The sequence below is a fragment of the Podarcis muralis genome, chromosome 13 (assembly GCF_964188315.1).
Source record: "Podarcis muralis chromosome 13, rPodMur119.hap1.1, whole genome shotgun sequence".
Lineage (NCBI taxonomy): Eukaryota > Metazoa > Chordata > Lepidosauria > Squamata > Lacertidae > Podarcis > Podarcis muralis.
The window spans coordinates 49,051,386-49,117,844 of record NC_135667.1 but is presented as its reverse complement, the minus strand read 5'-3'; the positions used below and the strand labels follow the sequence as shown (position 1 = coordinate 49,117,844).

The 66,459-nt window shown below is 46.8% G+C and overlaps 4 protein-coding genes across 5 annotated transcripts in view; all 4 read right to left on the bottom strand.

Moving 5' to 3' along the window:
• Positions 1-521: 521 nt before the first annotated feature.
• Positions 522-13,036, bottom strand: LOC114582002 (UDP-glucuronosyltransferase 2A2-like). The gene is made up of 7 exons (XM_077918315.1): positions 13,003-13,036; positions 10,803-11,579; positions 8,957-9,105; positions 7,968-8,099; positions 7,279-7,366; positions 5,400-5,619; positions 522-1,296 (listed from the first exon to the last, which is right to left on the bottom strand). The coding sequence occupies exons 1-7, from the start codon at positions 13,034-13,036 to the stop codon at positions 1,008-1,010; spliced, it is 1,689 nt and encodes a 562-aa protein (XP_077774441.1). The 3' UTR covers positions 522-1,007.
• A 12,728-nt stretch (positions 13,037-25,764) lies between these two features.
• On the bottom strand, positions 25,765-38,648 carry LOC114582625 (UDP-glucuronosyltransferase 2A2-like). Its single transcript, XM_028703794.2, has 6 exons — positions 37,663-38,648; positions 36,096-36,244; positions 33,735-33,866; positions 32,212-32,299; positions 29,823-30,042; positions 25,765-26,995 (listed from the first exon to the last, which is right to left on the bottom strand). Exons 1-6 carry the CDS (start codon positions 38,420-38,422, stop codon positions 26,716-26,718), a joined length of 1,629 nt encoding a protein of 542 aa, XP_028559627.2. The 5' UTR covers positions 38,423-38,648; the 3' UTR covers positions 25,765-26,715.
• Positions 38,649-44,702: 6,054 nt separating this feature from the next.
• On the bottom strand, positions 44,703-59,010 carry LOC114582003 (uncharacterized). The gene is made up of 4 exons (XM_028702751.2): positions 58,237-59,010; positions 56,197-56,290; positions 48,822-54,400; positions 44,703-44,955 (listed from the first exon to the last, which is right to left on the bottom strand). Exons 1-4 carry the CDS (start codon positions 58,353-58,355, stop codon positions 44,862-44,864), a joined length of 5,886 nt encoding a protein of 1,961 aa, XP_028558584.2. The 5' UTR covers positions 58,356-59,010; the 3' UTR covers positions 44,703-44,861.
• Positions 59,011-64,841: 5,831 nt separating this feature from the next.
• The window catches only part of LOC114582459 (sulfotransferase 1B1-like), a 15,204-nt gene continuing 13,586 nt past the window's right edge, over positions 64,842-66,459 (bottom strand). For both annotated transcript variants that reach the window (XM_028703498.2, XM_028703497.2), the window contains exon 8: positions 64,842-65,248. In XM_028703498.2, coding sequence (XP_028559331.2) covers positions 65,136-65,248 — 113 coding nt within the window. In that variant the 3' untranslated portion in view covers positions 64,842-65,135. The remainder of the gene's footprint in view (positions 65,249-66,459) is intronic.

Below are 66,459 nucleotides of genomic sequence, written 5' to 3'. Positions count from 1 at the left end.
CTTTGAGACCGGGTTCTCTCGCAGGTCTACCAGATTTAACCTGGGAGATCGCTGTACCACAGAGATGCAATCTTCCGTTCACTATCCGTGTATTCTATTTGCTGCAGTAGTGGAAGGGAGGAGTATTTATGCCCATTTTGAAATGGTGCGATTTAACTTTATTTGGTCTTTTTCAGATAGCAAAACCAAATGATAGTTTGTTAATGAGCCTTGATCCTTTTTATTTAATTTATAAAAAATTGAGCTGTATTCTGAGCAGTGCAGCCAAGCCATTTACAGCATAAAAGCTGCAGCCATTGATTCTTTTTCTGCATCACTATTACAATTCTTTTACATTACTACCTTATTATGCTGCATTTTCTGGATCTTTATTTTTATAGAATAATCTCAAAGTGGGGGGAGTAACCCTAAAGCAAACCATTATGGATGCCCAGTGCTTTTTTGCTTTTTTTAAAAAAAAAGTTTAGGGGTACTCTCATTTTGAAAATCAACATTTTATAGTTCAAATCGGGGACAATAAATACAGTAAATGGACAAAAGTACAAAGAACATGCATTACACTGGGAAAGGAAGTGAAGTACCTATTGGAGGTGGTAACAACAAAACTGACCAATCACCGTGCTAGATTCCAACTCCTACTTCACACATTAAACGCTCGCTTCTGTCTGAGACTCAGGAAACACCGTGAGAGGAAATGAGGCTGCCATCGAGGCTAGCAGAAAAAAGCACTGTGAATACCTACAAGTCTCCTCTCTCCACTGCTGAATGGAGGGTTGTTAAGGCTGGCTTCAGCTGAGCATTGCTATAATAATAAATTATTATTATTATTAATTCCCCGCCCATCTGGCTGGGTTTCCCCAGCCACTCTGGGCAGCTCCCAGCAGAATATAAAAACATGATAAAAACACCAAACATTAAAACCTTCTTTAAACAGCTGAAAATGCTTAGCACTTTTGGAAGCAGATTCCATAAAGGGGCACACAACAATGGCAGAGTCCCAAGAGAAACTATTCTGTTTTCATCTTCATAATGATCCTAACACGTTTCCGACAATACAATAAACAGCATAAACAGCATTTGACAGCAATGAATGTGAAGAGTGCCATGCAACCGATCAAGAAGGCAATGGTATCCAGGGAATGATATTGGTACCAAGTCAAGTGATGGGCAGCTACTCTCAAGTGCTTGGCACCTTTGTGGCGCATGACAAACTCTATCCAAAAGACAGCCCGGTCCAGCGGCTTTAACAGTTGGTCATGGTGGATCTGTGATAGCCTCAAGGCGTTTTCCTTATATCTGGAGGAAAGGGAGGTGGGGAAGAGAAATAAAAACAAATTGAAATAGGCAGAGGCGTAGGAAGGTCAGGTGGTACCCAGTGCAGAAAATTTATTGTCAAACCCCCCCCCCCCGGTTGATTTTTTTTTTTTTTTTTGCTTGCCTGCAAAAATGGTTTTATGTTATTTCATATTTTCTTACAAAGGAATAATAATTGATGATGATGATGATGATGATAACTATAATAATAATAATAAACTTTTATTTATATCCCCCCCTCCCTGACCAATGTTGGGCTCAAGGCAGCTAACATCAGATACATAACACTGGTATAAAATCAAACAATAATTAAATTACCTCCTAAAAGCATGTCAATATCAAATTAAAGTCTAATTAGATGGCTTTCCGCAGGGTTAGAGTTGGGAACAGCAAGTGCTTCCCTGAATTGAAATTTCAGTCTTCACGACATAGGAAAACGGCCCAGTAAACAGCTATTTTCTTGGAGGAGGGTCAAGATATTAACTGATATGCATGAAATTTCATATATAGCTATATAATCCCTAGTGTAGTAAGATAAGATATTTGGAGTAGGAATTTTTTACAAAAAGGTTTTTTTATGAACCGCCCTAGTAGGGCAGTAATTGATAATTTGTCACCCCCCTCCATGATGGCCCCCGCCCCCCCCTTCCTACGCCCTGGAGATAAGACCAGAATTCAATTTTTGATTGCAGTTTAGCAAGCACTGTAGCATTAAAGTCCTTGATGATTACCCCCAAGATGCAAAATAACTTTTAAAATCAACACATTTATTATGTCATCATGATCAATCGGTTAGCCTTTTGTTGCAACACACTCACATGAGCACACCTCTGGAAATTGTTAAGCAGCATTAAAACTTGCCTACTGTTTTCCATTCAAGATTCTTCTCCCTTGCAAAGATATCGTGGACACCAAAGTATTTGTACAACTGCAATGCTTAGGTAAAGGTAAAGGGACCCCTGACCATTAGGTCCAGTCGTGACCGACTCTGGGGTTGCGGCGCTCATCTCGCTTTATTGGCCGAGGGAGCCGGCGTACAGCTTCCGGGTCATGTGGCCAGCATGACTAAGCCGCTTCTGGTAAACCAGAGCAGTGTACGGAAACGCCGTTTACCTTCCCACCGGAGTGGTAACTATTTATCTACTTGCACGTTGACCTGCTTTTGAACTGCTAGGTTGGCAGGAGCCAAAGATGTTGGCTATTTGCAGTTTAGTAGCACTACAGAGAGCTTGCTGGGGAGACCATGCATGACAAGGAACTCAAAAATAACTTTAACAAGGTTTTAATAACAAATACAAAACTCCTTTTACACTAAAGAGAACAACAAACATGACCCAACCACAACCCATCCCCCAGGGTAATGAGAGAGCTAGGTGCTGCTCCTTATATACTATGTCCAAATGCTGACACAGCTTAAGTAACACAACCTAGCAGCACCTGCTATGTTTCACAGCTGTAAGACTGGGTCTCGTTATTTGCCCTGGCCCTGGCCCTGGCAACGGGAGCTCACCCTGTTGCAGGGATTCAAACTGCCAACCTTCTGATCGGCAAGTCCTAGGCCTTGTGGTTTAACCCACAGCACCACCTGCATCCCTCTACAATGCTTAGCACCTAACTAAACTGAAAATGTTTCTTACTTTGGTTCAGAAGGTGTCCCTACTATCCAGTTGCTTCACTGCTGGGAGAAAAGTTGTGGGGCCACCACCTCTTAGCACCCTCTCTCTATCCTCCTACTTTGCAGTGAAACGGGGCATTTAAACACGGCAGCTGTATAAATACTTAGCACCTAACTAAGGGCTTGTCCACACTTCTGCTTGTGCCATGCCCAGAAAGCATGCTTCCCAGCAGTTTTCCCCTTGTCCCATTCCTTTTCAAGGGAAAACTCACTCTTTGGCGATAGATCAGAACAAATGGCAATCCAGGGACAAAAAGGAGTTGCTGTTTCCTCCAATTGAGCACTAAAGAGCAGCTTTCTCTTGGGCGGGGGAAGACAAGAGGAAGTGTGGATAAACCCTGAGTGCCATAGCTTGGTTCAGAGTTGCTATTGCAATGTCTAGGGTGGATTCATGCCAAAAGAACTGCATATTACTCAACCCATCTAAATAGCCGAAGGCAATGACAAATCTGCAGCAATAGAACAAGCAGAGCGATACAGATCATACATCTATAATAGGAGCTAACACCCAAGAAGTGAGAGAAAGGTTACCAGAGACATCAACAAACTCAAAGCCAGGCTAATTTCAAATCAAACAGTTTTTATAGTGGTTTTATCCAGCTCCTTTTTCCTGATTCTTCTTTTACAGCTAGTGCAGCCCCACTGAATTCTATGGGGATTGCTTCCCCATATGTATGCTGAAATATACTCAGTGTCGAAAGTGGATTCTATGCTCTTTATTCAGCTCATAGTGGTGAGGAGGAATGGAAGTTCCCCCAGAATGTCTGCCTTATATACATTATTTACACAATGGGCCCCATGTGATTGGCTAATTCCGAGATTCTCCTGTAGGCCAATCAGGTTGCAGATTCCCTTCCACCTGGAGCTGGATTGGGTGGCTCCTGTGGACCAATCAGACTGCTGCATTCTGAATCCTATTATTCTAGGACCAATCAGACTGCTGCCTTTTGGATCCTATTCACCTCAGTACATAACATATGCACTGTATGGCAGCCTGCATAGCTTAGTCTTAAAGGAGCCACACAGGGCTGTTAATAAGTTGCCCCACCCCCCATATATTTCCAGGCCTGTGTGAAAAGATTACTCCCCTCTTTCCAGAATGTGCAGTATAGTGGAGGCATATTAACTGGGCTAGGAGCTGGGAGATCAGAGTCAAAACTATCATAGAGCCATGAAGTTCCCTGTATGATCATGGGCCAATTATTGTCTCTCTCAGCCTCAACTCCCTCACAGGGTTGTTGTGAGAATAACATGGGGGAAGAAGACCCATGAATGCCACCTTGAGCTCCTTAGGGGAAAGATGGAATAGATATAAACTCAATAATTGATAAATAAAGAATGATAATAATTAAAAGTGTATTTTCAGCCTGTCTGTCCCTGATTTTGAACTGGGGGAGGACTGTGTGTGTCGCCAGGTTTGAGTCATGAAAAACAAACACCTACAAATCAAAGGAGGTGCAAATCTGTGACAGAACCACAATATTTAGGCATCTGAGCACATGACTTTACATGCATATCTTCTGCAAATCCAATGTGTGGATGCATACTTGCCTGGGTGAGGTGTGCAAGGAGGGTGCAGTACATGCCTTGATACTATGGACATTGATTTGAACCATCCTACTTTTTACAGTAGAGACATCACCTTGCCAACAAAGGTCCGTATAGTTCAAGCTATGGTTTTCCCAGTCGTGATGTATGGAAGTGAGAGCTGGACCATAAAGAAAGCTGATCGCCGAAGAATTGGTGCTTTTGAATTATGGTGCTGGAGAAGACTCTTGAGAGTCCCATGGACTGCAAGAAGATCAAACCTATCCATTCTGAAGGAAATCAGCCCTGAGTGCTCACTGGAAGGACAAATTGTGAAGCTGAGGCTCCAGTACTTTGGCCACCTCATGAGAAGAGAACACTCCCTGGAAAAGCCCCTGATGTTGGGAAAGATGAAGGGCACAAGGAGAAGGGGACGACAGAGGACGAGATGGTTGGACAGTTTTCTCGAAGCTACCAACATGGGTTTGACCAAACTGCGAGAGGCAGTGGAAGACAGAAGTGCCTGGCGTGCTCTGGTCCATGGGGTCACGAAGAGTCGGACACGACTAAATGACTAAACAACAACAACTTTTTACAGTAGCATTTTGAATCTAACACCATTCTGAATTTATCCTCACAGCAACCCTGTAGACTGCAGTGCAATTCTAGGAAATGTTGCAATTCTAGCAAAACAACAACGGGCGCAGTGCTAAGGAGCAATACTCTTCCATAATCAGCTTTTGACACTTGGCATGGTTTCTGCCCATTTCCACAGGAAAGCTGCCATACACCTGGCCCTGAAGCAATCTCACATGCATTCTGCAGACTAATGGAGACCACTAGTCATCTCTCACTTTCAGAGGAGAGTTTGCGATTGACTCACGTGGCGTTGAGAATAACAGCCTTCACAGCATCCACTAAATCTTCGGCTTCCATTGTCTGGATGTCCAGCCCTACAGCCATCCCCTTTGCCTTCATGTGCTGAATATTGTCGGGCTGGTCAGCAAACATGGGAATCCCCACTGTGGGAACGCCATGGTAAATAGCTTCATAAATTCCATTGATCCCACCATGTGTTATGAAGGCTTTGGTCTTGGGGTGTCCTGGAAGGAGAAGATGAGACTCTGTTGACTATGGGATGATAAAAGTAGGTTATTAGCATTGATTCTCAGCAGCAGTGCCCAGCATAGTCCAGCTGTCAGGCAATCTCTGAAGATTGCAGTTCACTATACATATTAATGTTTCTAGAACTCAACACTGACCCTGGCCAAGCACACAACAACAGCTTTGTAAAACAGAGAGAGTTTGTAGTCCCTGATATCCTGAATAGTGGAAAATGCAAAGTACCAAAAATTTAGCACTGTCTGGGGGCTTGGTTTTCCCTGGGGTGTACCCCATGTTTCCCCTGCCTCTTCCTGTTATGGGAATGGTTGCTAAACATGGGACTCCCCACTATAGGAATACCATGATAAATAGGTTCATAAATTCCACTGGTTCCACCATGTGTTATAAAAGCTTTGGTATTGGGGTGTCCTGGAGAAGGAAGAGGAAAATTTACTCGATATGAAATGGTTAAATTATAATTGATCTTCAGCTATAGCATTCCAGCTTAGTCCACATGCCATGCTATCTCTGAATGTTGCATATAGATATACAGCGGTGCCTCGCAAAACGAAATTAATCTGTTCCGCGAGTCTCTTCGTCTTGCGGTTTTTTCGTCTTGCGAAGCACGGCTATTAGCGGCTTAGCGGCTATTAACGGCTTAGCGGCTTAGCGGCTATTAACGGCTTAGCAGCTTAGCAGCTTTAAGAAAAAGGAAACAAACTCGCAAGAACTCGCAAGACGTTTTGTCTTGCGAAGCAAGCCCATAGGGAAATTCGTCTTGCGGAACGACTCAAAAAACGGAAAACCCTTTCGTCTAGCGAGTTTTTCGTCTTGCGAGGCATTCGTCTTGCGGGGCACCACTGTATCCTCAACAAGAAAGCAGGCAGCACAGAACACAGGAGCACAATAAACTTGCTGGTTGGACTAGAAAACACTACAGTTTTATGATACTACTGAAGTATAGATGGGTTCCTATGAAGCAAGGCAAAGTGATCACTGCAGGAACCTTTATTGAACTAACAGAACTGGACAACAGGGGCAGAGCAACTGCTTATATACAGTGGTACTTCGGGTTACATACGCTTCAGGTTACAGACTCCTCTAACCCAGACATAGTACCTCGGGTTAAGAACTTGGCTCCAGGATGAGAACAGAAATCGTGCTCCGGCAGCGCAGCGGCAGCAGGAGGCCCCATTGGCTAAAGTGGTGCTTCAGGTTAAGAACAGTTTCAGGTTAAGAACGGACCTCCGGAACGAATTAAGTACTTAACCCGAGGTACCACTGTACATTTCTGAATGTCTGGGGCACTCCGAACATGACTGGCTGTCTAAATTTCTAAGCTGCGAATCATAACTCAGAGTTTCAGGGCCAATGGCAGTGGCCAAATCCTGAAATGTTCTGTGGTTGGATTATCATGTGTCGAATCAGGACACAGGGGCTCAGAAGTCCTAGTCCGGACTCAAGCTCAGGCAAACACAGACCACTGGATACATGACAACTACCATTCTGTGGTCAGGAATGGATCAGAATAGAACAAGGGGAGAATGCTCATTGCTGTCATGAGTGAGGAATATGGGGATGGAGGAAAGATATTTCCTAGGGATTGGAAGAACACAGCAATGAAGCCATAACTGTGACAAGCATGAGGTCTCTCTCACCAAGAAGATCATTTTGTGGTATCCAGTCATAAATCCTGGTGTTGGCACCTAAAGTTTCTGGTCTTTTCCCTTTGTGGCGCCAAAGAACCTGGATTAGAAAATAAGAGGAAAGCTTCCATGACTCCTACATTCATAAATTACAGGTAAAACTGAAGAAAACAAATAAACTATAAGTTATCCAGAGCAAATTCCATTGTCCATCTTCTTCTCTATGAATTATTCTGCACCAATAATTAACTCTCACAACATTTACAGTGGATCCTTGGGTTGCGAACGTGATCTGTGCGGAAGGCATGTTCGCAACCCGCAACGCTGCATCTGCGCACACGCAGGTTGCAATTCGGCACTTCTGCGCATGCGCAAAATGCGATTTAGCAAAATGTGCGACCGCCGAAACCCAGAAGTAACCCATTCCAGTACTTCCGGGTTTTGGCGGGTCCATAACCTGAAAAAACGCAACCTGAAGCATCTGTAACCCGAGGTATGACTGTAATAGACAAGGATAGCTTCAACGTCTAACACAACTCTAATGTATTTAAGTAGATTTCAAAAAAAGAAAATCATTAATGTGTTTGCAGTAAAGGGATGCAATGTCACAGGTCAGTTAAGGGAATTGGGACACCATTTTCACAAGTCCACTATATAACTTTTTGTTTTTGTTTTCTTTACCAAACAACATGAACACTGACCTTCTGTGGAAGCTGGCTAAGTGCCGAAGCAACGATGTTGCTCTTTTCATCTGTTAAGTTTGCAACAAGAGAGCCCAGAGAAAACACCACAATGCCATGTTCCCCTGAACTCTGGACAAATTCTTCCATTTCCTGTCAAAAGTTCAAAGCACATTTAAAAATAAACATATTGACAAAGTCACATTCCTCCATGTCTTTGCCGTTTGAACCCGATGCATGAGTAGCAATGTGAATATTTTTCTTGATATTTAATGTTGTGAGGGAGTGTTTGGGAAATGATCTTTAAGTTCCAGCTTCCAAACTGTGCTTTAGGCTCCATGGAAGCCTATTAGAGTTCTAAAGGTAAAAGGTAAAGGACCCCTGGACGGTTAAGTCCAGTCAAAGGCGACTATGGGGTGCGGCACTCATCTCGCTTTCAGGCTGAGGGAGCCGGTGTTTGTCCACAGAGAGCTTTCCAAGTCATGTGGCCAGCATGACTAAACCACTTCTGGCGCAACATAACACCGTGACAAGTGCCAGAGTGCACAGAAATGCCGGTTACCTTCCTGCCACATTGGTACCTATTTATCTACTTGCACCGTTGTGCTTTCGAACTGCTATGTTGGCAGGAGCTGGGACAGAGCAACGGGAGCTCACCCCATCGTGGGGATTCGAACCGCCGACCTTCCAATCGGCAAGCCCAAGAGACTCAGTGGTTTAGACCACAGCGCCACCCAGAGAGCAGAGTAGACAACAGACAAAGTCACTGGTTACTCCAGCTGCAGACACCCTTTCTCCACTTTTTCACCTGTGCTTTTCACATCAGCCTGAAAAGCAGAAATTAAACAGGCCAAGTTCTTCCTGGCACAGTTATATCAGTGATGATAAGCTTCCATCCTGCTCATTCACTACATTTGCTACACTTCTCAAAATGTATAATTCACTCAGCAAGAACAATGGGACCTTCTCTCAGGAAAGCACGCCTAAGTGAAATTGGGTTTCAGAATTACCTCTGGCAAAGGCTTGGCTGGCTGACACTGCAGACCCCCCACAAACTCAAAATTTGGTAGGAGAGGCCGTGGGAATTCAAGGTCCCAGTAGGTACGGATCAACCAGATTTCCGCTTTCCCCATCACTTCACACTGAGTTGTGGGTCTTCCTGTCGAATGAGAAAGAGGAACGAGGTTACATTCAGCTTGTCTCCTTCACTTTTTCAACATTTCCACAAATCGTGAAAGCTGGTTCACACATTACATTTCAACTGGACACCTAAAAAAAGTAAGAGATGTGAACAGGAACTGGGGACAGAAAGAAATATATGTATTATGAGCACTCATTCATTAGCAAGCCTGGACTGGCTATGGCTCCTTGATGGATATTCTTTCAGGGGTAAGTCCAAGTTTTCTCTTCCATAATGTTAGAAAGAACCAATTGGCCTGAAGTCAGCGTTGGTAGCTGAATGTGCACCAGAACTAGTGACAATCTATTGACAAACCAGGCCATTGGTTCAGTTCTTGTTACTGAATTCTGCAAAGAACACTGTGCAGATACTATCTGTTGCAGCTTTTGGTTCCTTCAGCTTCCTTGACTTTCTTTCCCCCTCAATATTACTGGTGCATTGATAACACATCTTCCCCTCAAAACAACAACAGTGTGGTGGTGATCACACATACAGTTGTATGAAGATTATCTTCATGTGGTATCTTTCCAATGTGCAGGAGCTAAGGAAAGGTCAATTGTGGCTGCTCTCAGTCTCTTTCTTCCACAATAAATTGTCCACATTAGTGCATTAAATGTCATTCATTTAAAAAGTTTTCACAAAAAAGTGTCACTCCTAACAGACATATTTTTGTATGCACTTTTGCATATTGTACACATATTTGCAAGCAGTTTTCCCAAATATACGAAGCTATTCTCGCAAATGTATGCATTTCCCTGCATGCTTCACATAACTTACACATTTTTGTACAATTTTTTTTGTCGATTGAACTGCATTGCAAAATTCAGGTAACTCCAGTTTCAAAGCATAGTTGTGTGTCTGTCACTCCGGGAAGTGGAATTTACATAGGTTTACAATATCAGATCAAGTTTCTCTGCCATCCATTGCAATAAAACACATCAGTAAAATATTGTACAGAAGGATCCTGATGAAATAATAGATAGAACTACATAAAAGTTGCTTGCTCATCATTTGTTGAGTGGTGGAAATGAGCAGAAAATCCCAGAATAATGTCTATGCTTCAACTCCAAAGCTAATTTTAGATATGATTCTAGTTCAATTTGAGCTCAGGGGGAGTTGTACAGAAGGCAGAGCAACTGGGTGAAGCCATAAAAGAACAAAGCAGGTAAGATTCACTCCTCACTCCCTTACTCTCTATAAGACAGAGCTGTTCCACCTGGCCTTTGGCTCTGAATCAGTTTGATTCCCTCCCCCTCTTTCTTTTTCCTTTCTCCTCCTATGAATTGCTCCCTAATTGTTTTAATGCTGTATCTTAATCTTTTTAAAATTGTATTTTAATCAACTTGTTTTTATTATTGGTTGTTAGCCGCCCTGGGCCCGGTCTTGGCTGGGGAGGGCGGGGTATAAATAAAAATTTATTATTATTATTAGTAGTAGTAGTAGTAGTAGTAGTAGTAGTATTACAGATGATCAGGCTCTAAAGCTTAGTAGAGTCTATTCCCAGCTGACCATGGCTCTACACAGGCCCAGGATGAGGCCTTTCCAATCCTGCTACTAGGAGGTCCTTTCTAACTGGTCGTGCCAAGGACTGAAGTTGGAATCCTTGGCCCCTTTAGAGCATCTACTCTACCAAATAATAACAATACTTTGGGAAGAAGAAACAAAAACAGGCTTACCTAAAACCTGACTGTAATAAGAGTCCCAATCTCCATACCAGGTCTGGAAAACATGGTCTTGCACGAGGTAAGATATTATATTCTTCACCCTTTCTCCAAATGACATTTTGTCCGTGAGCCCAGACAAGACAGCCGGGGCATAGGAAGGAGGGGCAGGTATCTTGCCACAGTGTCTCTCCACTGTCAAGCCTGGCGTGAACTGCAGGGTGTACACAAACGGGATGTCCATTTTCACAGCAATCAGGTCGCCACAGGGTGTCGCAGGGTCTGCAAGGAGCACGTCGTAGTTGCTCTTTTTCAGGCGGGCCATGAGTTCCTGATCGGCCAGCACATTTTCACACTTGAACTTATGGAACTCATGTACTTTCCTCATCATCTTTCGCATCTCTTGGTAAAACCTGTAGAAGGTCAGAGCAGTTGGCTTGTGGTCCAGCAACAACGTGACGAATTCCTCAAAGAACGACTGGGCCTCATCCTTCCCATAGGGCACAGGGAACACCTCAAACTTAGCAGCTGATATATCATCACTGGGTTCGATTAAGATGGACGCTGACGGGGCTAGGATGCTGACATTGTGACCTCTATGCAGCAGTTCCTGGATAATGACCTTGATATTTAGCCAGTGGCTGGCATCCTCTGGCCAGATAAGCACATTCCCACAGAAAATGTTTCCTACTAAGGCAAGCTGAAGTGTTAACAAATGAATTAATGCCACTCCTGCTGATGTGGGGGTCATGATGTTCTTTTCTGGGAAAGCTAAAGATTTGTCTTCTGTCACTTGTCAACAAAGATGTCATTCAGTGCATAAAACTCCTATTCCACACCCTACTTCAGAGAATACTTTTTACCAAGTGTGCTGAGTCTTGATTTTTAACTGTCCAGGTGGAACACTGTTTGAAGATTTCTGGAATGAGAAGACAAATGGCACAACCCATCTCCATCACTGTTTCAACTGAATGATATTTTTACATAACCATAAAGCAATGACAAACCTAGATTAGCATCTTAAAAAGCAGAGACATCACCTTGCCAACAAAGGTCCATATATACCGTATTTTTCGCCCTATAGGACGCACTTTTTCCCCTCCAAAAATGAAGGGGAAATCTGTGTGCGTCCTATGGGGCGAATGCAGGCTTTCGCTGAAGCTTGGAGAGCGAGAGGGGTCGGTGCGCACCGACCCCTCTCGCTCTCCAGGCTTCAGGAAGCTATCAGCAAGCCTGGGGAGCCTGCGGGAGTTCCCGCAGGGCTCCCTAGGCTGTGGATAGCAACCTGCTGCCCAGAGCACGGGGCGCGCTGAAGCAGAGTGCCCCGCGCTCCGGGCAGATATCCGCAGCCTATTCTTATCCAGATCAGTCACACTGCCGAGCATCATAGTCACATGGGATTATTGCTGAGCTGCAATTTGACACCAGCATTTTAATGGGCACAATAAATTTGACGGCAAAGCTGTTAAACCAGTATTTTTATTGGCAGAAAGGAGAGGCATCCAGCAGGCAATTCAGAGCAAAACCAACTCTGGGCCAAATTACACAATATAGGGAAGCAGCCTGCTCCCCGGAGCGCGGGGCGCGCTGAAGCCGCGGCTGGGGGGGGGATAAATTTTTTTTTATTTATTTCCCCCCAAAAAAACTAGGTGCATCCTATGGGCAGGTGCGTCCTATAGGGCGAAAAATACGGTAGTTAAAGCTATGGTTTTCCCAGTAGTGATGTATGGAAGTGAGAGCTGGACCATAAAGAAGGCTGATCGCCGAAGAATAGATGCTTTTGAATTCTGATGCTGGAGGAGACTCTGGAGAGTCCCATGGACTGCAAGAAGATCCAACCTATCCATTCTGAAGGAAATCAGCCCTGAGTGCTCACTGGAAGGACAGATCGTGAAGCTGAGGCACCAATACTTTGGCCACCTCATGAGAAGAGAAGACTCCCTGGAAAAGACCCTGATGTTGGGAAAGATGGAGGGCACAAGGAGAAGGGGACGACAGATGACGAGATGGTTGGACAGTGTTCTCAAAGCTACGGACATGAGTTTGACCAAACTGCGGGAGGCAGTGGAAGACAGGAGTGCCTGGTGTGCTCTAGTCCATGGGGTCACGAAGAGTCGGACACAACTAAACGACTAAACAACAAATAGGATTGTTCTACTACTTTCACCAAGCCCAACTTAACCTTTTATTTTCCCAGCTTGAATGATCCTCCTACTAACTGCGTTCATGGCATTCAAACATGCAGACATCATGCCCATTATATTTGCAGAGCAGAGTGGGCATGTGAAGCAACCTTTCTGGGACTGTTCCAGTGGGAACAGGTGGGACATTACCTGTCTATTTCCTCCCTGCACACTGAAAGTTCGCATCTCAGTGGGGAGAAAGAAGGCTCAGGCATTTTCCCTGACAAGCTACCTTACCATCTGCTGGGAGTGCATAGACATGCTATCTTGCACGAGGACATGAATTCCAATTTGGGAGAAAGGTGGGATGCAAATATATTAAAATGATAATAAGAAGAATCGATTTCCACATGCAGCCTGAAGTGGTACAGTGCCAGCGTTCTGTGTTTGCAGGGCCGGATTAAATGTTTTAGAGAAGGAAGTGTCCCAGAATTGCAGCCTTAGCTGCCTTAGGGGCCAGTTCCTTTGCAAGGCTACACCGCTGTAATTACTGTTTCTCTTTCATTATTTTATTTTACGGTAAAATGGAGCATTGAAAGAAAAAGAAAGAAAGCAAAAAGAGGAAACAGAAAATAAAAGTTCCACATCCAGCCCAGCTCTCAGCCCCTCAAAGTTCCAACATTTGGGGACCCTTCACCATTGCGAAGGAACTGACCATCATCATGGCAACTACATCATAAACCATACTTTTCCGTTTATAAGGCAAGATTTTTGGTGTTATTGGTGGCTGCAGCAAGGGCTGGCGTGGATTTGCTGTCGCTGCGACAATTGGGCGGGCAATTGGCGGCTTCTGGTGGCGATGGGACAGCTTTTGAGACGTGTGCGAGTGGTAGCATAGCTCAGGCGGGTGAGCGATTTTTGTCAATCCCACCTTTAAAATGTTCAATAACCAATAACCAAGATGGGTGACACCTGGCTTGAGAGCAGTACATGTGAAAAGGATCTAGGAGTCTTGGTTGACCACAAACTTGATATGAGCCAACAGTGTGACGCGGCAGCTAAAAAAGCCAATGCAATTCTGGGCTGCATCAATTGGAGTATAGCATCTAGATCAAGGGAAGTAATAGTGCCACTGTATTCTGCTCTGGTCAGACCTCACCTGGAGTACTGTGTCCAGTTCTGGGCACCACAGTTCAAGAAGGACACTGACAAACTGGAACGTGTCCAGAGGAGGGCAACCAAAATGGTCAAAGGCCTGGAAACGATGCCTTATGAGGAACGGCTAAGGGAGCTGGGCATGTTTAGCCTGGAGAAGAGGAGGTTAAGGGGTGATATGATAGCCATGTTCAAATATATAAAAGGATGCCACATAGAGGAGGGAGAAAGGTTGTTTTCTGCTGCTCCAGAGAAGCGGACACGGAGCAATGGATCCAAACTACAAGAAAGAAGATTCCACCTAAACATTAGGAAGAACTTCCTGACAGTAAGAGCTGTTTGACAGTGGAATTTGCTGCCAAGGAGTAGGGTGGAGTCTCCGTCTTTGGAGGTCTTTAAGCAGAGGCTTGACAACCATATGTCAGGAGTGCTCTGATGGTGTTTCCTGCTTGGCAGGGGGTTGGACTCGATGGCCCTTGTGGTCTCTTCCAACTCTATGATTCTATGATTCTATGATTCAATCCTTCCCCCCCAAAAAGCTCAACAACTCTCTGGGCAATCTTCACCCATTTTCCTAATTTTGAGTCCCCCAAAATACAGGGCATCTTATACACGAAAAAATACGGTACCTTGGGTCACATGATTCCCTTCGCCCTCAGCTTGACCAACAATTCACTTTGCCTTCCAATACAAAAGATTTTAGGTCTCTCCTGACTTACCTGAATATGCTGAGATCCCCAGTCCCTGCTTCAGTAGTAGAGAAACAGAGGTTTCCTCCTTCTCATAGGAAGACTGCACACTGCTGGTGGAAATTGACTATTTAAGCATAAAACACACTGAGGCCCATGAGCTCTAACAATTACAGTCCACACCCTTACCAGTAACAAACAAAAAGCCTAAAGGTTTTCCTGTAATATTTTTGCAAAGCTGGTGATCACCAAAATTACTAAATTTTAACATTCCTCCCCTCAGGTTGTATTATAAGCATTTCCTGCTATGGCACAAGCAGAAAGCACACCGTTCACTTCCAAAAAATCAGAGAAAGAGAAGGGAAGGAACTAAAAAAGAACAGAGAAATGTGGAAAGGCAGGAAATTTGGGGAAATGAAAAAGGCGAGAGGAAGCAAGAAAAAAAACAGGTGCATTTAACTTTTTGTTGTTGTTTATTAAATTTGTATATTTCCCTTCAGCTGTAGATCTGAGGGTGGTTCACAGCATAGAACTACAAGGAAATTTAAGAACGTTTTCAAGTATGAGACAACGGCGGCAAGAGTCTTAATAGCACAAGGATGGAAGAATGAAGAAACCCCGACTAAAGAACTGTGCCAAGAGAAACTGATGGACTATGCGGAATTGGCGGAATTGACACACATACTGCGCGACAACAACAACTGTGACTTTAAAGAAGAATGGGAACCTTTTACAAAGTATTTCAAGAAACAACAAAATGAATTGGACTCCTTGGCAGGTTTTGAATAAACATACACAAATTTATTATTAATAACACATAGTAAAGGTAAAGGGACCCCTGACCATTAGGTCCAGTCGTGACCAACTCTGGGGTTGCGGCACTCATCTTGCTTTATTGGCCGAGGGAGCCGGCGTACACCTTCCGGGTCATGTGGCCAGCATGACTATGCCGCTTCTGGTGAACCAGAGCAGCGCACGGAAACGCCGTTTACCTTCCCACCGGAGTGGTACCTATTTATCTACTTGCACTTTGACGTGCTTTCGAACTGCTAAGTTGGCAGGAGCAGGGACTGAGGAACGGGAGCTCATCCCGTCGTGGGGATTCGAACCGCCAACCTTCTGATAGGCAAGTCCTAGGCTCTGTGGTTTAACCCACAGCGCCACCCGCGTCCCTTCATTAATAACACATAGATAGATAAATTAAGGATCTTTATAACTTTATAATCTGCAGAGAAGTATATGTATTGAAAAACCAGAGAGAGGACCTGAGGGAAGTCAGGGGGGGAGGGGGGTTTTATGGGAAGGGGGGAGGGAAAAAATAGGGGGGGAATTAAGGATGATATCTCTTTTGATGAAATGTTATGTTGAATTTTTCTAATAAAAAACTTTTTTAAAAAAAACACAGTAACATTAACAACCTTTTAAAAAAAAAGAACTATGAGATAAAAAACAATATACACAATAAAAACAAGAATGGGGGGGGAGGAAATGTCCCCCAATTATTTGGGGGAAATATGTTATCTATATTCCTTAAACTATAGTTGGGTCTTATTACCTTCTCTGAGCCTCCACCCAAAATTATAACTTGTGATGAGGATTTGTCACAAAATGGCTATTATCCCTGTAAAATGTGTTGGAAGATTTTGTTTATAAGGACCGCTTCCCTTCCAGGAAGGCGGCAATTGCGGCCCATCACAATTCCTCGGTGGACAGGGGGCGGCCTCTTTGTCTTTCGTGCCTGGCCATTTGCCTTGGGTTCAGCCAGTCACAGGGGAGGACAGGATAGCCCGCTAAATTCTAAATTTAAATTAGCCAATGGTAGCGCGGGTGTGTTGTAGGGCTTCAGTGGCAGAAGGAAGGAACCCAGCTGCCCAGAGTGGACAATAACGGGCTTGACTCCAGTCCATCGCTGTGTTATTGGGAGCCAGTAGCGCAGTCAGAAACCCACCTTACAAATTGGAATTGCCCTTGAAGTAAGTGGGCAGTATATATTGAGCACCTTGGTGTGAGATAATCAGACGCCATATTTGGGGGCCAGGAAGAATTTTGCCTTGGGACATGGGTGGCACTGTGGGTTAAACTACAGAGCCTAGGACTTGCTGATCAGAAGGTCGGCGGTTCGAATCCCCGCTATGGGGTGAGCTCCCGTTGCTCGGTCCCAGCTCCTGCCAACCTAGCAGTTCGAAAGCACGTCAAAGTGCAAGTAGATAAATAGGTACCGCTCTGGCGGGAAGGTAAAGGGTGTTTCTCTGCGCTGCTCTGGTTCGCCAGAAGTGGCTTAGTCCTGCTGGCCACATGACCCGGAAGCTGTAAGCCGGCTCCCTCGGCCAATAAAGCGAGATGAGCGCCGCAACCCCAGAGTCGGCCACGACTGGACCTAACGGTCAGGGGTCCCTTTACCTTTACCTTTAAGAATTTTGCCTGCAGACAAATTGACCGCATTTGGAGGTTTTGCCTTCCTCATAGCAATTGTCACAACTCTCAGCGGATGATGCCTTAGGATGAATCCTGAGTCCAGTGGTTTTCAACCAGTGCTCCCTGGCATCCTGGGGTGCCTTGAATAATGATCAGGGGTGTCATGGGCAGGGCCGTCTTTAGCAGATGCGGCGCCAGGATGCACATATCAGCTCAGCGCCCCCAAATTACCATGGATATTAGGAGGGGGTGAAGCTGCGCACTGCCAGCCATGGGGGGGGGTGCGCAACTCTCTCCCATGCCACTGTGGCTTGGGAGGGAAACTGTGTGCCCGCCAGCCATATAGTTTATATATATAATTTTTTATTAGTTTTTTTTAACATATCATTTTCGACAGTAATTAAACATACTTTTACATCTTTTTCAAATTTTTGACTTCCATCAATCCTGTCTGAAAATTTTCCAATCTAATCTCTCAGTATGCATTTCTTATCTTCCGAATTACATTTCAAACTCATAACCAATATCTCTATCTTTTTCTACTTTGTAACACTTCGTATGTTTCTCCTTACAAAACTTCTTGTAGTCCTACTAGGGTAATTTGTTGATTACAGTTGCTCTTCAAATAATTCATATACTTCTTCCAATCTTCTGTAAATCTCTGGCCCCGCAGGCTTCGAATCCTCCCTGTCATTTTGATGGTATAGTACACTAGTGAAATTAGCTAAAATGTATACGACAAAGGGACACGGGTGGCGCTGTGGGTAAAAGCCTCAGCGCCTAGGGCTTGCCAATCGAAAGGTCGGCGGTTCGAATCCCCGCGGCGGGGTGCGCTCCCATTGTTCGGTCCCAGTGCCTGCCAACCTAGCAGTTCGAAAGCACCCCCGGGTGCAAGTAGATAAATAGGGACCGCTTACTGGCGGGAAGGTAAACGGTGTTTCCGTGTGCTGCGCTGGCTCGCCAGATGCAGCTTTGTCACGCTGGCCATGTGACCCGGAAAGTGTCTCCGGACAGCGCTGGCCCCCGGCCTCTTAAGTGAGATGGGCGCACAACCCTAGAGTCTGTCAAGACTGGCCCGTACGGGCAAGGGTACCTTTACCTTTACCTATACGACAAATAATAAATGTTGGAAATGTAAAGAAAAAGAAGGAAAATTTTATCATATGTGGTAGGAATGTAAAAAAGTAAAGAACTTCTGGGTGGGAAATGATATATAATGAAATGAAAAAGATGTTGAAATATACATTTTTTAAAAACCAGAAGCATTTTTACTTGGTATTATAGGTCAGGACATTAATAGGCAAGATGTTAAATTGTTTTTATATGCAACAACTGCGGCAAGAGTATCGTTAGCCCAGAAATGGAAACAAGAAGAAATTCCGACGAAAGAAGAATGGCAGACGAAATTAATGGGCTGTGCAGAATTGGACAAAATGACCTGCCAGCCATATAGTTAGCGGGGCGCAGCTTCCCTCCTAAGCCTCAACAGGGATCTCTCTCCTCCTGAGGGGGCTTGGGAAGTAAGCTGCCTGCCCGCCAGCCTTATAGTTGGCGGGGAGCAGCTGATGGGTGTGCTGACGGGAGGCAGCTCCCCCACTCTCTGGGGCGCCCCTGAGAGGCCGGCGCCATGGTGCAATGAACCACTAAGCCGTATGGGAAAGACAGCTCTGGTCATGAGCAACTCTGGCCTCTATCCCCCTTTCCTTCCCTCCCTCCTCTCATGCCCTCTTGTGTCTCTGCCTCCCAAAGGCTTGCACAGCTGTTGGTTGCAGCAGCCCTGGCTACTAGCTCTGCAGGCGAATGGTGCCTCTGGGGCTGGTCGGGGGGCGCTGGTTGCCAGGAGCTAAGGCAGCCTCGGAGTAAGCAGGCAAGTTGGTGAGAAAGCCCAGCCAGCCAGTCTGCCAGCCCTTGCTGTTGGGAATGGACAGACAAGTGGGAGGCCGGCAGGTGCTGCGCCGGCCTTTCTTGTGCTTGCTGTGTGCAAGGCCTGACTGGGAGCTGAGTGCCCAGTGCTGAAGGGGAGACAGTCTGCCATGCAGGCCTGGCAGCGCCCGCTGCTGCCTCCTAAGGTAAGGTACTGGCCTCATGTTCACCTTCAGCCAGTCTCAGTTGGGTCACTAAGGCTGAACCATCCTCTTCCCAAGCCACTGTGGGGCAGTGTGAGGGGGCACCTCTCTTGGGGGTGGGGGGCAGCTGAGAGATTAGGGGCAGCAGCAGCAGTTGCCTAGAGGACTCCCAAGGAGAGGAGAGGAGGCTGAGGGAACACTCCACAAGGGAGGGTGTTCAAAAAAGGGTGAGAGCTCTGCAGGCATGGGGTGACATAACTGGGCTTCAGAGCCCCACAGGGGTGCCACAGAAAGAATGTAGCTGGCCAAGGGAGCCGTGGACTCAAAACGGTTGAAAACCTCTGCCTTAGTCTATTACCAGGGTTTGAGATGGATCAAGTGCGAGATCTCAGGGTACTCTGGTAAAGGGGTCTGGGTGGAATATTCTATCCAGAAGCCCAGTTGGAGAGCGAAAGAGCCATTGTTGTTTAGTTGTGTCCGACTCTTCGTGACCCCATGGACTAGAGCACGCCAGGCACTCCTGTCTTCCACTGCCTCCCACAGTTTGGTCAAACTCATGCTGGTAGCTTCGAGAACACTATCCAACCATCTCATCCTCTGTCGTCCCCTTCTCCTTGTGCCCTCCATCTTTCCCAACATCAGGGTCTTTTCCAGGGAGTCTTCTCTTCTCATGAGGTGGCCAAAGTATTGGAGCCTCAGCTTCAGGATCAGTCCTTCCAGTGAGCACCCAGGGCTGATTTCCTTCAGAATGGATAGGTTTGATGTTCTTGCAGTCCACGGGACTCTCAAGAGTCTCCTCCAGCACCATAACTGTAAAGCATCAATTCTTCGGTGATCCGCCGTCTTTATGGTCCAGCTCTCACTTCCATGCATCACTACTGGGGAAATCATAGCTTTAAGAGCCATAGAGTTTCCCAATGGCCACCTGGAAACCAACTTGGTTGACGTATGTCTTGAGGTGACCCTTAAACTGGGCACAACCCTGTTCAACATCAGCCTTCAGGCGGGAGACTGACTCAGGATGCATACCCAGTGCCTAAGCCAAGGCCTACTGACATCTGTAACCAATAAAGTTGTGGCTATCTTCAATTCCAGAACGTCGTCGTGTCCCCTTATTATTATGTTTCTCAGCCCCCCAGGGCTCACTGTGCAATGACCCACAAGAGTTAAAAGTCTTCACAAAATAGCTACTCAAAAACTGCCTGGTTCTTGATTCTAGCGATGTCAAACAGGTGTAAGCCTGCCCGCCCGAAGGGGGTCGTTGATTTTGGAAGCTGGGTCCATCGAGTCCCTAAAGGTAAAGGGACCCCTGACCATTAGGACCAGTTGTGGCTGACTCTGGGGTTGCGGCGCTCATCTTGCTTTATTGGCCGAGGGAGCCGGCGTTCAGCTTCCAGGTCATGTGGACAGCATGACTAAGCCGCTTCTGGCGAACCAGAGCAGCGCACGGAAACACCGTTTACCTTCCCGCCAGAGCGGTACCTATTTATCTACTTACACTTTGACGTGCTTTTGAACTGCTAGTCCCTAGAGCAATGTAAATTTTCCAACATGCATTCCATGACAGGTAATTTTATACTGGGCAATGACTGTCCATGCATTTTAGAGAGAGCAAACCCAGAGAGTGCTCAGAGACTGAGAGACATATAATAAGTGGATGGTTGCAGGGAGAGGAAAATGGAAGGAAGCTGGTGGTGGCAAAAACCTCTAGGCAAACAGAAAAAGCCAATTCATAAGAGATGGGGACACTTTCTCAAAAAGTAACTTTTCATTTCTCTACTCCCCATTCCTATACCAGCCAAAACATATTTCTTCACCCAGATTAAGGATGCTCGGTCCCTGCTCCTGCCAACCTAGCAGTTCGAAAGCACGTTAAAGTGCAAGTAGATAAATAGGTACTGGTCAGGCGGGAAGGTAAACAGCGTTTCCGTGAGCTGCTCTGGTTCGCCAGAAGCGGCTTAGTCATGCTGGCCACATGACCCAGAAGCTGTACGCCAGCTCCCTCAGCCAATAAAGCAAGATGAGCGCTGCAACCCCAGAGTCGGCCACGACTGGACCTAATGGTCAGGGGTCCCTTTACCTTTTTATCCTCTCTTTCCCCCAAATAACTGTGGGCATTTCCCAAATAACTCCCCCATTCTTCTCAAGGCACCTCTGTTCTTTTTGCTTCCTCTCTGCCTTTTACGTTTCTCCAAATTCCGCATCCTTTCCCCACCCCCTTCTTATGTGTGTCCCCCCCCCTCCTTCCCATACCTTTCTCTGCTAATTCTTATTTTCTGTTTCCTCTTTCCCGTTCTTCAATTCAGTTACGAGAAGTTTCGGAGGGGACAGCGTGCTTGTTGCTTGCGCCACAGCCAGGTGCAAAGTTCAAAATAAACCCTGAGGGATCGAATGTGCTCAAATGTGTGCAACGGTAGTTGGGGAGTCAAAAGTTAGTAAGTGTAAGGGTCACCAGCTTCCAAAGGACAGCCTTGGGTGACCTTTTATGTTAGTGATGAGAGTGTGGGCAGTAGCAGTTCAAGCCCACTGGGGCGCAATTGAGCTTGTTACTAGAACAGTCAATTTCCATTTGCAGCAGGGAGTGGCAATCTCAGCTAGCTCTGCCTCTGCCAAGAATTCTTGCGGCAAGGAAGTGGAAGAACGCAACAATACTGACAATTACAGACTGGCAGATACTCATGTTAGAATATTTACAACTAGCAAAACTGACGGGAAGAGTTAGAGGAGTATTGAACCAGAAAATATTTGGAGAATGGAGAATATTTAAGGATTATATAAGATCATATTGTACCAACCACACCATATTAGCAGAACTTGAGTGATCCTTGTAAGCACAACAAATACCGTCTGTGGAGTAGACGGGAACAATACAGTGGTACCTCGGGTTAAGTACTTAATTCGTTCCGGAGGTCCGTACTTAACCTGAAACTGTTCTTAACCTGAAGCACCACTTTAGCTAATGGGGCCTCCTGCTGCTGCCGTGCCGCTGGAGCACAATTTCTGTTCTCATCCTGAGGCCAAGTTCTCAACCTGAAGCACTATTTCTGGGTTAGTGGAGTCTGTAACCTGAAGCGTATGTAACCTGAAGCATATGTAACCCGAGGTACCACTGTATTAAAGAATATAAAACTGTGCGGGGGGAAACGACGACAATATAAACAGTACAATGAGGATGATTGGAAGACTCGTTTTGTCAGAAGTCTTTTTTATTTAAATGTTTAATTAAGTATTAATTAGGAAGATTAAGGGTTTTTTTATGTACGTAAATTTGCTTTTTCTGCTTTCTTTTCTCTGTATTTTCTTTTTTAAAAAATTGTTTTTTCTTTAATTTTCATTTTGTAGTATGAGATTGGTTGCTTTTAAAAAGTGGGAGCTGGTATTCTGAGGAAACCGAATGCTGCAACCAGGACCATTTATTCCCGTCCTGGAGAACTGAAGCATATATGCAGCCTTGTCAAGAAATGAAAATGCAAAATGTAAGTCATCTTAAGAATTGCAAAGTCACTTCCGACCTCGGGAGGAGGTAGTGTTGTGGGCTCACACCCCCAACATTCGCGCGGAGGCTGGCTCCCAGCCCCGCGCGATCAGGGGAATCCTCTGCCGCGTCATTCCCCTGGCCAGCCAATCAGCTGGCTCAGGGGGTGTGGCTTGCCGCAATTAAGGCAAGCGCGGCAGAGGAGCGTCCTCTTTGCCGCCGATCAGCTGGGGAATTTCCCACCCACCCACCCTTCAAGGTTTCTCCTTTGACCTTGCTATGGACCTTGGTTGGTCACCATTAAGGAGCCTGGTAGGAATTTTTCCACTTGGCAAATTGGCACCAGCCATTTTGGTTTTTTCGCCTACTTCGTAGCAAATCGTCACAACTTCCTCGGTTTGGCAGTTAGGCATTGGTCGGGGTATTGTTATGTAGATGAATGGGGGGAGGAGCGCCGTCACCTCCCCCGGTTTACTGAAGGGTAGTCCGGTAAAGGATTCCTGGGGGCATGGCCCCGTCTGAAGCCTATGGAGGCCAGAGCCCAAGGCACGCCCCCGAGCGGTGACCCCGGGGGGTGCCTAGTTGATGTGCATCAGCAGGGCTCCCCCTGCTGGTGTTAACCCTTCCCGGCCTCTCAGCTAGACAGACTGAAGCCAGATAGTCGATTAGGACCAATGCCTAAGCCAATACGGCTCATCACTTGTAACCAATAAAGTTGTGGCCAATTTTAGCCCATTAACCTTAATTATTGTGTCTTGTGTCTTTATTTCCACTGGGGGGAGGGGGAACTCGCCACACAATGTTTATACCTTCAGCAGATGCAGAACTGGACTCTGAGGCAGCCACTGGCTCCTCCTTTTTGGGATCACTTTGGAAGTCACTAGCTGTACTGAAGACGATCATGCAGATGGAACTTAAGCATTTAGTTTTGCATTTTTTTATTCCATTAATGTGTAATGTTTCATTATGCTTTTATATTTGTTGGAAGCTGCACAGAGTGGCTGGGGCAACCGAGTCAGAAGGGTGGGGTACAATTATTATTATTATTATTATTATTATTATTATTATTATTATTATTATTATTTACTACAAACAGACCCAGGTGTGCCTGATGTCCCATGGATCATATCCATTGTGCATGTATTACAATAGCATCAAGCGACAAATTTCCACAAAAGACCTTGACTGCTGTTTTTCAGAAACTTGTTCTCCCTTTCACAAAGGACAATGTGACATAATTTTCAAGTGAGTAACTGTTTTAGGGCAATGATCAGGGCTGGATTTAGGGTTGATGAGGCCCTAAGCTCCTGAAGGTAATGGGGCCCTTTATATGTCCAGCTGTCCTTTGCCAACAACAAATTGTCGCTGTTTTTTGTGTTGAATATATATGGTAATTTATGGACTTAATAGGTATCTAAAGCCATTTGGACGTAACAAAATGTGTATTCTTTCAAAGTAATTGTTGAACTGAAATACAATTAAGAAGTATATCAATAGTGAAAAGGGACGCGGGTGGCGCTGTGGGTTAAACCACAGAGCCTAGGACTTGCCGATCAGAAGGTCGGTGGTTTGAATCCCCACAATGGGATGAGCTCCCATTGCTCGGTCCCTGCTCCTGCCAACCTAGCAGTTCAAAAGCACCTCAAAGTGCAAGTAGATAAATAGGTACCGCTCTGGCGGGAAGGTAAACGGTGTTTCCCTGCGCTGCTCTGGTTCGCCAGAAGTGGCTTAGTCATGCTGGCCACATGACCCGGAAGCTGTATGCCGGCTCCCTCGGCCAATAAAGCGCGATGAGCGCCGCAACCCCAGAGGCGGTCATGACTGGACCTAATGGTCAGGGGTCCCTTTACCTTTATATTAATAGTGAAATACAATTAAGAAGAAGTATATTAATAGTGAAATAATTATTAAGCTCTAACTTAAAATGATTTTTTATTCATAACAAACACATTGGCATTTGGCAATAACAAAAGTTCCTTTAGAAACACAATTTAGGTTTCATTTTATTTGTTTTTTATCTTATATTTTGGAAATGTACATCCAGTTCTTTTTTTCCTTTAATTTTTTGGGGGACCCCAATAGAATGGAGCCGTAAGCTATAGCTTGTTTAGCTTATACATATGTAAATCCAGCACTGGCAATGATACACAAATTTAAGAAATGTATAGGGGGGGCACCATTTCCAAATAAGCAGGTAAGGTAAAGGTAAAGGGACCCCTGACCATTAGGTCCAGTCGTGACAGACTATGGGGTTGCGGTGCTCATCTCGCTTTACTGGCCAAGGGAGCCGGCATACAGCTTCCGGGTCATGTGGCCAGCAAGACTAAGCCGCTTCTGGTGAACCAGAACAGCACACGGAAACGCCGTTTACCTTCCCGCCAGAGTGGTACCTATTTATCTACTTGCACTTTGACGTGCTTTTGAACTGCTAGGTTGGCAGGAGCAGGGACCAAGCAACGGGAGCTCACCCCGTTGCAGGGATTCGAACCGCTGACCTTCTGATCTGCAAGTCCTAGGCTCTGTGGTTTAACCCACAGCACCACCCGCGTCCCAAAATAAGCAGGTACTGAGCCACAAAGCCTACCTTGTAGATTACAGAATAATCTCATTTAAAGAAGGGAAAGCAACCCTACAATGAACTATCATTGATATCTACAACTCTCTCTTAGCTGCTGACTGGAGTGTGGTTAAGCAGGTTTTCTTTCATGGAGACCACATATTGCGGTGGGGGCTACCATGACATCCCCTGTTGCTGGGCAGGTTAGTATGGATGGCCACGAATTTGACTGGACACCTCCAATTGTTGCTGGGGAGAATTTAATGGTTGGTTGATGGGGGTGCTATTTATTCCTTGTGCGCAGCATTGAGCTTCCTCTTTTCGCTGCGCACATCGGATTACCTGCCCACCCTCCATATATTTAGGGTTTGTTCGTGCTGACCTTGCTATGCCTGTCATGAGGTTGTCTGCTTTGGAGCAGGGGCCTGGTAGGAATTTTCACCATTCGGCTGATTGGCTGGTGCCATTTGTTGTTGTTTTTTGCCTAAAGTTAAAGGTAAAGGGACCCCTGACCATTAGGTCCAGTCATGACCGACTCTGGGGTTGCGATGCTCATCTCGCTTTATTGGCCGAGGGAGCCGGCGTACAGCTTCCGGGTCATGTGGCCAGCATGACTAAGCTGCTTTTGGCGAACCAGAGCAGCGCACAGAAACGCCGTTTACCTTCCCGCCGGAGTGGTACCTATTTATCTACTTGCACTTTGACATGCTTTCGAGCTGCTAGGTTGGCAGGAGCAGGGACCGAGCAACAGGAGCTCACCCCGTCACGGGGATTCGAACCGCCAACCTTCTGATCAGCAAGTCCTAGGCTCTGTGGTTTAACCCACAGCACCACCCACGTAGCAAATCGTCACAACTTGTAAGGTTGCAGTTAGGCATTGGTTAATTTGGGTTGGTGGAGGGGATGTGGTTGGCTGTGCCTGCCCCTCCAATGCTGCTGCTGCAAGGGAATTCCGGTAAAGGAATCCAGGGGCTTGCCATGCTCTTGTCCAAACCCCTGGCAAGGGGCTAGGGCCACGCAAGAGCCCCTGGGAGCATTTGGGGAGAGGTGAGAGCCTGGCGCCCAGCTCTATTCTCTCCCCAAAAATGTTTACCCTTACTGACTTCCGCAGGCTTGCGGTTGTCAGTTCTGTTCCTACCTCTATGTGGGAACAGATAGTCGCTAACCAGTGCCTAAGCAACCACTCACATACTGTAATTCAATAAAGTCGTGGCCAAAATTATGCCAAAAACCGAAACAAAAATGATGTGTGAACGTGTTTTTATTCAGGGGTGTCTTGGGGGTCCTCAACACACAAAGGTTGGTTCATTGTACATTCAATTCAGTTTAAAGTTGTTGCAAATGATTACAGCTTTTGTAAGTAGATTTCCTGAAGGGGCTTCAGCACACCAAGTCTGAGCGTACCAAATAACGCAAGTGAAACAATGATGGCTGAGTCCCAGGAGAAGCTACTCTGTTTTGGTTTTCCTAAGGACCCTGCCACATTTCCGACAACAAAATAAACAGCATTTAACAGCAATAAATGTGACGACTGCCATGCAACCGATCAAGAAGACGAAGATGTCCAGGGAGTGATACTGGTACCAGGTCAAGTGATGCGCAGCTACTCTCAAGTGCTTGGCACCTTTGTGGCGCATGACAAACTCAATCCAAAAGACAGCCCGGTCCAGTGGCTTTATCGGTTGGTCATGGTAGATCTGCGACAGTCTCATTGCATTTTCCTTATACCTGGAGGATTGGATAAAGAAGGGGAGGGGGAAAGAGAGAAATGGAAGGACAAATTGGAATAGGGCCCAAACTCACGTTTCCATTGCAGTTTAGCAGGTGTTACAAGTCCCGTTTCTGGTGTCATGGATGCGGAGCTCAGAGCCCAAGGAAGAAGGAAAGGAACTTAAGAGTGTTGAAGGACACCAGTAGAGTCCTCATGAGACAGGGAAAGTGGAATTGACACCCCATGAAATGTCTGGTCCTGAATGGGATTGCTTTAAAAATTATCTGACAAAATATGGTTCCAATAACAACACTTGGCTGTGCCTAGACTAACTTCACAGATATAAGGGAATTTTCTTTTTTAATAATGGAATACGGATTACTTAAATGTAAGACAAATATGGAAACCGCAAAGAGATAGCGGGAAGTCAATTAACATATAAGGGACTCGATCCAGTTGAGTGGAATAGAAAGAATGTGACGGTAAAGAAAGAAAAGATGGAATATGAAGGTAATGTCTTTCTAGAAATTTTGGATATAGGATATTCAAACTATGGTTTGTACTCTTTAAATAATTTTGTGTATTTGACAAATATCTTTTTCTTTTTAAATTTTTCTTTTTATTTTCATATTTTCTTTTATTGTTTTTTTCGGTATATGTGGCTGTAAGGATTACTGGTTTTTTCACCCTATAGGGCGCACCGGCCCATAGGGCACACCTAGTTTTCATGGGGGGAAATCAAGGAAAAAATATGACACACACACCCCGTAGCTCTGGGAGCAGCGGACAGGCTGCACGCAGCCTGTGCACTACTCCAAGACCTTCTTCCTGCTTTTGCGGGAGGTGGCGGAATTCCCCCACCTCCCAAAAAAGCCAGGAGAAGCCGCGCGCTCTTTAAAGGGGTTGCGCGGCTTCTGCGGACTTTTGCGAGAGGTGGGGGAATCCCCCCACCTCCCAGAAAAGCCAGGAGCGCAGGCTTCCTAGGCTTCCCGTTGCTATCGCTGAAGCCAAGAAGCCTGCATTCGCCCCATAGGACGCACACACATTTCCCCTTCATTTTTGGAGGGGGAAAAGTGCGTCCTATAGGGTGAAAAATACGGTAATTTATTTTCTTTTTCTTTTTTTGTAAATTTTAAAAATGTAATAAAGATTAATAATAAAAACAACAGAAATGAACAACAAAGGGAAAGAAAGAAATGTCTGATCCTTGGAAGAGGTTCAGTGGTCTGTGGTTAGATCTGGTTTGCAAAGAGAGGCTGAGTGGGTTTGCAGAGGAGCACCCACCTCTATGGTATTGGACACCCCTAGCTCAACACCTCCCAAGGTGGAGCAGCCTCCGGCATCTCTTCCTATCAGTGAAGGGCGTCTCTCACCTGGAGAGGCAGCTGACTTTGCCTCCATTTTTATGGACACAGAGATGCCAGCACCAGTACAAAAATTCTACAGAGAGTCAGCCCATTCGACAGAGTGCCTTTTTGCTTTCCAAGTCTTGAGACTCCAGCCACTTGCCTCCCCCTCTTCAAAAGGAAGGTGCAGGAGGGGTGTTGCTTCTTGGGTCAAGGTCTTAGGCTTGTGTCTCCCCCTCTGATGTACCTAGTAATCTGTAGTTTATCTTATGTACCAATCTGATTTGAGCATTAAAGCCTTTGCACATTGGAGTTCTTCGTCCGACAGTGAAGGCAGACCCTCCAAGCGTCCCTATTTTCCTAAGACAGCGCCAGATTTACAGAAGCCATCCCGGTTTCTGATTTGATCCTGGAATGTCCCACTTTTCCTTTAAAAAGGTAAAGGACTCCTGAGAGTTAAGTCCAGTAGCGAATGACTCTGGGGTTGCGGCGCTCATCTCACTTTACTGGTCGAGGGAGCTGACGTTTGACCACAGACAGTTTTTCCAGGTCATGTGGCCAGCATCAGTAAGCCGCTTCTGGTAAAACCAGAGCAGCGCATGGAAACACTGTTTACCTTCCCACCGGAGTGGTACCTATTTATCTACTTGCACTTTGATGTGCTTTTGAACTGCTAGGTTGACAGGAGCTGGGACCGAGCAACGGGAGCTCACCCCGGTCACAGGGATTTGAACCACTGACCTTCCAATTTGCAAGCCCTAGGCTCAGTGGTTTAGACCTTAAAGGTAAAGGTAAAGGGACCCCTAACCATTAGGTCCAGTCGTGACCGACTCTGGGGTTGCAGCACTCATCTTGCTTTATTGGCCGAGGGAGCCAGCATATAGCTTCTGGGTCATGTGGCCAGCATGACTAAGCCGCTTCTAGTGAACCAGAGCAGCGCATGGAAATGCCGTTTACCTTCCCGCCAGAGCGGTACCTATTTATCTACTTGCACTTTGACGTGCTTTCAAACTGCTAGGTTGGCAGGAGTAGGGACCGAGCAATGGGAGCTCACCCCGTCGTGGGGATTAGAACCGACGACCTTCTGATCGGCAAGTCCTAGGCTCTGTGGTTTAACCCACAGCGCCACCTGCGTCCCTCCGGTTTAGACCTTAGGAGGTCCCTATTTTCATTGGAGAATTGTTGGAGGGTATGGAGTTATATGTCCCCCAAGCCAAGGAGATAAGTAACTATACAACCTTTAGAAGACATCTGAAGGCAGCTCTGTTTAGGGAAGTTTTTAAATGTTCAATGTTTTATTATTATTTTTATATGTTGGAAGCTGCCTAGCGTGACTGGGGTAACCAGTCAGATGGGCGGAGTAACGATTAAAAAAACTAGTATGACATCATTCACTCAAAATCCAAAGTGACTTAGTGCAAAGGGGCTTTGAGATTTGGGAGAGAGGTTTTCTTTTTTAAATTGCTTGACATTTTAAATGGGAGGGTTGACCACTTACGTGGGATTGTGTATCACAGCCTTCACAGCTTCCAACAAATCTTCTGCTTTCATTGTTTGAAGGTCCAGTTCCACAGCCATCCCCTTTGCCTTCATGTGTACAATATTGTCGTGCTGGTCAGAAAATAAAGGAATCCCCACTATGGGAACGCCATGGTAAATGGCTTCATAAATCCCATTGATCCCACCATGTGCTATGAAGGCTTTGGTCTTGGGGTGTCCTGGAGGAGGAAGATGAGAATCTGTTGACTATGGGATGGTAAAGGCAGGTTATTAAAGTTGCTAGAATTCAAAACTGACCCTCTCCAAGCACATAACAGCTTCGTAAAACAGAGAGAATTTGTAGTTCCAGATCTCCTGAATAGCTGAAAACACAAAGCACCAAATATTTGAGCTCGGCTAGCTTGCTCAGGTTTGGGCCAAGATTTGAAAAACAGCACTGTCTGAGGGCTTGGTTTTCCTTGGGATGGACCCAGGTATTTTCCCTGCCTCTTTCCCCTTTCCGCCAAGGATCCCAAGAAGTTACACCTGTGAGAAACAGGTGTGAGAAACAGCTGCTGGATGAGGGGTAATAACTCGATCCAACTGGGGATGGCAGAAGAAATATGATAACCAGGGGCTACCTTTGAAGGTGACCCGGAAACTGCAATTAATCCAGAATGCGGCAGCTAGACTGGTGACTGGGAGTGGCCGCCGGGACCACATAACACCGGTTCTGAGAGATCTGCATTGGCTCCCAGTACGTTTCTGAGCACAATTCAAAGTGTTGGTGCTGACCTTTAAAGCCCTAAACGGCCTCGGTCCTGTATACCTGAAGGAGCATCTCCACTCCCATCGTTCTGCCCAGACACTGAGATCCAGTGCCGAGGGCCTTCTGGCGGTTCCCTCACTGCAAGAAGTTAGGTTACAGGGAACCAGACAGAGGGCCTTCTCAGTAGTGGCACCCACCCTGTGGAACACCCTCCCTTCAGATGTGAAGGAAATAAGCAGCTATCCTATCTTTCAAAGACATCTGAAGGCAGCCCTGTTCAGGGAAGTTTTTAATATTTAATGCTGTACTGTTTTTAACACTTGATTGGGAGCCGCCCAGAGTGGCTGGGGAAATTAATTAATAATAATAGCAGGGACAGCCTGCATCTCACCTTGTGTTGAGGCAGGCGGTGGGATGCATGCCTCTTGGTGGACAATGGTCTGATTCTACTCTTGGAGGGGGGGGGAGCTCAGTCAAAGAGCTTGTGCCAATTGCTTGCCTCAGACAAGGAGTGGGGTCACAGCAGCAAGCAGTAAGTGGGAAGGGAATGTGCCAAAGCCTAGAAATTGCATCCTTGCCCACTTCAAAAAAACAAAAACAAACAAGTCTTCAGTTGGGATTCTCCCCACTCAAGTGTTTCCAAGTACAGCAGGGGTCAACAAGGTTTACTTTACCTGGGATGGTTCACTCCAGCGGAGATCCCTTCGTGGGCTGGATCGCCTGCCCACCCGCGATTTCCGGCACCCGTGTCTGCACAGACATAATTTCTGGCATCTAGGTCTGTGCAGACGCAATTTTTGGCACTACAAAAGCGAGTCCCCGCGGAGCGCTGTGCCGGGTTAGCGCAGTTGCACGGGGACTCACTGAGTGGGTGGCTTGGTTCAGGGGCGACTTGTGGGCCAGTTAAAAGACCCCCATGGGCCTTAGGTGGCCAACCCCTGGGCTACAGCATGTGTGTGCTCACCATTTCCCAGTTTGCATCTTCCCCTCTTCCCTGCCCAACACACACATTGCCAATTCTGAGATCATTTTTTTAAAATGATCCAAGCTCAGCAATAAAACAGGCATAAGAGAATACAAGGGGCAGGGTGTAGCTACTGATTAAGTAAAGGTAAAGGTACCCCTGCCCGTACGGGCCAGTCTTGCCAGACTCTAGGGTTGTGCGCTCATCTCACTCTATAGGCCGGGAGCCAGCGCTGTCCGCAGACACTTCCGGGTCACGTGGCCAGCGTGACAAGCTGCATCTGGCGAGCCAGCGCAGCACACGGAAACGCCGTTTACCTTCCCGCTGGTAAGCGGTCCCTATTTATCTACTTGCACCCGGGGGTGCTTTCGAACTGCTAGGTTGGCAGGCGCTGGGACCGAACGACGGGAGCGCACCTCGCCGCGGGGATTCGAACCGCCGACCTTTCGATCGGCAAGTCCTAGGCACTGAGGCTTTTACCCACAGCGCCACCCGCGTCCCTAAAAAAGCTACTGATTAGGAATGGAATAAATGAAGGGGAAGGTGTTCATTGCTACTATCTAGGGCTGTCATGACGTGAGTGAGGAAAGTGAGGCTGGAGGAGAGATATTTCCTAGGAATTGGCAGAACGCTGCAATGAAGCCATAACTGCAACAAGCATGAGGTCTCTCTCACCAAGAAGATCATTTTGTGGTATCCAGTCATAAATCCTGGTGTTTTTGCCTAAGGTTTCTGGCCGTTTCCCTTTGTGGCGCCAAAGAACCTGGATTTGGAGGGGAAATGGAAAGACTGTTCTCTGTAGCTCAGGTTGCAAGGAAAACTGGGGTGCCCCCCCCCGGCATTCTACTCATCTTGCATGGCTTTCAATCAGCACCACGTTGAGCTGTAGGCTTCTCCAATAACTTGAGCTGTCCTTCTGCTTTCTAATACAGTGGTGCCTCGCAAGACGAAAAGAATCCGTTCCGCAAGTCTCTTCGTCTTGCGGTTTTTTCGTCTTGCGAAGCAAGCCCATTAGCGGCTTAGCGGCTTAGCGCTATTAGCAGCTTAGCGGGCTTAGCGGATCAGCTGATAAGCGGCTTAGCGGTTTAGCGGATCAGCTGATAAGCGGCTTAGCGGATCAGCTGTTAAGTAGCTTAGCGGATCAGCTGATAAGCGGCTTAGCGATCAGCTGTTAAGCGGCTTAGCGGATCAGCTGTTAAGCGGCTTAGCGGCTTAGCGGATCAGCTGATAAGCGGCTTAGCGGCTTGGGAAAAAGGAGGGGGACCCTGCAGGAACTCGCAAGACATTTTCGTCTTGCGAAGCAAGCCCATAGGAAATTCGTTTTGCGAAGCACCTCCAAAACGGAAAACCCTTTCGTCTAGCGGGTTTTCCGTCTTGCGAGGCATTCGTCTTGCGGGGCACCACTGTATGGATCATCAACACTGGCTTAGTGACAGTGTAATAATACGGTGGTACCTTGGGTTACATACGCTTCAGGTTACATACGCTTCAGGTTACAGACTCAGCTAACCCAGAAATAGTGCTTCAGGTTAAGAACTTTGCTTCAGGATGAGAACAGAAATCGTGCTCCGGCGGCGGCAGGAGGCCCCATTAGCTAAAGTGATGCTTCAGCTTAAGAACAATTTCAGCTTAAGAATGGACCTCCGGAACGAATTAAGTACTTAACCCGAGGTACCACTGTAATGCACCATATTTCTGTACCACATCTGTGTCCCTGATATATAGTAGCCTAGTAGACAACTGAACAATACGGCATTTATATATTAAGAAAATATATAAGCTACATTTAAACAATCAAGTATGTTGACTTCAGGCTATGTTGGACTCTTCTGACTCCATATTCCCCCAGCACTGAGAATTCATAATGTATGAGTAAATCTGGAAAAAAGATTCAAACTAAAAGTTATCCAGAGCTAATTCCATCTGCTCCTCAAAGCAGACCTTAGGGAGCCTATTTTCTCCTCTCTGAATTATTTTGCATTATTCTACATCTCATAACAAGCATTAGGCTAGGAGTAGCCTCATTCTCTAAGCCTGCTCTAATTTATTTAAGTAGGAGTAGATTTCAAGAAAAGCAAGTCTTTAAAACGTCTGTTGTAAAAGCATGCAATTTCACAGCCAGGGTAAGGAAATCAGGGAAGCATTTTCACAAGTCCACTATACAAGTGATTTTTTAACCAAATGACATGAACACTGACCTTCTGTGGAAGTTGGCTGAGTGCCGATGCAACCATGTTACTCTTTTCATCTGTTAAGTTTGGGAAAAAAGTGCCCAGAGAAAACACGACAATGCCGTGTTCCCCTGAACTCTGGACAAATTCTTCCATTTCCTGTCAAAAGATTGAAAGCATTCTTTATAAACCAACAAACCACCTTCCTCCATGTCTTTGCCATGTGAACCTGATGCATGAATTAGAAATGTTAATGTTAACACTTCAAGTTGTGCTGGCCTCTGAGTGAGAAGGTGCTATTTAAGGTCCAGTTTGCAGCATCTTAGAAGGAGGTTCCAGTACCCTTTAGGACTGAGGAGTTACAGGTTGTGTGCTCAGTCAGTCCGGCTTCTCTGTGCTATCAGAAAAAGCAGAGTTGTGCTCCGGGAAATGTTTCAGGAATGTATGTCCCTTCTAGAGAAATCTGAAATGGTGTCCCTGGATTGACATGCAAACAATAATATCTCTCCCCCCCCCCCATTAATTAAATTTGATTACCACCCTTCATCCATAGATCTCAGATTGGTTCGCATCATGAAAAACAACAACACAAAACACATAATAGAAACAAGAACAAATAAATCCAATAACCGCCCTGCTCCCACAAACACATTTTAAAGGGTATTGGATGTTAATCATGTTGGGATTTCATTACTCGGTTGCTGGATGTGTGATTGCTTTCATCACATGTCTGTGTTGACATTCCATACTATTGGAGTCATGAGAACGGAAGTTCAGTTACACTTTGTTATGTATGTAGTACTATTGCTTTTAGTCTGTTCTGTCTCGGAGAAGAAGAAGGAGAGAGGAGCCATGTTTTCTTTGTCCTGTAACACTTGTATATAATAAATTAGCTTAGATTCCACACCTCAAATGCCTAGCTTCTGCTTGGACTCTGCTCTTCGGATATGTGTCACAGAAGCACTTCATGAAAGAAGAGTGAAGAATCATCCCGAGGGTTGCTTGTGGGGGAGAGCGCAGCTGCCTGGCATTTTCCAAGTTGGTTCAAGAAGCCCAGTGCGGTTTAACATACCAACAAATCAATCAAAGGCCTGGTTGAAGAGGAATTTTTTGCCTGGCACCTAAACGTGAATAATGAAGATGCCAGACAAACTTCCCTTGATCTATCCTTCCCTCATTCTGCCACTCAGAATGTCATACCAGACTTCACCCCTTGATAAGACTGTCTGCGTCTTCAGATTTGAATGCTACGATGCTGCCAATCATCTTAGAGTCATGGTTGCTCTTTATTTAGAGCAAGATTAGGTAATCAATCCATACCTCCTCCACATATAATAAAAAGTTCCTAAGACAGCATCTTAAAAAAGCAGACATCACCTTGCCAACAAAGGTCCATGTAATGGAAGTATGGGGTTGCTCGTGCGTAAGTTGCCGGCACTCTTGGCAAGGTTGCCTGGTTAAACCTTTCCCTGGCTGGACAGCCTTCACTCCGTGGCTGCCTCAGTCGCTAGCAGAATCCGTCAGTGGGCATTTCCTAAACTTCTTCCAGCATAAAAGTTCCTTGACACCAAGTCTCCTCCTACTCTCCCTGCGCGGAAGTCTTCTGCGCAGGGTGGGTGTGGGCAGCGGAGGACCTGTGCTCTCTCCGCTGGTCTCAGACGAAGAGTCCTGGAGCCATCTCTCCGAAGCCCCCTTCCGCCCCCCTTTCTCCCTGGTGTCACGCTGATTTCTTTCCCCAGCCGATGAGTCCCCTCCCTCCCTGCTGGGCCCTTCTCCGGCATCGCTTGGGAGCCTTGCCTCCACTCCTGGCTCCGATGGCAGTTCCCTGACAGTCCATGTTGTTAAGCTATGCTTATGTATGGAAGTGAGAGCGGGACCATAAAGAAGGCTGATGGCCGAAGAATTGATGCTTTTGAATTCTGGTGCTGGAGGAGACTCTTGAGAGTCCCATGGACTGCAAGAAGATCAAACCGATCCATTCTGAAGGAAATCAGCCCTGAGTGCTCACTGGAAGGACAGATCCTGAAGCTGAGGCTCCAATGCTTTGGCCACCTCATGAGAAGAGAAGACTCCCTGGAAAAGACCCTGATGTTGGGAAAGATGGCGGGCACAAGGAGAAGGGGACGACAGAGGACGAGATGGTTGGACAGTGTTCTTGAAGCTACCAACATGAGTTTGACCAAACTGCGGGAGGCAGTGGAGTGCCTGGAGTGCTCTGGTCCATGGGGTCATGAAGAGTCGGACACGACTAAACGACTAAACAACAACAACAGGTTGTCCTTGCCACTTTTTTATCGTGCCACCACACACCCTCCCCTTTCCCGAAGGTGCTTTGAAGAAGATCCAGGCATAGTTACCAAGCAGGCAAAGGGCAAAGGAGAGAATTACCTCTGGCAAAGGCTTGGCTGGCTTCAAGTGCAGACCCCCCACAAATTGAAAATTTGGTAGGAAAGGCCGCGGAAATTCGAAGTCCCAGTAGGTGCGGACCAACCAGATCTCTGCTTTCCCCATCGCTTCACATAATGTTGTGGGTCTCCCTGTTGAACGAGGGAAAGAGAATGAGTTTAAATACAGCTTGTATTTTCTTTACAGATATGAGGGCTTTAGCAACCTTGTTTGCCAAAATACAGGTAGCTGGATTCCACATTACGTTTTAACTATATACTGTACACCTGAAAAAAAGAAGAAAAGAAATATGAACAGCAACTGGGGACTGAGTCTGCAGAAATATGTGTTATGCTACACATTTGTTAGGAAGCCAGAAATGGCTATGGCTCCTTCAGAGATATTCTTTCAGTGCCAAATCCATATTTTCTCTTCTATAGTATTTAGAATAACCCTTTCCTCTGAAGTCAGAATTGGTATCTGAATGTGCATCAGTACCAGTCTCGCTCTCCCCAATCTGATGTTCTTCAGGTGCTGGCTGGGGCATATGGAAGTTATAGGATGAAACTCTCCATTAGACTGAATTTTTCAATTTGCAATTTATTTTTAAAAGTTACAGCAAAGAAATTACCAGCATTTCAGTGCATATTTTATTCTAACGCACACATTTTTGTGTGGCAGCTGCCCTATTGTGTGTTGTTGTTGTCTTGCAATTTCCTCCATTATAATACATTTTCATAAGGTCTCCTCACTGATGTATGCATTCTCATGCCTGCTTCATATAATGTCTCGTAATTTCTTTTGTATTGGTTATTTTCTAGTTAGTTGCTTATGGGTGGCGCTGTGGGTTAAACCACAGAGCCTAGGACTTGCCGATCAGAAGGTTGGCGGTTCTAATCCCCACGACGGGGTGAGCTCCCGTTGCTTGGTCCCTGCTCCTGCCCACCTAGCAGTTTGAAAGCACGTCAAAGTGCAAGTAGATAAATAGGTACCGCTCCGGCAGGAAGGTAAACAGTGTTTCCGTGCACTGCCCTTGGTTCACCAGAAGCGGCTTAGTCATGCTGGCCACATGACCCGGAAGCTGTACACCAGCTCCCTCAGCCAATAAAGAGAGATGAGCGCCACAACCCCAGAGTCGGTCACGACTGGACCAAATGGTCAGGGGTCCCTTTACCTTTACCGTTAATTTCTTTTGTATGGGTTATTTTCTAGCTAGTTGCTTATTGCAAATCCTTAATAAAAAGAGTTTTAAAAAGAGAGAAGTTCTTCAAGATCAATTTGAGTTCAAGGAGAGTTGCCCAGAAGGGAGAACAATTTGATGGAGCAAGAAGGGAGCAAGGCAGGTGAGATCTGCTCCTTCCCTTACAGGTGGTCAAGTTTGGTAGTCTCTATTTCCAGCTGACCGTGGCTCTACATAGCCTCAGGATGAGGCCTTTCCAATCCTGCTACTAGGAGGTCCTTTCTAACTGGTCATGCCAAGGACTGAAGTTGGAATCCTTGGCCTCTTTAGAGCATCTACTCTACCAAATAATAACAACACTTTGGGAAGAAGAAACAAAAACAAGCTTACCTAAAACCTGACTGTAATAAGAGTCCCACTCTCCAAACCAAGTCTGGAAAACATGGTCTTGCAGATGGTAAGATAGTACGTTTTTCACCCTTTCTCCAAATGACATTCTGTCTGTGAGCTCAGACAAAACAGCCGGAACATACGAAGGAGGGGAAGGTATCTTCGCACAGTGTCTTTCTATGGTTGAGGCTGGCATGTACCTCAAGGTGTACATGAATGGGATGCCCAGTTTCAAGGCAATCAGGTCGCCACCGAACGCCACAGGGTCTGAAAGAAGCACATCGTATTTGCTCTTTGCCAGGCGGGCCATGAGTTCCTTATTGGCCAGAAGCGCTTCGCATATGTCCTTCTGTAAGTCAACCATTTTCCCCACCTCTTTCCCCAGCTCTTTGTAAAACCAGTAGAAGGTCAGAGTGGTTGGCTTGTTGTTCACCCATGCCCATATGGCGTTCGAGAAAATGGAATCGACCTCATCCTTTCCATAGGACACTGGAAATACCTCAAACTTAGCCGCTGATATATCATCACTGGGTTTGATTAAGAGTGCTGACGTTGGAACTAGAATGCTGACGTTGTGACCTCTGTGTAGCAGTTCTTGAATGATGACCTTAACATTTAGCCAGTGACTGGCTTCCGCTGGCCAAATAAGCACATTCCCACAGGAAATGTTTCCTATTAAGGCAAGCTGAAGTATTAGTAGCTGAATCACAACCACTGTTGCTGAGGCAGAGGACGCAAGACGCTTTTCTGAGGCAGCCATATTTCTTCTTCTATCACTCCACAGCAGAGGAAAATTATTCAGCGTTTTGTTTGTGTGAGAAACCTCCCGTCCCAAGTTTTCCTTTCACAGAAGACTTTTTACCAAGTGTGTTGAGTCAGGTTTTTTTTTAACTCTGCAAGCAAGCAGAACGCTGTCACTGAATATTTCTGAAATGGAAAGACAAATAGCACAGCTTTCCTCCACCACTATTTCCGACAAAAATCATAACCTGCCCATACCATTTCGGATCCAATCAAGGTTAGCTCTTCTTACAAACCCACCCAAACCTTCTCATTGTGTTAATATGTGGTGAACTATATTTCTTCTTCAATTTCTTATTGAAGAAAGACTTCCGCTTTTACCACAGCTGCAACAGTGTGAGCTCTGATCCCAGTAAGCAAGTACACCGGTACTGTGAGGGGCAACGTTTGGCTAAACGACCCCTGAAAAGGTTTGGAAGGAAGCTCAAGCCAAAGGAACGCCGGCAGTGTCTTTTTGGAGTCCCGGCACCCCTCACCAAAAGGGGGGGAAAGGCTGAGGTGGGGGGAGGAATCCAGGCACAGAGAAGAATATCAAACAGAAAAGCCTCACATCACTGAAGCAGCTCAACATAAAAAAAACCGAAGATCATGGCCACTGGTCCCATCACCTCCTGGCAAATAGAAGGGGAAGAAATGGAGGCAGTGAGAGATTCTACTTTTTTGGGCTCCATGATCACTGCAGATGGTGACAGCAGCCACAAAATTAAAAGACGCCTGCTTCTTGGGAGAAAAGCACTGACAAGCCTAGAAAGCATCTTAAAAAGCAGAGACATCACCTTGCCAACAAAGGTCCATATGGTTAAAGCTCTGGTTTTCCCAGTAGTGATGTATGGAAGTGAGAGCTGGACCATAAAGAAGGCTGATCGCCGAAGAAGTGATGCTTTTGAATTATGGTGCTGGAGGAGACTCTTGAGAGTCCCATGGACAGCAAGAAGATCAAACCTATCCATTCTGAAGGAAATCAGCCCTGAGTGCTCACTGGAAGGACAGATCGTGAAGCTGAGGCTCCAGTACTTTGGCCACCTCATGAGAAGAGAAGACTCCCTGGAAAAGACCCTGATGTTAGGAAAGATGGAGGGCACAAGGAGAAGGGGATGACAGAGGATGAGATGGTTGGACAGTGTTCTCGAAGCTACCAGCATGAGTTTGACCAAACTGCGGGAGGCAGCGGAAGACAGGAGTGCCTGGCATGCTCTAGTCCAGGGGGTCACGAAGAGTCGGACACGACTAAACGACTAAGCATCAACAAACCCTTGGTCTAAATGATTAAGCACCAAAGTTTGAAAAGTGGGGGCTATTTCTATCTATGCAATGTCAAAATACTGGGTGAAATGGTTCACATACACAGCTGGGCTTCCAAGTGGGAAACTCAAGTGGGAAACTTCCAAGTGGAAACCCAAACTCAATGAGAAAATCAGAAATGGGCAAATATCTCTGATATTTGCATACAGCATTTGTTCTTCCTCTTCAATATGGAGTTGTAAGGGCAGGTATATTGGGTGTATTTTGGTGTATATTTGTGGTTCCTCTTTTGCTAAATTTGGTATTCATTTCATTTATATCTCAACTTTCTTTTTTTTCATGGAACTCAGGACAGGCTACATAGAGTTCCCAGCCAAATTCCATCCCAGAACTGACCAGGTCCAGACCTCTTTAGCATCCAGAAGGCTGTGACATCACATACCTTCTGACCAAGTCCCGGGCCATATTGTTCCCTTCATGCCGGCCAAAAATTCACTTTGCCTTCCCAAACAAAATATATTCAGAGTCTCCTGACTTACCTGGATTCACTGAGACCTCCACTTCCTGTCACTGGTAGTAGAGAAACAGGCGTGTCCTCAGGCTTATACGGAGAACAAACACTGCTACTCACTAAGGGAACTTGGCTGTTTATTTTTGACCAAGGTACAAGTGAGGCCCAGAGCCTTTAACTACATCCAGTCAGCCTACCAATATAACGCAAGAAAGAACCGGGGGTTCTTATCACCATGCGGCATCTACAAGGTCCCTCCTACAATTAATAACTTTTCATTCTCTCATTACTATTGAATACACTCTACCACATTCCTTCCCAACAATTTATTAACTCATCACAAACAATTCAAGTCCAGAGGCCCCTCTCTGCTTTGGACCAGGCATGTCCAAAGTCCATTTTGGGGGCCTAATCCGGTTTAATCCAGCCCCTGTGGCAGTCTGGGGTAAAATCCCAAAAAAAGCTCAACAACTTCAATCCTAAAAAGCGTGTCCTCCCTAAAAGAGGACACAGACCTCTCAGTTGTGGGTGGGTATATTGGACAGCCACAACACCCAATTGGTAGGTCCCTCATTACTGGGTTTAATCTGGCCAATGGGGAGCTGTCTAAACGGGCCAAGGAACCTATATATACCTACGCACGTGACCCAGAGCTTCCTCTTTCGGCTCGTGCATTCAGAACACCCGCCCACCTCTCCCTTCACCTTGCTATGCCGCCGAGTGTCGTCTGTCATTGGGACAGGGGCATGGCAGGAATTTTCCGCACTTGACTGATTGGCTGTTGCCATTTGGGTTTTGCCTGCCGTGTAGCAAATCATCACAACTTGTAAGGTTGTGGATAGGCATGTGATAGGGATGGGAGAACGCTCTCGCCATCCCTATGTGAAGAGTATTCCGTTAAAGGAATCCAGGGACTCAACTTGGTTTGGTCAACCCCAAAGAGGGGGTTGTGCCCATGCCTGAGTCCAGGGGAGCATCTGGGGAATGAACAGAGTCTGCTCCCAGGCTTTTCACCTTCCTCAGGTGTTCACCCTTGGCTGACCTATGCTGGAACCCTGGGTCAGCGCTACCTGCATGGCAGGGAGCTAGTCAAACCAGAGCCTATGCAACCACTCACTTTTCTGTAATCAATAAAGTTGTGGCCTAAATTCTGCCAAAAACCAAAACTAAAATTTGAGTCAAATGTGTGTTTATTTGGGGGGGGGGGAGGTCTCTGGGTCTCAACACGCAAAAAGGTCAACAAGTTTAATCCTAAAAGAAGCTCAACAACTCTGGGATAAAACTGTAAAAAAAGTTCAATAACTTCAATCCTAAAATAAGGTCAACAACTTTGGTTGGTCCCTTGGTCGGCCCTCACGCATGTTCACTTCGTCAAATCTGGCCCTCTTTGAAAAATGTTTGGACACCCCTGTAATAGACCAATGTAGAACTCGTCATGGTTCGTGCAATTTCAGGTCCTGGTCCACTTCACTCAAAGCGAATTTCAAGTTTGCCATGAGGCGGCTGTGCTGGCAATATAGGTAAAGGTAAAGGGACCCCTGACCATTAGGTCCAGTCGTGACTGACTCTGGGGTTGCGGCGCTCATCTCGCTTTATTGGCTGAGGGAGCTGGCGTTTGTCTGCAGACAGCTTCTGGGTCATGTGGCCAGCATGACTAAGCTGCTTCTGGCGAACCAGAGCAGCGCACGGAAATGCCGTTTACCTTCCTGCCAGAGCAGTACCTATTTATCTACTTGCACTTTGACGTGCTTTTGAACTGCTAGGTTGGCAGGAGCAGGGACCAAGCAATGGGAGCTCACCCCGTTGCGGGGATTCAAACCACCGACCTTCTGATCGGCAAGTCCTAGGCTCTGTGGTTTAACCCACAGCGCCACCCGCGTCCCTGCTGGCAATATAGTTCAGAGTAATCTCCGATTGGTAGTACCCAATCCATCCTTGCCTTCCACAAGATATGAAACTGACCCTAATTTCTGGAGTACTTTGGATGGAATCCATTCACCTAAACCAGGCATAGGCAAACTCAGCCCTTCAGATGTTTTGGGACTACAACTCCCATCATCCCTAGCTAACAGGACCAGTGGTCAGGGATGATGGGAATTGTAGTCTCAAAACATCTGGAGGGCCGAGTTGACCTATGCCTGACCTAAACAAAGGGAGCCATAGTCCCCACCAAGTCCTTCTGCCTTCTGATAGACCTTACCATGCTAGAACTGAACTGGAACGCCTTTTCCCATTCACTTCCAGCCCTGTATTAGTGCTCACTATTTTTAAACAACAACAAATAAAAATCAAATCATACTTGGAGACATTTTTTGTTTGCAGATACAGGAGAGCAGCTATGCTTGTTAATGTTTGGACCTTTGCTCTGTTAAATGGAAGACCTGACAAGATTAGCAGGTTTCTGCTTAATGAACAACTTTGCCCCTGCAGAATCAGCTGTATGCTGGCTGGGTCATTTTGTACTGCAATTGAGGACACTTCTAGACAGGGGCTTAATTGGACATTGGCAAGAGGTGTTTTCTCGGTTGGGCCTGCCACCAAAGGAACTCCCATCCAAACTCTGCTGGCATTGGCCAATTAGCTGGCAGCCATGCAATCCAGCCTTCCATTCGCTGGATCACTTGACATGGACCAAGGACTTATATATTCCTGAGAAAGAGTAAATTTGGGTTAAATAAGGTGGGGAGGGGGTTGGCATTTTGATGTCAATGAGTTTGTGTGGATACTGCAAACAAGCAAGCAAGCAAGGAAGGAAGCTTGCTTGACAAAATGTACTAATCTCTGAAACTGGACACTTCCAAATGGTCACTATTTTGGGTGGAATTCGTTCACATCCCAGCATATTCAGGTTGCACAATTAAAGCTGATCTGGAGATCTTGCAAAATAAGTCCATCTTTCCCAATTATTATCCTCCCAACGGGGAGGTGTACTCAAAAGGATGGTGTGGCACTTGCTTGATGCAATATCATCTACTCTCTCCATGTTGTTGTTGTTTAGTCGTGTCCGACTCTTCGTGACCCCATGGACCAGAGCACGCCAGGCACTCCTGTCTTCCACTGCCTCCCGCAGTTTGGTCAAACTCATGTTCGTAGCTTCGAGAACACTATCCAACCATCTCATCCTCTGCTGTCCCCTTCTCCTTGTGCCCTCAATCTTTCCCAACATCAGGGTCTTTTCCAGGGAGTCTTCTCTTCTCATGAGGTGGCCAAAGTATTGGAGCCTCAGCTTACTTACTCTGTAATCCAAACCATACCTACTCAGAATTCAATGGGTCTTACTCCCAGGTGAGTGGGGTGAGGATTGCAGCCTTAAATCGCCTTATTTCATAGTCCAGTTCTCTCAGGGGATCTGTCAGATATGTTGGAAGTTCAGATATGATTTTGACCCAAGTGGTTACAATCATGACATACTGTGAGAGATACCATGACCCAGTTCATCCCAGTACATCTCATGCTGAATAATACACCAGAGTTAGTGGGTCATACAGTGGGTGGCGTTGTGGTCTAAACCACTGAGCCTCTTGGGCTTGCCAATCGGAAGGTCAGCGGTTTGAATCCCCACGACGGGGTGAGCTCCTGTTGCTCTGTTTCCGTGCGCTCCGGCTTCTGTCACAGTGTCCTGTTGTGACAGAAGCGGCTTAGTCATGCTGGCCACATGACCTGGAAAGCTGTCTGCAGACAAACGCCGGCTCCCTCGGCCTGAAAGCGAGATGAGCGCCACAACCCCAGAGTCGCCTTTGACTGGACTTAACCGTCCAGGAGTCCTTTACCTTTACCCTTTACCCTGTGTTTCCTATGTGGTCTTTCCTGTTGTGGGATTGTAAAATGTGTTTCCCATTGTGGCATTATATGCTGTTCAGAGAGGCCCGACCTCCCCTCCGTCAGCCAAACGAATCCTCATTTTCCTGCACCCATTTTCTCAAACAGGCATTGTCCGTATGCATTGGCTCAGTAAGAAGAAGAAGAGTTTGGATTTGATATCCCGCTTTATCACTACCCAAAGGAGTCTCAAAGTGGCTAACAATCTCCTTTCCCTTCCTCCCCCACAACAAACACTCTGTGAGGTGAATGAGGCTGAGAGACTTCAGAGAAGTATGACTAGCCCAAGGTCACCCAGCAGCTGCATGTGGAGGAGCGGGGAATCGAACCCGGTTCACCAGATTACGAGTCCACCGCTCTGAACCACTACACCACACTTATTAACAAACCCTATATAGGTCCCACCTTACTATAGTCACTCTAGTATGCTATGTGAAGGGACATGGGTGGTGCTGTGGTCTAAACCACTGGGTACATCCTGAGAGTCTACGTCTGCCGTCACTAACTGGCCTTTCCCCATGCTGTTGAATCCATGACAAAAATATTTGAAGTGGGATTACAGGGGTGTTGACTGTGTGCAGTTGCATTACAGACAAAACACACACACGCATGGACTGTGTGCCATCCCACAGCCTTTCTGCAACTAAAATGTGCACCAGTTGTTCCTGCATTTTCCCCTAATGACAGCTTTGCTGCACCGCTCCTTATTCGCGCCCCTTCGCACACCTCCGCCTGCTTCTGTGTTTGCTCACCCACCTACAGAAATAGCCGTTGGTTACGTTTCTGGTATTTTGCAATCTTTTATTTCTTTAAATTCAAGAATTCACTATTTCTTTTCATTGCTAGTTTGACGCTTTGGAGACATCTTTACGTGTAAGTGCACGGACACTGGCGCTGCTCGCTTCGGTCCCCTTGGTACCCTGAAAGACAAGAAAAGGGAACATTAGGAAGGGTTTTCGGATGCAGGTAAACTATTTTGAGGGCAGCCCCTTTGCGTAGTGAACTGTCACAATTCGTTCAGCCCTCTGTTGCTTTCTGGCCCAAACAGGCTTTGCTTGTTTTTGAAAGAATATGAAGACCCTCCAAACCTATTTAGCACCAGCATGTAAGGTTGGAGTATTAAAATAGTCGGGGAAAGAATCATAGAACTGTAGAATTGAAAGAGACTCTGAGGCTCATCTGGTCCAATCGACTGCAAAGCAGGAAGATGCAGCTGTCCCATACGGGGATTGAACCTGCAACCCTGGCGTTATCGGCGCCATGTTCTAACCAACTGAGCTATCCAGGCTCATTTCTCAGAGACAAGAATGGAACACATGAACACAGCATAAACGGTGATCTCTCTTTCAATTCTCACCTTCAATTCTCTGGTGGTTGTGGGGGTTGGGGAGAGACTAATGGGATGGATCCACATGAAGCTACACTTTGGTCCCAATGAAATGATTTTATTTATTTATTACATTTCTATACTGTCATAAAAAGATCACAGGGCAGTTTACAATATACCGTATTTCTTGCTCTATAAGACTCACCTTTTCCCTCTTAAAAAGTAAGGGGAGATGTGTGTGCATCTTATGGAGCGAATGCAGGCTGCACAGCTATCCCAGAAGCCAGAACAGCTGCTGCTTTCACTGCACAGCGAATCCCTCTTGCTGTTCTGGCTTCTGAGATTCAGAATATATTTTTTTCTTGTTTTCCTCCTCCAAAAACTGGGTGCGTCTTGTGGTCTGGTGCGTCTTATAGAGCGAAAAATACAGTGAAAACAATTCTGTACCAACCTATCAGCATTTATTTACCAAAGCCAGGCTAAATGTATTTCCTCTGGAAGTGCTAAATGGTAGGCTGAGAGGCAACCCTTATCCGAACAGGCTTTGTTTATGTTTACAGGACGTTGATTGCATGAAGCATATCTTACTGCAATTGTGGGCAGTATGGGCAAGCAGGGACGCGGGTGGCGCTGTGGGCTAAACCATAGAACCTAGGTCTTGCCGATCAGAAGGTCGGCAGTTCGAATCCCCACGACGGAGTGAACTCCCGTTGCTCGGTCCCTGCTCCTGCCCACCTAGCAGTTCGAAAGCATGTCAAAGTACCTCCGGCGGGAAGGTAAACGGCGTTTCTGTGTGCTGCGCTGGTTCGCCAGAAGCAGCTTAATCATGCTGGCCACATGACTTGGAAGCTGTACGCCGGCTCCCTCGGCCAATAAAGCGAGATGAGCGCCGCAACCCCAGAGTCGGCCATGACTGGACCTAATGGTCAGGGGTCCCTTTACCTTTACCTTTTATGGGCAAGCAAGGGATCAAACCCCTACTGGCAAATGTGCTGGGAAAATCTGAAGCCTCCCATATTAAATATCTTTTGGGTGACAGGTCTAATGATATTATGCTGGCCATGGCAAAGTTTCTTTTGGAAGTCAAAAGAAACAAAGACCATCAAGTTCGAAACAAAACAAAATGACCGCCTCGGTTTCTCTCTCTTTTGTGGTCGACTGTCTTAACTATATTTTGTTCTGAAATTGTTCTATGGGTCTTTGGACCACAATAAAGATTTATTTATTATTATACCAAAACACAAAACTGCATTGCATACTAACAAACAAAACAGTAACAACCCACTACTCCACCCGCACACAGTTTAAAAGGCTGTAGATTGTTTAATAAGCCAAAGGCCTGGGAGAAGGGGAGTGCTTTTGCTTGGGACTTAAAGATATGTAATGAAGGCAACAGGCGAGTCTTCCTTGGGAAAGCATTCCACAAATGGGGAGCCACCGCAGAAAAGGCCCGTTCTCATGTTGCCACCCTCCGGACCTCTCATGTAAAGGTAAAGGTAAAGGGACCCCTGACCATTAGGTCCAATCATGGACATTTACATGAGTAGAATGTGTCCTTGTCCATGGAGTTTTCTTGGCAGGGATTATGGTGCCAGAGGAGACTCTTGAGAGTCCCATGGACTGCAAGGAGATCAAACATCTCCATTCTGAAGGAAATCAGCCCTGAGCGCTCACTGGAAGGACAGATCCTGAAGCTGAGGCTCCAATACTTTGAAGAGAAGAGAAGACTCCCTGGAAAACACCATGATGTTGGGAAAGATCAGGCTCACAAAGAAGGCCTTGGGTTATTATTGCAGGGTCCAGGTTGGTTTCTATGGGGAAAGGCGGTCCTTGAGGTACTACGGTCTTTAACCATTTAAGGGTTTGTAGGTCAGAACCAGCACTTTGACTTGGACCTGGAAACTAATTGGCAGCCAGTGCGGTCAGACCAGGACCTGTGTAATATGATCAAACCGTCTTGTCCCGGGGAGCAACCTATCTGCTGAATTTTGCACCAACTGAAGTTAAGAACCTGTTGATTTCAGTGGGAACTAAATGCGACTCACTTAATCTGGATCCATCCAATTGCCTTACAAGGGAAGCTTCCACACTAGCAGTTTAGTCTGGAATGAACATAATAAAACACTCAGTTTTTATGGGGAATCCAGACAGTGTCATTGTCAACTCACTGTATTCCTACTAAGTCCTCCTGAGCTTTCCCAGGTCTCTTTGCCTTTAAGTTTCCTGTTCAGATTCCATTGCTTTCTGTCTACTCACAGGACAACCTATCTAAAGGGAGGGCACTTCCACACTAGCTGTTAGCATATTTGCAGTATCCCAGGCACATATTTTTGTTGGGGCATCTGTACAACTTTCTGTTGTACAACTCCCAGTTTTCATCCACTGTTAATGCATTTTTTTGTTTTTGTTTTAAAAAACCAGGCCAGACGTGCTAGGGCTAGCAGAGATGCGAAAACTTTTCTGTTTCAAAGCAGAACTCTTAAGTTTTTGACATTTCTTGGCGGGGTGCTACATTGCCCCCACGGCCCGAGGAGCAAGGCGACACTTCCGGCGGGATCCCCACGGGAGCCCCGCAAAATTACACAGAGGCCTTGCACAATCTCACAGGGCTCTTGCAAGATCTCGCCGGATCCTAGAAGCCGCTGACGTGCGAACCCAGAAAGGGGGAAGGAGGGAAGGGGGCAGTGGCGCACAACATGTGCAGCACATTCCTGTTTTGCCTCAGGCGGTGATATGGTACACACCTGCCTGTGTGCACAAGTCCCCCTCAGCAATTAATAAGGCAAGAAAGCAACTATGTGCTGGCGGGCAAATCCCTCCAATGCCCACAGAGAGAAGCTATGCCTTGCCTGCCTCCCTGTCTGTGCCCGCTCGCTGTGGAGCTAGATTGCTCTGACACTTTCGCCGGGACAGGGATCCCATGGAAGCTGGCGCCTACGTGGGGACGCCTGGTTGCACCCTCTCAGAATGTTGTGCCCGGGGCCACGACCCCTCTGGCTACGCCACTGAAGCTTGCTTTAAAACCTCTCCCCAATGCTCCAGCTTTGTATGTACAGTGGTACCTCGGGTTAAGTACTTAATTCATTCCAGAGGTCCATTCTTAACCTGAAACTGTTCTTAACCTGAAGCACCGCTTTAGCTAATGGGGCCTCCCGCTGCTGCCGTGCCACCGGAGCACGATTTCTGTTCTCATCCTGAAGCAAAGTTCTTAACCCGCGGTACTATTTCTGGGTTAACTGTAACCTGAAGCGTATGTAACCTGAAGCGTATGTAACCCGAGGTACCACTGTACAGGGAGCAATTAACACGGGGAGCCCACCTTCCACTTCAAATGGTGCAGCCCAGTAGCAAGTTTCTACTCATGTGCTTTAGCTGTCAACCTCTGAAGCAGAGGTAGAACGCAGAACGGGAATGAAAACCAGCACAGCAGAACACAGCACAGCAGTATTCGTCTCCTACCTTTTGGCTGCCACGTGTTCACGCAAAACCGGGGCCCTTTCTTTCACATGGAGGTCTTGAAAAGAAGTCTGAACTTGGGCCTCCGCAAATATGCGAGATGCACGCCATTTCTTCCCCTTGGGTATTTCGACAAACGAGGTCTGGACCTGGGCTTCAGCAAACGCAGGAGCTTTCGACTTTTTCGCCACTTTAGACACTTGTTTTGGTTTCTTCCCTTCAGGTTTTGTCACCTCTGAAATCTCCACCTGGCTGTCTTCCAGCTTTGGGAATAAAGGCAAATCCTCGAGGTGAAGCTGAAGTTGGTCAGTTTGCTTTTGAACCTCGGCCTCCTCTCGTGTGGTCCATAATTCCAGCAATGTTTTTTCCATCGAAGCTCTTTTCTGCTCTGCAAGGTCAGAGTGCTGCTCCTCTGCGTACAGCGATGCAGGTGAGGGCGGTCGAACTGGGCTGGGAATTTCTGATGCGGCAGGAGATGCAGGAGTGTATGGTGGGACAGGAGAAACAGGAGGGTGGGAGGAAGCTGGAGAGGCAGCAGGGCGAGAGAGGGCAGGAGAGACAGTGCGAGAGAGGGCAGGAGAGACAGCAGCGCGAGAGTGGGAGGGAGAGGCAGTGCGAGAGAGGGCAGGAGAGACAGCAGTGCGAGAGTGGGCGGGAGAGACAGCGGTGCGAGAGTGGGCAGGAGAGACAGCGGTGCGAGAGTGGGCGGGAGAGACAGAAGTGCGAGAGAGGGCAGGAGAGACAGCAGTGCGAGAGTGGGCGGGAGAGACAGCAGTGCGAGAGAGGGCAGGAGATACAGCAGTGCGAGAATGGGCGGGAGAGACAGCAGTGCGAGAGAGGGCAGGAGAGACAGCAGTGCGAGAGTGGGTGGGAGAGACAGCAGTTTGTGATGGAACAGGGCTCAAAGACGTGTGTGATGAGACAGGAGTTACAACTTTGGCACTTGCCAAACTGGTCTTGGAAGACTGCTCCTGCGCTTTGGGTAATTCTTCTGGCGTCTGCATATCAGGCTGGGAGGTCTGGTCCTTGCTGCCACTTGGTGATGGGGGAAGTGACTTTGGAACATCCACTGGCTTCATCGTCTCGGGCATTTCAGATAAGGAAGTTGGCTCCTTAGGTTCAATTGGGGGAGGAAATTCAGGAGCTGTATCTACTGAGTCAGGCATGGGTGACTGTATTGGGCTTTCAGCTTGTGATGGGAGAAGCACCTCCTTGGTGCCTTGTGGCAAATCTGCCAGGGAACTTTGCATCTCAGCGTCAGCTCGTTCTTTTTTCCGCCATATGTCAGAGAAGGAGGTTTGTACCTGGTTTTCCATTCTGCCTGGAGGAGCAGCCTCTTCTTTCTCAACCACAGCTGGCTCGATTGGGCTTTCAGACTGTGGTAGGAGGGGCACTACCTTGGTGACCTGTGGCAAATCTCCCAGAGAACTTTGTATCTCAGCATCCGCTCGTTCTTTTTTCCGCCATATGTCAGAGAAGGAGGTTTGCATCTGGTTGTCAATTCTGCAAGCCGGAGGAGCCTCTTTTAACTCAACCGCAGCTGGCTCAATTGGGCTTTCAGACTGTGGCAAATTTCCCAGGGAACATTGCATTTTAGCATCCGCTCGTTCTTTTTTCCGCCATATGTCAGAGAAGGAGGTTTGCACCTGGTTGTCCATTCTGGTTGGAGGAGCAGCCTCTTTTATCTCAAGCTCAGGTGGGTCAATTGGGCTTTCAGACTGTGGTAGCAGAGGCACCTCCTTGGTGCCTTGTGGCAAATCTGCCAGGGAACTTTGCATCTCAGCATCCGCTCGCTCTTTTTTCCGCCATATGTCAGAGAAGGAGGTTTGCACCTGGTTTTCCATTCTGGCTGGAGGAACAGCCTCTTCTTTCTCAACCACAGCTGGCTCAGTTGGGCTTTCAGGTTGTGGTAGGAGGGGCACCACCTTGGTGACTTGTGGCAAATCTGCCAGGGAACTCTGCATCTTAGCATCCGCTCGTTCTTTTTTCCGCCATATGTCAGAGAAGGAGGTTTGCACCTGGTTGTCTATTCTGGTTGGAGGAGCAGCCTCTTTTATCTCAAGCTCAGGTGGGTCAATTGGGCTTTCAGACTGTGGTAGCAGAGGCACCACCTTCGTGACTTGTGGCAAATCTGCTAAGGAACTTTGGATCTTAGCATCTGCTCGTTCTTTTTTCTGCCATATATCAGAGAAGGAGGTTTGCACCTGGTTGTCAATTCTGCAATCTGGAGCAGCCTCTTTTATCTCAAGCTCAGGTGTCTCAATTGGGCTTTCAGGCTGTGGTAGGAGGGGCACCACCTTGGTGACTTGTGGCAGATCTGCTAAGGAACTCTGCATCTTAGCATCCGCTCGTTCTTTTTTCCGCCATATGTCAGAGAAGGAGGTTTGCACCTGGTTTTCCATTCTGGCTGGAGGAGCAGCCTCTTCTTTCTCAACCACAGCTGGCTCAGTTGGGCTTTCAGGCTGTGGTAGGAGGGGCACCACCTTGGTGACTTGTGGCAAATCTGCTAAGGAACTTTGCATCTCAGCGTCCGCTCGTTCTTTTTTCCGCCATATGTCAGAGAAGGAGGTTTGCACCTGGTTTTCCATTCTAGCTGGAGGAGGAGCCTCCTTTATCTCAACCACAGCTGGCTCAATTGGGCTTTCAGACTGTGGTGGGAGAAAAGGCACAACCTTGTTGCCCTGTGGCAAATCTGCCAGGGAACTTTGCATCTCAGCGTCCACTCGTTCTTTCTTCCACCACCTGTCAGAGAAGGAGGTTTGCACCTGGTTGTCAAGTCTGCCTGGTAGAGGAGCCTCTTCCATCTCAAGCATAGGTGGCTCAATTGGGCTTTCAGACTGTGGTGGGAGAAAAGGTTCTTCCATGGGTTCTGGCACATCTATCCAAGAAGTTTGCTTCTGGGCATTATGGAGTTCTTTTGCCTTCCAGATGTCAAGGAGGGAGGTTTGCATCTGAGCATCCAGTAGGGCCGGTGGAGGAGACTGTTCTTCCTCAGGCATAAAGTACTCAGATGGGCTTTCAGACTGTGGTGAGAGAAAAGGATCTTCCACATCTGTTGGGAAATCCATCCAAGAAGTTTGGATCTGGGCATCATGGAGCTGTTTTGCCTTCCATATGTCAAGAAGGGAAGTTTGTGACTGGATGTCCTTTTGTGATGAGGGAAAAGCTTCTGATTCTTCCTCATCAAATTCCAGTGAAGTTTGCTGCTGAACATCAGAATGCAAGCGTGATGAACGCCACGAGCTCCCGGCAGGTATTTCAACATTTGAGGTTTGCACCTCAGCACTGGTTGGTTGCGCCAGAGGAGGCTCTTTTTGTGCCTCTAGGAAATCAGAGATGGAGCGTCGTGCCTGAGTATCAGTCTCCACTTCAAAGTCACTTTGTAATGGGGTGAAATACGTTCTCTCAGGCTCCGTTAAGTCTGTCTCAGATGCCTTCTGCTGCATGTAGTCTTTTGATTTCCCCAGATCAAGAAAAGATGTCTGCACCAGCTTGTCAACCTGTTCAGTGGGAGACGTCCTGATCCCTTGCTGTAGAATTTTGTCTACTGAAGTCTGTGTTTCAATATCCATTTGTTCCTTTGCTTTCCAAAAGTCAAAATCTGATGTTTGTGCGTGGCTATCAACTAGTAATGCGTGAGGGAACTCCTCTGTTTCAGCTTCATCAAAGCTGCAAGTCTGGTTCTGGGCTTCAGCTAACTCTCTTGCTCGCCATATTTCAAGCAAGGATGTTTGGGTCTGATTAGCCTTTTGCAGTTGGGGAAAGGACTCCGCTTTTTCCACGGGTACTTTAAGCCCTGAAGTCTGGACCTGAGCTTCGGATTGCAAACGTGATTCACGCCACTTGTTTCCATATGGTATTTCAACATGCGATGTTTGTACCTCACTGTCCATTGTTGGCTTCCAAAGAGGGTCTTTTTGAGAGGCTGAGGTCTGAACTTCTGGGAGTTCATGATACCATTTGCGGATCTGAGCTTCCATCACCTGTGGGGTAATAAGGTACTCCTTCCCTTCTGTTAAAGGTTCCTGATTATCATCGCCACCCTCAATCAATGACAAAGAAGAGTACTTTTGAAAATCAGTGTCTGATGCCCTCTTCTGGGGTTCAGCATGTGACATAGAAGCATAACTTTGGAAATCACTGTCCAATATCTTCTCCGGAGTTTTTGCAAATGATGCAGAATGGGACTTTGGGAAATCAGTGTCTGAGGTCATCTCCTGGGGTTTGATATATGACGCAGAAGAGGACTTTCGGAAGAGAGTGTCTGTTGACCTATCTGACAAAAGTTTATTAATGAGTTCTACCTCAGATGTTTGAATCTGGGCCTCCTTGGTTGTTGACTTGGGAGAAAGCAACCTTGCCAGTTCATAATCTGAGGTTCTAAGCACTTGTGCCGAAGATGGACGCTTCTTCAGCAGCTCATCACTTAATATCTGGCCTTGGACCTCGGAGTTTGACCAAGAAGAAGCCTTCCTTAGTAATTCAGGGCTTGAAGTTTGCATGTGGGGTTCACCCACTGACAGGGAGGAAGCTTTCTTTAGTAACTCGGCACGGGAAGCTGATTCCATGCTCTGAATCCGGGATAGCAAAGAAAGCTTCTTTAGCAGATCAATGGTGGAGGTTTGCACCTGTGCATCAGATTGTGGCTGTGATGAATGCAATTTCTTCCACTGCCGAAGCAATGTCTCAGATGTCTGCATAGCTCTTTCAGCCCGTTCAAAAGGCAGAGGTGCCTCTTCTATGGAAAAAAGGGATTCCACGTCTCCTGCTGTCTCCTCGCCTTTTCCTAACCCAAGCATTGGCCGTTGTTCGGTCATCGAAGCAAAGGACGTTTGCACCTGGGCTGCAGTATTTAACCGCGCAGAACGCCAGTCGTTGCCGGGCGGTATTTCCACAGGTAAAGTTTGTACCCCAGTATCAATATATACGGGATATATCATGCTTTGTTCTATCACTGATGACTGGGGTGATAGCTTACTCTGGGGCTCAGGGGAGGATGCATACTCTCTTTCTGACATGTAGTCCGAAAACGAAGTCTGCAACTGGATGTCTATCTCCGAAGGAACTCTTATGTCAAGATGTGAGGTCTGCACCTGGGCCTCAGATAACATGGGCAGAGAGGGAAACTTCTCCAACAACTCTAGATAGGAGGAAGAGGACTGGGCAGATCCTGCAAAAGATGCTACAGACCTCCTTTCTGGCAACGAGCTGAACGAGGTTTGGGCATGCATCTCCTTTTCTCCAGGTAACGAAAGCAAGGATGTTTGCACCTGAGCTTCTGCCTCTCTTGGCAATTCCATAAATGAAGTTTGCACTTGCACGTCATTTTCTACTGGGGTTGGAGACCGCAGGGAGAGAAATGAAGTTTGCGCCTGGGCCTCCTTTCCTCTTGGCAGGCTCGAAAACGAGGTTTGGACCTGAACGTCCGCCTCGGATGACGTCTCTATCTCTGGAATGAGGACAGCCGTCCTTGAGGTTTGCTGCTCTACTTCTTTGTGTAATCGAGACCACCTCCACCTGTTTTCTTCTGGGATATCCACTTTAGAAGTTTGTATCTCATTCTCAACATACAAGCCATCTTCCTGTTTGGGGAAAGAAACAGTATGCATGTATGACCACCGACACCTTACATTCAAAATAAGAGTTGACTTGCAAAGTTAAAGAGACACCCATTTTGCTGATAGGCAGGCAGGCGCCTGGTTTCTTAACCAGATGCATTACTTGAAAGCCCTTAGGATGGGTGAGAGAGGGGAAGAACATAGAGTGAGACATTGGCAGCCCAACCTGACAGATGCATATTCTTGCTAGTTAGCATCAGAAGGGGCTAAGTCCACAGAGCCGTATTGCTGATAGGTAGATAGACCATAGAAATACAATTGGTAGAGAGTATGCACACTATTGGGACGCGGGTGGCGCTGTGGGTAAAAGCCTCAGCGCCTAGGGCTTGCCGATCGAAAGGTCGGCGGTTCGAATCCCCGTGGCGGGGTGCGCTCCCATTGTTCGGTCCCAGCGCCTGCCAACCTAGCAGTTCGAAAGCACTCTCGGGTGCAAGTAGATAAATAGGGACCGCTTACTAGCGGGAAGGTAAACGGCGTTTCCGTGTGCGGCTCTGGCTCGCCAGAGCAGCGATGTCACGCTGGCCACGTGACCCGGAAGTGTCTCCGGACAGCGCTGGCCCCCGGCCTCTTGAGTGAGATGGGCGCACAACCCTAGAGTCTGTCAAGACTGGCCCGTACGGGTAGGGGTACCTTTACCTTTACCTTTATGCACACTATAGATATTCCCTCTCCCTGAGAAATCCTCTCTAGCTTCAGCCTTCATCCTCTACAACCCACTGTATGCTTTGTGGAAAGCCATGGCAATTAACCAGGCCTAAAACTGATGCAGTGGTAGAAAATTATATGAATATGATATATCAATGGTACCTAACACAGAGTAAAGGGGCAAAAATGTATACATCTAAATCAAATAAGTGTTGGAAATGTAAAGAGAAAGAAGGTTCTTTTTATCATATGTGGTGGTCTTGTAATAAGGTTAAAGCTTACTGGTAAATGATATATAATGAATTGAAAAAGATGTTTAAAATAACATTTGTTTGAAAACAAAACAAAAAAACACCCAGAAGCCTTCCTTTGGGGAATTATAGGGACAGAACTACCCACGCTGTATAGAAATTTATTCATGTATGCGACTACAGCGGCAAGAATGTTCCTTGCCCAAAAATGGAAAGAAGAAAAAGTCCCAACAAAAGAAGAATGGATACAAAAACTTATGGGATATGCAGAAATGGCAAAACTTACCGGAAAAATAAGAAATCAAGATAACAAACTTTTTATAAAAGAATGGAAATGGTTTATTGGATAAACTGTAAACAGATAAGAACAACGGCAATATTATTGCAATAACCTGCAGTTTTATAATAGAGTGTCATTGTGGGCAGGTGGGGAATCAGTACTGTGTCACCTCCACAACTGAGACCATCAGCACACACCTGACTTCCCACAGTAAGCAGGATGTTGTCCTGCGATGGGGCGTGGGGTGTGTGGACATTAAGGACTGCAGTGTCTAATTTTGTGTTATGCCATGCCTCCCCCAGCCATGGTGTTTTACGTTGCAACCCCACCCCACCCAGCCATGATGGCCATTCTGTAACTTTTCAAAATGGGCCAAAAACGTTGGTGACCCCCCGGTGCAACAAATCTTTTAAATCTCAAAGGTACCAGAAGATGCCTTGCCGTTTGGCCACCACAAATTAACACACCTCCCTCAAATGCGTTGGTATGAAAGACTATATCTGTATACCACCTGAAACAAATGTTCTCTAAGCAGTCCATCTGAATTAGGGATGGCAATATAATGAAGATATAGAATGAATTACCGGGTCCTGGTCTGGCTCAATCTCTGAGGGGTCTGGTTCCGAGGGGTCTAGCTCTGACGGAGGCTTAAATTGCTCAGACGAAGCGATATTAAGGCTAAAAGACACAAGACAACAAATAATTTCAGGGCTTGTCGGACAGACAGCGATAGTAACCAAAACTTTAATATGTATTATATAATAATAATAATAATTTATTATTTGTACCCAACCCATCTGGCTGGGTTTCCCCAGCCACTCTGGGCAGCTTCCAACAAAGATTAAAAATACATCAAAATGTCACACATTAAAAACTTCTCTGAACAGGGCTGCCTTCAGATGTTTTCTAAATATCAGGTAGTTGTTTATTTCTTTGACATCTGATGGGAGGACGTTCCACAGGGCGGGCGCCACTGCCGAGAAGGCCCTCTGCCTGGTTCCCTGTAGCTTTGCTTCTCGCAGTGAGTGAACCACCAGAAGGCCCTCAGCACTGGACCTCAGTGTCCGGGTAGAACAATGGGGGTAGAGACGCTCCTTCAGGTATACTGGGCAGAGCCCGTTTAGGGCTTTAAAGGTCAACACCAAGACTTTGAATTGTGCTCAGAAACGTACTGGGAGCCAATGTAGGTCTTTCAAGACCGGTGTTATGTGGTCTCAGCGGCCACCCCCAGTCACCAGTCTAGCTGCCGCATTCTGGATTAGTTGTAGTTTCCAGGTCACATGCAAAGGTAGCCCCACGTAGAGCGCATTGCAGTAGTCCAAGCGGGAGATAACCAGAGCATGCACCACTTTGGCGAGACAGTCTGTGAGCAGGTAGGGCCTCAGCCTGCGTACCAGATGGAGCTGGTAGACAGCTGCCCTGGACACAGAATTGACCTGCTCCTCCATGGACAGCTGTGAGTCCAAAATGACTCCCAGGCTGCGCACCTGGTCCTTCAGGGGCACAGTTACCCCATTCAGGACCAGGGAGTCCTCCACACCCGCCTGCCCCCTTCCCCCCAAAACAGTACTTCTGTCTTGTCAGGATTCAACCTCAATCAATCAATCAATCCGTATTGACGGATGTGAAAATATTTTCTTAAAGTGGGGGATAAGAGGGGACCGTAGTCATAGCCAGACCTATATATGTATTTTACATGATGCCCAAGTCAGAACAATTTCATCCATAAATGCAGGCCACCCAGAATTCCTCCAACTTGCCCTATGGTTCTGATGACTCCCAACAACACAGCTGGCCATCACTGGTGGAAAACCCACTATGTCTCTCTCTTAAAAATGTAACTTCAACTTGTGCTAGGAAACCCAAATTGATTGCTAGTGTTCTTGCCTACTATTGCAGACACACCACACACCACACAGAGGGCCTCAGTTTTACTGGGCAGTGTTTGCATTTTTGAGGTTGCACAAGCAGGTGTCACAATGAAGAGCAACACTTGCCTCAAATAAGTCACCTCCTTCAAGCATGCATTGTTCAGCTCCATTGTTCTCACCTTGGGTGAATAGTTTATGCAAAATATATGCAACTGGGTGACTTGCTCTTCAACAAGCTTTCCATACCCTACAGTGGGTATGAGTTTTAACTCGCAAGCAGTTTGATGAAACCCATATACAGTGGTGCCTCGCAAGACGAAATTAATCCGTTCCGCGAGTCTCTTCGTCTTGCAGTTTTTTCGTCTTGCGAAGCACAGCTATTAGCAGCTTAGCGGCTTAGCGACTATTAGCGGCTTAGCGGCTATTAACGGCTTAGCGGCTTAGCGGCTTAGCAGCTATTAATGGCTAAGCGGCTTAGCGGCTTTAAGAAAAAGGAAACAAACTCGCAAGAACTCGCAAGACATTTCGTCTTGCAAAGCAAGCCCATAGGGAAATTCGTCTTGCAGAACGACTCAAAAAACGGAAAACCCTTTCGTCTAGCGACTTTTTCGTCTTGCGAGGCATTCGTCTTGCGAGGCATTCACTAAATTCCTGTTCTGTATCAATGAGACATACATCTCATGTCTGGGTCAAACGTCCAAAGGACATACATGGTTCCCTTGCGTTCACTAAGAAAAGGGAGATGTAGCTCACCATGTTGAAGACTGCGTTTCCGGTGGGCCAGTACAACAGAAAAATTTTCTCCAGCCTCCTATAAAAACAGACAGAAGTAAAAAAATAAGCTTTAGCCTGTGTTTCTCACAGGAATCCATCCTCAAAACCAGATAGGAACATATGATGTCCCTAGCATCTGCCAAGGCTATAATAAAAACTAGGTTGTGAGATACTGAACGCCAAGAACTTACAGCAGCAGCAGAGAAAACATGCTCCCCTCTTTATTTTCAACTTTCTTGGGCTCATGAAACTAACCACAATTACCTTGAATTTCTGCTTAACCCTCAAGAAAGAAGGGCATTTTCGCTGGCCAGGTTTAATTCAAATCCATCAGACCTCCTTTGGGGAAGGTTCTCAGGCAGGGTGGAAGGAGAAAGAACTTGCCCTTGTGAAGACCACCTGGTGGAAACCCTTACACATATGGTTCTCAATTGTAAACTATATGCTGGTCTCCGCCAGCAATTTCTAGATCAACTCTGCATCCCCAAATGGAAACCAGAGTCGGAGGTCATACATTTTACTGGGGAATGATCAGGAGCTCACCAAGTTAGTGGCTAAATATCTCTAAATACACCGCAGACGTCTGATCTCCCTGGAGACCAAGAGCTGTGACAATAGACTGCTCTGCCTCCTTTCTTTTAGCAAATGTTTTGTGCCACTGGGGAAGTGGTAATTCTGTATTGATTTGTTTTGGATGTTTGCATGTGATGCCAGTAAAAGGTTTATTAATTAATTAAAATGAAGAACCTACTGGATCAGAAACATAAAAAAGAAACATAAAACTAACTCTTCACCAACACGTGGATATAGACAATAGTGATAGAGAATGTCATCAGATCTGTTTTAACAGAAAAAGAGAACATTAAAATGAATTAGTGTGAATGCTTTCCTATGTTTGGGAAGAAATAACAACCTCAAATGACTAGCACAGCTTCCTTGTGGGTCTATAAGCAACCCTCAAGTGTAACGTAGAACAAATCTTCTTGGGAAATGTTATAGAGCTCTAAAAATCAATATTTTTTACCTACTAGAATACAACAGATTTTACTTAATTGTAGCCCAAGGGGAAATAATTCAGGGTACCAACAAACTGTAAGCTCAGCTTTTATTTTCCAGGAAATTCTTCTTACAGGTGATTTCGAGATGACGTGTTTACTAAGCATTCAATCATTCTTATAGACATTTCCAAGGAGATTATGTGACAGTCATTATTATTGGGCGTTTATCAGATTTCTTTTCAGTTGAAGAATATAATGTCAAGCAATCATCATCCTTTACTTTCCTTGTTGTGGAAAGTCTGGGTGGTTCTTTTCTGGGGGAGTGGAGAAGAGGTGGGAAACAAGTTTGTTTCACAACCTGAATTTCCCTGTAGTGAGGGTCTGGATTAAGCAAGCCTCAGTCATGCCTATTAGAGTCTTCATATCCAGGAGCACACTAAACTCCCTTTATAGTAATCAGGTCTCCGAGTGCCAATCCATATACAGTGGTACCTCAGTTTACGAACTTAATCCATTCCGGAAGTCCGTTCTTAAACCAAAACCGTTCTTAAACCGAGGTGCACTTTCCCTAATGAGGCCTTCTACCACCGGTGCCTTTCCACTGTTCAGATTCCGTTCTTAGACCGAGGCAAAGTTCCCGAACTGGGACACTATTTCCAGTTTTGTGGAGTTTGTAAACCAAATTGTTCATAAACAGGGCTGTTCTTAAACCGAGGTACCACTGTAGAAGGTAAAACAGCATCAACCATACACAATAACAAGCAGCAACAGGCTGGGTTGAACCTCAATATTTGCAGAAGTAGAAAAAAAAATCCCTTTGGGGGGTCCCCCCAAAACCCCAAAAAGAGCTATGTGTGCTTGGGGATCATGGGATGCTGATTTGACTGTTGGAAGGGTGGGGGGGGGGACCAGAGAATTGGAGAGAACAAGAGAGAGCAGAAGAGGAGTAGAGGCACTCAAGGCAGCAACACTTTATTGCAGGTCTCACTTGGCCTTCTTAAAACCTACTTCAGCCGGCTACGGATGATGGGACTTGTAGTCCAACAAACTGTGGCGTGGCGCTGTGGTCTAAACCACAGAGCCTAGGGCTTGCCGATCAGAAGGTCGGCGGTTCGAATCCCTGCGACAGGGTGAGCTCCCGTTGCTCGGTCCCTACTCCTGCCAAACTAGCAGTTCGAAAGCACATCAAAGTGCAAGTAGATAAATAGGTACCACTCTGGCGGCGTTTCCGTGCACTGCTCTGGTTCGCCAGAAGCGGCTTAGTCATGCTGGCCACATGACCCGAAAGCTGTACGCTGGCTCCCTCGGCCAATAAAGCGAGATGAGCGCCGCAACCCCAGAGTCCTCCACGACTGGACCTAATGGTCGGGGGTCCCTTTACCTTTACCTAACCAGTGGCCACCCAAAGTTCAGAAAGAGATACAGTGGTACCTCGGGTTAAGAACTTAATTTGTTCCGGAGATCCGTTCTTAACCTGAAACTGTTCTTAACCTGAAGCACCACTTTAACTAATGGGGCCTCCCGCTGCCTCCGCGCCGCCGGAGCACATTTTCTGTTCTCATCCTGAAGCAAAGTCCTCAATCCGAGGTACTATTTCTGGGTTAGCGGAGTCTGTAACCTGAAGCGTCTGTAACCCGAGGTACCACTGTACTCAGGATTTCGCATGGTTTCTGCATGGTTTCTGCAGAGGTAGACTTCCTCTGAATATGGAGGCTCTACACCGGTATCCTTCACAGGATACATCTATAACATCTCCCTCGCCCCATTGAAAGACATGGGTTAAACCACAGAGCCTAGGACTTGCCAATCAGAAGGTTGGCGGTTCGAATCCCCGCAACAGGGTGAGCTCCCGTTGTTCAGTCCCAGCTCCTGCCAACCTAGCAGTTCGAAAGCACGTCAAAGTGCAAGTAGATAAATAGGTACCGCTCCGGCGGGAAGGTAAACGGCGTTTCTGTGCACTGCTCTGGTTCGCCAGAAGCGGCTTAGGCATGCTGGCCACTTGACCCAGAAGCTGTATGCCGGCTCCCTCGGCCAATAAAGCGAGATGAGCTACTGGACCTAATGGTCAGGGGTCCCTTTATCTTTAAACGGGTATCCTTCACAGGGCAATAATCCCGGACAGCTTTAACCCTAACATCTCCCCCCCCCCCCATTGAAAGACGCTCACCTCTTTTCTTCCCCATGTTTTGCACACCCAGTGTAGCCCCGCATGCAGTTGTTAACTCGGCAGCAGCCGGGCGTTGCTTGCTGCCGGCTCCCCCTTGGGCCCGACACTGAGCGCGCCCAGCATCCCGCCAGGAGACGGGCTCTGAGCGACGGCGGGCGTGACGTCACCCAGAGGCTTTTTGACGTCACGCGGGCAGGATTCCTCTGTTGCGCCCCGTCCTCCTCCTCCTCCTCGCAACTAAGCGCTGCTTCCCGTGGCGGATCCAGCTCCGTCGAAGAACGTGCGCTTTTGCAGCGCTCGCGTCCAGCAATTGCGGTGCAAAATTTGGTGGGGGAGAGACGGAAATCGAAGCCAGATCCAGTTCAAAATTCGGTTTGGCAAGGATTTCAACTGCCAAGCCCGGGCTTGGATTCAAGTTCGTGTGTCTGGCTGCAGTCCTCCCCCACCCACCTCCCTTACCTGGGAAGGACTAGATCCTGGCATCTTCGGATAAAAGGCAGCATAAAAGTTGAATCAAACAAATAAATATACCTCACTGTGCCTGAATTTTAGAACCCTAGACTTGCAGAGTTGGAAGGGACCCGCGAGTCGTGCAGGAATGAATCTGCCCTCAAGCGTCCCTGACAGGTGACCTGCTTAAAAACCTCCAGTGAGATTTCACTTTAATGGGATTTAACTTCCGAGTGCGCAAACCTACGATTGCGCTTTCGGTTGCTTTGGCACATGGACACACAAACACCTCAGAGAGGACTAAGCAAATTCATGGCCAGGAGAGAGCTATGGATGGCTACCTGCCCTCAGATCCTGTTGGTGGGTTGTCCCCTCGGGGCATCTGGTGGTTGGCCACTGGGAGAACAGGATGCTGGGCTAGATGAGGCCATTGGCCTCATCCAGCAAAGCTTTCCTTATATTCTTGTACGTTTCCGAGCACAATTCAAAGTGTTGGCGCTGACCTTTAAAGCCCTAAACGTCCTTGGTCCTGTATATCTGAAGGAGCGTCTCCACCCCCATCATCCAGCCCGGACACTGAGATCCAGCGCCGAGGGACTTCTGGAGGTTCCCTCGCTGCGAGAAGTGAAGTTACAGGGAATCAGGCAGAGGGCCTTCTCGGTGGTGGCGCCTGCCCTGTGGAACTCACTCCCACCAGATGTCAAAGGAAAAAACAACTATTTTACTTTTAAAAGACAGCTGAAGGCGGCCCTGTTTAAGGAAGTTTTTAATGTCTGACGCTGTACAGTGGTACCTCAGGTTACATACGCATCAGGTTACATACGCTTCAGGTTACAGACTCTGCTAACCCAGAAATAGTACCTCGGGTTAGGAACTTTGCTTCAGGATGAGAACAGAAATTGTGTTCCAGTGATGCGGCAGGTTAAGAATAGTTTCAGGTTAAGAACAGACCTCCGGAACGAATTAAGTACTTAACCTGACGTACCACTATTGTTTTTGATATTTGGTTGGAAGCCGCCCAGAGTGGCTGGGGAGACCCAGTCAGATGGGCGGGGTATAAATAATAAATTATTATTATTATTATTATTATTATTATTATTATTATTATTATTATTATTATAGCGTCAAACTAGGACCTGGGGGAAACCAGGGTTCAAATTCCCACTCTGCCAAGGCTCTCTTGGGTGGCCTTGTGGGTCAGTGGCTGCCACTCGGCCTAACCTATCTCACAGGGTCGTCTTGGGCATAAGATGGAGAGGAAGAGGAGGAGAACCAAGTACACCACCTTCAGCTCCTTTGGAGAGAAAGGTGGGGTGTGACTGGAATAAATATATAAACGGGCAAACCGGTGAGACAATTATTTGTATGGTTTTAATAGATTTTCTACAGTAAATGTGGGTTTGCTATATAAACCTATTAAAACCGTACAAGTTGAGGAATTTATGCAGGGGTTCGGTTCTGGCGATCGTGCCTAGGCCCAAAATTGTGTCTAGTCAAACACATGGGGTGCAATAGCAGGTGGGATTGTCAAAGTGTTTGTCCCCCTGGGTGCCCACCTCATTTATTTATTTCTTTATTTGTTGGTTGGTTGGTTGGTTGGTTGGTTGGTTGGTTTGCCCATCCATCCGTCCATCCAATTGAATATTGATGATTTACAATACTATGTTGTTGTTGTTGTTTAGTCATTTAGTCGTGTCTGACTCTTCGTGACCCCATGGACCAGAGCACACCAGGCACTCCTGTCTTCCACTGCCTCCCGCAGTTCGGTCAAACTCATGCTGGTAGCTTCAAGAACACTGTCCAACCATCTCGTCCTCTGTCATCCCCTTCTCCTTGTGCCCTCAATCTTTCCCAACATCAGGGTCTTTTCCAGGGAGTCTTCTCTTCTCATGAGGTGGCCAAAGTATTGGAGCCTCAGCTTCAGGATCTGTCCTTCCAGTGAGCACTCAGGGCTGATTTCCTTCAGAATGGAGAGGTTTGATCTTCTTGCAGTCCATGGGACTCTCAAGAGTCTCCTCCAGCACCAGAATTCAAAAGCATCAATACAATACTATACTACAGCATAAATTAGTAGAAATCCGCAGAGAATTAACTCATAACTGAGAAATGCCTGTACTCTGTGAAGGGAAACATACTAGATTCTGCAGCAAGGAAATTCAAACGCACACAAAATATATTCACCCAGATCAGCACAATATACTCAAATATGACTAAAAGCTGCCAGATACGTCTGTTTTATCCTTAACCTTTTAATAAATCACATTTTGTGAATAATACATGATGGGGTGGCATTTGGAAGTTACTGGCATAGCTCACTTGGTTAGAGCGTGGTGCTGATAATTCCAAGGTAGGAGGTTTGATCCCCGTATGGGACAACGGCATATTCCTGCCTTTCAGGGGGTTGGACTAGATGATCATCAGGGTCCCTTCCAACTCTGCGATTCTATGATTCTTTCCCTATTTTAAAAATGAAAAGCGGCATTTCACTGAAAGCAGGGAGAGAGGAAGGGCCCACTTCACCATTTACCTTCTTGCCAATTGTCCATTCAATATTGTTGTCCCAAGCTGCTATTGGGACGCGGGTGGCGCTGTGGGTTAAATCACTGAGCCTAGGGCTTGCTGATCAGAAGGTCGGCGGTTCAAATCCCAGCGACGGGGTGAGCGCCCGTTGCTTGGTCCCTGCTCCTCCCAGCCTAGCAGTTCAAAAGCACGTCAAAGTGCAAGTAGATAAATAGGTACCGTTCCGGCGGGAAGGGAAACGGCGTTTCCGTGCGCTGCTCTGGTTCTCCAGAAGCGGCTTAGTCATGCTGGCCACATCACCCAGAAACTGTACGCCGGCTCCCTTGGCCAATAAAGCAAGATGAGCGCCGCAACCCCAGAGTCAGCCACGACTGGACCTAATGGTCAGGGGTCCCTTTACCTTTACCTAAGCTGCTATTAGAAGCAGAATTGTGGAAGAAAACAAGAAATGAGGTATAGGAGAGGTTTATTGGTACATGATCAGAGTCTATCTCCGTGTGTGTGTGTGTGTGTGTGTGAGAGAGAGAGAGAGAGAGAGAGAGAGAGAGAGAGAGAGAGAGAGAGAGATTGCTTGTGCAAATCCTGAGATCTGGTCCGTCAGCACTGAATACTTTCCCAGAAACAACATACACATTTTTTCAAACATGTATCCCACAACCATCCATGTCAGCAACTTGCTTCTTCTCTTTAATTGTCTACCAAATGACAGGTGGTTTTGGTACGGAAGCACAGAACACGGGGCTTCAGATCTCCGTTCGGAATCGCAGCGTTGTGTCCCCCATTTTCCTCTTATAATCTTCATCAAATACCTCATTCTGAGCTACTGTAAAGTGATTTTTCCAGTCTCCAGCGATCCCTAGAAGAAAGAAGACTACGAATCAGATGTTGAGAGCTCTGGGTGGTAGATTAATCATCTGTTGTTTTAATCAGCAAAGATACGTTTTATTTGGTAAAAGCCAGTTTGTCAGGCTGGGAGGTAATGGGCCACCTGTTTACTTTAGCTAGGATAGCTCAATAGGTACAACATGAGATTCTTAATCTTAGGGCTGTGGGTTCAAGCCTGAATGCCTGAATTGCAGGGGGTTAGACTAGAATCCTAGGGACGCGGGTGGCGCTGTGGGTAAAACCTCAGTGCCTAGGACTTGCCGATCGCATGGTTGGTGGTTCGAATCCCCGCGGCGGGGTGCGCTCCCGTCGTTCGGTCCCAGCGCCTGCCAACCTAGCAGTTTGAAAGCACCCCGGGTGCAAGTAGATAAATAGGGACCGCTTACCAGCGGGAAGGTAAACGGCATTCCGTGTGCTGCGCTGGCTCGCCAGATGCAGCTTGTCACGCTGGCCACGTGACCCGGAAGTGTCTGCGGACAGCGCTGGCTCCCGGCCTATAGAGTGAGATGAGCGCACAACCCTAGAGTCTGGCAAGACTGGCCCGAACGGGCAGGGGTATCTTTACCTTTACCTAGACTAGAATCAGGGGTCAGCAAAATTTTTCAGCAGGGGGCCGGACCATTGTCGCTCAGACCTTGTGGGGGGCCAGACAATATTGTTTTTGGAGGGGGGGAATGAACGAATTTCTATGCCCCACAAATAACCCAGAGATGCATTTTAAATAAAAGGACACATTCTTTGTTGTTGTTGTTTAGTCATTTAGTCGTGTCCGACTCTTCGTGACCCCATGGACCAGAGCACGCCAGGCCCTTCTGTCTTCCACTGCCTCCCGCAGTTTGGTCAAACTCATGCTGGTAGCTTCGAGAACACTGTCCAACCATCTCGTCCTCTGTCGTCCCCTTCTCCTTGTGCCCTCCATCTTTCCCAACATCAGGGTCTTTTCCAGGGAGTCTTCTCGTCTCATGAGGTGGCCAAAGTACTGGAGCCTCAGCTTCAGGATCTGTCCTTCCAGTGAGCACTCAGGGCTGATTTCCTTAAGAATGGAGAGGTTTGATCTTCTTGCAGTCCATGGGACTCTCAAGAGTCTCCTCCAGCACCATAATTCAAAAGCATCAATTCTTCGGCGATCAGCCTTCTTTATGGTCCAGCTCTCACTTCCATACATCACTACTGGGAAAACCA

Coding starts and splice junctions, on each gene's coding strand:
- LOC114582002 (XM_077918315.1), bottom strand. CDS start 13,036: ATGTCTGCATGTTTGAATGCCATGAACGCAGTTA. Junction 5,620..7,278: donor ACCACAAAATGATCTTCTTG/GTGAGAGAGACC, acceptor TTCTCCTTCCAG/GACACCCCAAGACCAAAGCC. Junction 1,297..5,399: donor GCTGTTATTCTCAACGCCAC/GTGAGTCAATCG, acceptor CCTTTCCTCCAG/ATATAAGGAAAACGCCTTGA.
- LOC114582625 (XM_028703794.2), bottom strand. CDS start 38,422: ATGGCTGCCTCAGAAAAGCGTCTTGCGTCCTCTGCCTCAGCAACAGTG. Junction 36,245..37,662: donor TTATTACAGTCAGGTTTTAG/GTAAGCTTGTTT, acceptor CTCGTTCAACAG/GGAGACCCACAACATTATGT. Junction 32,300..33,734: donor TCAGCCAACTTCCACAGAAG/GTCAGTGTTCAT, acceptor CTCCAAATCCAG/GTTCTTTGGCGCCACAAAGG.
- LOC114582003 (XM_028702751.2), bottom strand. CDS start 58,355: ATGGATTCCTGTGAGAAACACAGGCTAAAGCTTATTTTTTTACTTCTG. Junction 56,291..58,236: donor GAAACGCAGTCTTCAACATG/GTGAGCTACATC, acceptor TGTGTCTTTTAG/CCTTAATATCGCTTCGTCTG. Junction 44,956..48,821: donor GAACACGTGGCAGCCAAAAG/GTAGGAGACGAA, acceptor CTTGTCTTTCAG/GGTACCAAGGGGACCGAAGC.